The 60948-nt window shown below is 45.7% G+C and overlaps 1 protein-coding gene across 1 annotated transcript; it reads left to right on the forward strand.

Annotated features, from left to right (window-relative positions):
• Positions 1–25968: 25968 nt before the first annotated feature.
• On the forward strand, positions 25969–59931 carry LGSN (lengsin, lens protein with glutamine synthetase domain). Its single transcript, XM_074989135.1, has 5 exons — positions 25969–25982; positions 29034–29145; positions 43888–44893; positions 55813–55991; positions 58732–59931. Exons 1-5 carry the CDS (start codon positions 25969–25971, stop codon positions 59929–59931), a joined length of 2511 nt encoding a protein of 836 aa, XP_074845236.1.
• The last annotated feature ends 1017 nt before the right edge of the window (positions 59932–60948 follow it).

Consider the following 60948-nt stretch of genomic DNA (forward strand, 5'->3'; position numbering starts at 1 on the left):
TTCTTGAAGAAGTCACTGAAAGAGGCCCAACATGTAAAGGGAGAAAGCAGATCAATTTATACAGGGGAGCAGGATGGGGTGGTGGAGACACAGAAAGGCGAACAGGGGAATTCTGCTGTTTTATTTTTGCTTTGTATGCTTGCTAAAACTTGTCATTTCAGTTGTCTTGGTACATTGTGTTTAGAAGATGTCTTTTAAGAAATCCAGTATCTTACCTTTGGTGCAAACTAAATAAAATGATTTTTTATTGGACCAAGCCTGAAAAGGGATTCTGCCCCAAATACAGCAGCTTCACAATAGCACAAATTCACTAAGTCTTGGTGCAGCAGGTATACATTAAGCCAGGGGTTGGCAATCAAAATAGCAAGATCCATTTTTTTTCCAATCTGGCAAAAACCTCAGTAATTCAAGAGCCGCTATGCATGCGAATACAAGACAGTGCTTTATAAATAACATCAAACCATACTTTTTGTAACTCCTATTTTTAAGAACAGTGCACATGCAACATTTGGTAATGCAATTCATGATTTCCTGCAAGATGTTCACAAACTTTTTACATATTCTACTTCCTCACACTTTACATGTGTGTTTGTAGCACTGTCTTCCTGACTTTCACTCCCAAACGTCTCTCTCTGGAGGATGCTAGGAGGACATATCCAACGTTTTGAGATCACATATCTTTTGCTATTTAGCAATGAGTTGTTCATTTTAGGGCTTTTAGATGTTCACCATTTATTAAAACTAATCAGGAGGGTTTATTTTTAAACTTTGCAATTATAGCGTTGGAGCTACAAAAAAGTCCCTAAAGAGTCGCATGCTCTGGAGCTGCAGGTTGTAGACCCCTGTGTTGGGCCAAATAATAGGAAGCAATGGGAACTAACAACAGGAGTGAGTTTCATTGCTCGCAGTTCGAAGCCTGCCTTTCCAGGCAGCACTCTGACAAAAAAAGTTCTGTTTCTTGGTTTCCTCTCAGGGCCACACCACCACTGCTTTTCTGGCTTAGTACTGGCTATTTCAGCTGCTTTCTGCTTCTGACATGTGGAGCTATACACAGCTGCAACCCAGTCACTGACTGGCCCTGAGGCTGTAATCCGTTTTCCTGTATTTCTCCCTGAGTGAGAACTTCCTTGAGCTTTCCATCATGGCTTCCATTATTTCATCTAGCTTAGTCCACAAAGGAGCTTAGTTGAGTCTTCCATTTAGGCAGAAGAACAGCAGCTAGCAGGCCCATCAGCTTCAGTAAGGTTTGTGGTTGTCCACACATCCAAGAGTTGGCTCCCAAGCACAACTTCCATCATAATAGTCCTTTTTCTAGGGCTTTCTTTGCTTTTCTGCAGCTTGTCTCTTATTGTTCAGTATTGACAAGACAGGCCAAGATTCTGCTATGGGCATGTTCAGTTAAATGTGGGAGAGAAGGTGTGTGCAGGGGGCATGTTGTGGCAGAAACTCCAGGAAGAATTCGAGCACCATCTGGAAATCCTTCTGGTGGGTTCTACAGAGCATAAACTGGGGTGGTTGATCTTGGTGCAATCAACTCAGTGTGCTGGTGATGGTGACATTGGTGAGGCTCTGGCCTTTACTCTGCTACCTTTTCCAAACTCCTTTTGGACTGGTATTAACCACAGAGAAATTAAACATGTGCAGGGACCATTCTATCCTATGAGATTCTGATGCTCCTATGCAGTGGAAGGCAGAAGCATCAGCTTATGGCCTTCTCCTTTCAGCTCCCATAGAAGGTGTGCCCAGAAGTTGCCCCAATAGTGAATGATTTTCTGCATTACTTCTCCCTCATTTCTAGACTCTGTTTAGAGATCTATGACCTTCTTTCCCTACCTTTCAACCATCTTTCCTCTTCTGCTTTTTATTTCCCATATTCAGTCCTTGCATCTTACAACTACTTCCTAATATCCACCCCTATGATAACAAGCTGTATTTTTTTTGCTTCTTCCTTTGTTCCTGGTTAAAAGGCCTCAATGATTGAGTATAATTTAATTGCTGGATGTATATTTTAGATAAGACTTCCTGCTACCTATACTAACACAACTTCTTTCTGTTTTGTTTCCAGCTAGATACTGCTTCAATACCTTCATCAAATAATTTTGAACTCTGCTCACGAAAGAGACTGTCCACAGTATCTTAATGCTTGCACAGGAAGTTTAACAGTTTGCAGAGCAAAAGGTGGCAAATGTTTAGTACAACATTATGCCAGCTTGAGGACAAACTGTTCCTCTTAGGAATGGTTTCAGCCTTAAATTACAGCAAAATCGCTCTTCAGACTGTGAATTCTTGGAGGGGTGGGAGTGATTGCCAATGACTTGCATTGTCAGCATATCTAGTTCTGAAGCATCTTCCAAGGTTATTTTTTTTAGATCAAATGCTATCTGCATTCAGTGGTAGAAAATGATAAAGTTGTAATTAGCTGGTTCAGAAGAGTGAGGATTCCATTTGGGCATATAAGGCAGTAAATCGCCTTCTGTATCTGAGATTGCAGACATTATTCTGCCTCCTCATGTAGATGCCAAGATGATAGTGGGGAGGGACGCCTAGAGCAAAAGCAGTTACGTGCATGAATAAAGACTAAAAGCAAAGCTGAAAACAACACTAAGCAACAAGAGAGAAAGAATAACTTAAACAGTGACTGATCAGCTGTGAAACAGATGCCAGGCCATACCATAGTGCCTATCACCTGGCAGGCGGACTGTGGATATTAGTAAATTAAAAATTAATTTAGCAAAACTAAATGAAAGGAATTGGATTTAGTGCACCATTGCTCATTCCCTCAGGTGGCAAACGTGATTATTAGCAATTGAAAATGAGTTGATCTGTGATTTTCTAGTTCATTCTTTTTTAGTCCAAGAATCAAAAATCGGACAGGTTTCTTGTCCTGGCAAGAAATCCTGGTTAGTTTTTGGTTCTGGCTTAGTGGATGCTGGATGAAAGCTGGTAGGGTTTACTTGGTAGAAGATCCTGGTACATTTGGTGAATGGTGCTGGATGATTATTTGAAATATAAGGTTGTCTGGGGTCAGGGGGATTTTAGGGGATATTTGTAATCAAACAGATGTGTTTTTTTGGGGGGCGGTCATTCAAGGATTGGTCCTTAGGACTGTACTCTTTAACATTTTTTATCAATGACCTGGAACAAAACAAAATCATCACTGATGAAGTTTGCAAATGGTACAACAACTGGGGGGAATGGTAAATAATGAAGAGGATGAGTTACCAGTACAGATGTGCCCAATTGGTTGGTGAGCTGAAAACAAGCAAATAAGAGGACTTTTATTATAACTGTAACTTTTATTACAAATGTGTACATCTAGGAAAAAAGCCAACCTTACTAGAAAGCCGTGATTCTTGAAAGTATATTTGGGGGTCATGACAAGTAGTCAGAAGATCAGGAGGTCCAAAAGGCAGTGGCCAAAAGGACTGATGTGATTCTTGGATGCATAAGCAAGGGAATCTCAAATATTAACAGCCACATCATTTTACTCCTGTATTTGGCACCAGTGCAACCACTGTTGGAATACTGTATCTTCTTAGAATGCCTTATGTTCAAGAGAAAATTACTGGGGCTGGGTGCACAATATAGTTAGGACAATGCGAGGCACCTTACAGCAGTCTCATTGCGCATGTGCCTAAATTGGTCGTCTGCTGCTGTAAGCAGCCGGTTATGCCAACATAGTAACACCACCTCTCTGAGCACGTACAGCCATGGTCAATGTAATTTGGGTGAAGCAATGCCAATGTAGATGCTGGTTGCTCGAACATTTATCCCACAATGACCATTTTAGTCACCATTGTGAATTCCACTGCCTACGGGTTACTGAGACCCTCTCCCTTTTAAAGACCTGCACATTTTTGAAATTTCTTTTCTTGATTTCCTGACTCTCCACTGGTGAATGCAGCTGGCCAGCTGACAATGCCAGTTATTCTGTCCAGACGTTCTTCTGCTTGGAATAAACTGGAGATATTGGATCTCCTGAATTTGTGGGTAGAAGGGGCTATGCAGACACAGCTCTGAACTAACTGTAGAAACATCAACTTCTGAGAGCTGGTTGCTCAAGGTTGAGGTAGAAGGACTATAAGAAGAACCAGACAAAGTGCCATATGAAAACAAAGGAACTGCAACAGGCACACCAGGTCCATCAAGGAGGCCAATAATTGATTTGGTGAAAGCTGCTTTTACAAAGAGCTTCATGCTATCCTTCGTGGATACCTCCAATGAGTCTGAGTCACAGGCCACTGCTGTGCACAGTGATGAGGAGGAAAAGAGGAATGAGGAGGAGTATGGAGGAAAGGCGCCTGGGGAGCTACCTGCAAAGTGAACCAGGGCCTGTTTTTGTTTCTACTATAGTCCAGCCAGTTAATTATGGATGAGTCCAATGCAGGGGAAGGAACCTAGGGTATACATGTCACAGGGCATTTCTTTTCTTTTCATTCATTTACCTGTGCCAGAAGAGGCAGCAGTACAACCAAGACAGGCAGAATTATTGGCTTTTCATTCCTCTCTCAAGTTAGTGGTGGCAGGCGGAGTATATAGCAAACATGTCAAACATGTAGCCCGTGGGCTGCATGCAGCCTGATGGAAATTTTTTGTAGCCCTGGGCTGGGAGCTGGCTGGAGCACTGCACCCCACCAGCACCTCCTGCCCTGGGGAACTGGAAAGCAACCAGGGCACAGAACCCCACCAGCAGCTTCAGACTCTTGGACCTGTACAAGACTGGGGGAACCCTGGCAACCCTGGGGCTGAGAGCCTGCCAGTAGCTCCAGCCCTGGAGGCCTAGCCAGGGCAGGGGAACCCAGGTAACCCAGGGAGCATAAGAACAGCTATAGTGGGTCAGAACAAAGGTCATTGCAGCCCAGTATCCTGTCTACTGACAGGAAACTATACCAGGTGCCCCAGAGGGAGTGGACCGAACAGGTAGTGATCAAGCGATCTTTCTTCTGTCATCCAACTCCAGTTTCTGACAGAGGTTAGGGACACCATTCCTTATCCACCCTGGCTAATAACCATTAATGGACCTAACCTTCATGAATTTATCTTGCTCTTTTTAAATCCTGTTATAGTCCTGGTCTTCACAGCCTCATCTGGCAAGGAGCTCCACAGGTTGACTGTGCACTGTGTGAAGAAGAACTTCCTTTTATTTGTTTTAAATCTGCTGCCCAATAATTTCATTTGGTGTCTGCTAGTTCTGATATTATGGGAACAAGTAAATAATTTTTCCTTGTGTGCTTTCTCCACACCACTCATAATTTTATATACCTCTATCGTATCCTTTCTTAGCCTCCTCCTTTCTAAGCTAAAGAGTCCTCATCTCTTTAATCTCTTTTCATTTGGGACCCATCCCAAACCCCTAATCATTTTAGTTGCCCTGTTTGGAACCTATCCTAAAGCCAATATATCTTTTTTGAGATGAGGAGACCACATCTGTATGCAGTGTTCAAGATGTGGGTGTATCATGGTTTTATAAATGGGCAATAAGATATTCTCTGTCTTATTCTTTATCCCTTTTTAAATGATTCCTAACACTGTGTTTTGCTTTTTTGACTGCTGATGCACACTGCATGGATGTTTTCAGAGAACTATCAATGATGACTTCAAGGTCTCTTTCCTGATGAGTTGTAGCTAAATTAGCCCCCATCATACTGTATGTATAGTTGGGGTTATTTTTCCCAATGTGCATTACTTTACATTTATCCACATAAAATTTCATTTGCCATTTTCTTGTCCAATCACTCAGTTTTGTGAGTTCCTTTTGAAGTTCTTCACAGTCTGCTTTGGTCTTAAGCATCTTGAGCATTTTAGTGTCATCTGCAAACTTTGCCACACCATAATTTACTCTCTTCTTTAAATCATTTATGAATAAGTTGAATAGGATTGGTCCTGAGACTGACCCTTGGGGAACACCACTCTGCTTCAATATCACACATGATATCAGGGGCTGATGCACTACTCTTGGGAGATGTTCACAGCTCCACATACACTGACCTATGAAAGCCTCAGCTGGAGTATACGTTCCTGAAATGGATTTGAATATTTTGTCTCCTTTATAAGTTCTCTCTTAATTTTTAGTGTTTTATTAATTTTAATGTTTTTTTTTTTAAATTGCGGGTGTGTTTTTGCCCTGATTTGGTTACAGAATAAAAGTATTTGGAACCTACTTCCTCTTTACTAGTGCACAGCATATGTTGCCAAGTGCTCAGCACTTCTTAAAACAACAGTTACTTGTTATTCTCCAGTGTCACACAACTCATGGGGTCATTCACAAACATTCACAGCATTATACTCCTATATGTACAGTAATCACCCCAGAATTAATTTCAGGCCACAAAAGAGTAAAACACATTTCAATAGTAACCCCTACTCAGGTTTTCTGTTAAAATATTTTTGCAAAGCCCCCTGAGCTGTATAGCTCCAGGCTGAGCTCTTCAACTAGCTCTCGTATCTGGCTTTTCAAATTCAGCAGACAGATGCTCCACTTTCACCCTCCAACCCAGTGAATCTTTTCAGCTTTTGCTTCACAGGTATTATGCAGGTGACAGCAGGCAGCAATAAGATATTTTTCTCACTGAGGACCAATTTTGTGAATAAACAACCGAAGAGCCAAATGACCAAAAACATATTCAACTGTCATTCTGCACCTGCTAAGTAGGGAGTTGAATCACTCTTTTGTGCTGTGGAGGTGACTGGTGTATAGCTTTGTAAGCCAGGGGAGCAAGGCATACGCTGGTTCTGCCAGAATCAGTACTGGCATGTCAACATTCTAATGGAAATCTGGAGGCCAAGAGAGAAAGTCCCTGCTTGTTGCTTTCTGAACAGCTTTGTATTTTTAGAGATGTGAGTGTTGTGCAACTTCCCTGACCAGCCCCAGTGAACCAGCCCCAGTGAAACCAGTGCATGCGTAACTAAGAAAAGTAATCCTTTCTGTTGATGTATGCAGTTGCAGGTGGTCTTATGTCAAAGTAGGGCTATACACGCAGCCCCTGGCTCCACTAAAGTTCAGCCATTGCTGCAAACACATCCACTATGTCCCAAACATTGCTCAGAGTCAGAGCCCTGCCGAGCAGATGATTACTAGTCCAACACACTTGCACCACAGTGGCCTACACTAAAGAGTAAAATTATAATGCTGAACTCATTGTGCCTCTCAGCATGAATAGCTATCTGAAGTTAATTTCATTTGGGCACGAAATGATAGTAGTGGATTTGAAATTAGAAGTCAGTGTTCTATACCCTTAATATGAAGAAAAGCTAATAATAAATGACAATAGCTGTTAATAAGTGAACTTGTATCATACCTGTGTAAATGAATATTAACTCTCTGAAGATTCAGTTGGTGCAAAATATCTAGGTCACAGATATTTTTATGTTATTTGCCCGTGTGGGCACCAACAAAAGTAAGAAAAATGTCAACCTGAAATAAAATCTATTTTCATGTCAATCTCTACCATGAGCAATCATAGAATCATAGGGTTGGAAGGGACCTCAGGAGGGCATCGAGTCCAGCCCCCTGCTTCAAGCAGGATCAACCCCCATTAAGTTATCCCAACCAGAACCTTGTCAAGCTGGGACTTACAAACCTTGAGGAATGGAGAATCCACCACCTCTGTAGGCAACACATTCCAATGCTTCACCACCCGCCTGGTGAAGAAGTTTTTCCTAATATCTAACTTACACCTCTCCCTCTTCAACTTCAGACCATTACTCCTTGTTCTGCCATCTGACACCACTGAGAACAGTTTCTCACCCTCCTCTTTAGCGCTCCCCTTCAGGAAGCTGAAGGCTGCTATTAAATCACCCCTAAGTCTTCTCTTCTGTAAGCTAAACAAGCCCAAATCCCTCACCCTTTCTTCATAGGTCATGTGCTGCAGCCCCTTAATCATTTTTGTTGCCCTCCACTGAACCTGCTCCACATCCTTTTTATAATGGGGAGCCCAAAACTGTACACAATATTTCAGATGTGGCCTCAGCAGCGCCGAATACAGGGGAACAACCACTTCTCTAGATCTGCTCAAAATGCCCCTCCTAATGCACCCTAGCATGCCGTTAGCCTTCTTGGCTACAAAAATCCAGCCTTTTATCCACCATAACCCCTAGGTCCCTTTCCATTGTACTGCTGCTGAGGCAGTCAGTCCCTAGCCTATAACAATGCTTGGGATTCTTCCACCCCAGGTGCAGGACATTACACTTCTCCTTATTGAACTGCATCAGATTTCTTTTGACCCAGTCCTCCAATTTATCCAGGTCACTCTGGATTCTCTCTCTACCCTCTAACATATCTACCTCTCTCCCTATTTTTGTGTCATCTGCAAATTTGCTGAGGGTGCAATCCAGTCCCTCATCCAAGTCATTAATAAAGATCTGGAACAACATGGGCCCCAGAACTGAGGCTCACGGAACTCTGCTTCAAACTGACCACCATCCAGATATTGAGACATTGACCACTACCCATTGGGCCCATCCATCAAGCTAGCTTTCTATCCATCTTATAGTCCAAGGATCCAATTCATATTTCCTTAACTTGTGGACAAGAATGTTGTGGGAGACTGCATCAAAAGCTTTGCTGAAGTCAAGGTGTATCACATCCACTACCTCCCCATGTCTACAGAGCCTGTTACCTCTTCACAGAAGCTAATCAGATTGTTCAGGCAGGACTTGCCCCTGGTGAATCCATGTTGGCTACTTTTGATCACTTTCCCCTTTTCCAAGTGCTCCAGAATGGATTCCCTGAGGATCCTCTCCATTATTTTCCCAGGGATTGAGGTAAGGCTGACTGGTCTATAATTCCCTGGATTGTCCTTCTTTCCTTTTTTAAAGATGGGCGCTACGTTTGCCCTTTTCCAGTCATCCAATATCTCCCCAGATCTTCAAGAGTCTTCAAAGATAATGGCCAAAGGTTCAGCAATGACATCTGCCAATTCCCTCAGTACCCTCGGGTGCATTAAATCCAGACCCATGGATTTGTGTAAATCTAGTTTTTCTACATAGCTCAGAACTTGTTCCTTCCCCACAGATGGCTGCCATCCACCTTCCCATAGTGTATTGTTTAGCACCATTGTGTGGGACTTGACTTTGTCCTTGAAGACTGAGGCAAAAAAAGCATTGAGTACTTCAGCTTTTCCTACATTGTCTGTCACCAGGTTACCTCTCTCATTGAGTAACGGCCCTGCACCTTCTCTGACAGCCCTCTTATTGTTAACATGCCTGTAGAAACCCTTCTTGCTACTCTTCACATCCCTTGCCAGGTACAGTTCCAATTGTGCTTTCACTTTCCTGATTACTGCCTGGCGTTCTCCAGTCATATGTTTATACTCCTCAGTCAACTGTCCACGATTCTATTTCTTGTATGCATCCTTTTTGAGTTTAAGCTGACTAAGGATTTCCCTGTTAAGCCAAGCTGGTTGCCTACCATGTTTGCATTTCTTACTATGTAGTGGGATGGTTTGTTCCTGTGCCTTCAGTGAGACTTCTTTAAAATACTGCCAGTTCTCTTGAACTCTTTTCCCCTTCATCTTCATTTCCCAAGGGATCCTGCTCATCAGTTCTCTCAGTTGAAGTCTGCTGTTTTGAAATCAAGGATCTGTATGTTACTGCTGACCCTTCTTTCTTTTGTCTGGATCCTGAAATCCATGATCTCATGGTTGCTTCAGCCCAGGTCTCCACCCACTTCTATTTCTCCTACTAGTTCTTCCCTGTCTGAGAGCAGCAGGTCAAGTTGTGCATGGCCCCTGGTCGGTTCCTTCAGCACTTGTACCAAGAAGTTATCCCCAGCATTGTCAAAAAACTTCCTGGATTATCTGTGTGCTGCTTTATTGGTCTCCCAACAAATGTCCGGATGATTAAAGTTTCCCATGAGAATCAGTAATACTTACATGGAGCTCCTGAACTACAGCAGAAGGCACCAAAGCAAGACTATAAATTGCAGGTGTCCTGCCCAATAAATAGCTTGTCAGTGATAGCAGATGACTGAGAGCAACAATGGTGAGTTTTAGTGTTCCATATGAATTTAGTAGCACTAGTCTCAATCTGCTACTGTGGAATGATAATAGAATTGGTTAGCTTCAGATGGAAAACAAAAATATAATGTAGTATCAGCTGTATAGCAATAGGTGTACATATATGGAAATACAATCATAAACCAACTATGTAAAACATTGTGGCTTGAATTCTGGGCTGATCTACACCCAGTTGAAGTCAGTGAAACTGCATGGGCTACACAATTTATGAATTAGTGCAGAGTGTCTTCCTCTTATAATAAAAAATAACTTTTTTCTATTCTGATTTGTTGTTTCTCTTTTCTTAAAGGAAATTTGGCTCAAAACAGGATCTTTGTTTCATGAAAGTTTGTCCTGAGGCTTTTTCCCTATCTGAAGACATTACTATCTTGCTAGTGACATTTCTAATTTTCATCATAACCAGTTGTGAACCCATGAATGGGATCAAGGTGTCTGGCTAAAAAGCAGCAGTAATGCATTAAATCATAGAAAAAGGTTAAAAATACCTTGCCTGTTTTGTAGTGGTGTTGTGCCTATTTGCAAAATTCTCCATTTTACAGTGTTAATAGAGGATTAATTGATGTTTTCGCAGCTCTTTTGAAGACGAAAAACACTAGAGGTGGGTCTACACGTGCCGGCTACTTGGAAGTAGCCGCGCCAACTTCGAAATAGTGCCCGCCACGTCTACACGTGGCGAGTGCTATTTCGAAGTTGAAATCGACGTAAGGTGGTGAGACGTTGAAGTCGCTATCCCCATCAGGAGATGGGAATAAAGCCCTACTTCGACGCTGAATGTCGAAGTAGGGCACGTGTAGCCGATCCGCGTCCCGCAACATCGAAAGAGTGGGGTCCGCCATGGTGGCCATCAGCTGAGGGGTTGAGAGACGCTGTCTCCAGCCCCTGAGCTCTATGGTCGCCGCGTGCAGCAGCCCCTTAAAGCTCCCCACCCGCTGCATTCCTGTGCAGGAAGCTAAGAGCACGTGCAGGAGGCAGCACTGCCACGTGGCCAGCCTGCACATCTCTGCAGCCTCATTTCACCACCCCCGCAGCGATGGCCGCTCGCCAGCCCCGCAAGCGCCCCCAGGGCACATCCCCCAAGGGAAGCCAGGGCTCCCAGCCAGCCAGCCAGCCTGGGAAGAGGCAGCAGGGCCCCTCCTGGACGGAGGCCGAGATCCGGGACCTGCTGGGGCTCTGGAGAGAGGAGGTGCTCCAGGTAATGGGGAGCAAGAGGCGGAACGTGGATGCGTTCGCTCAGCTGGCCAAGGGCCTGGCTGCCCCGGGGCACCCTGCCCACACTCCTGACCATGTCAGGAGTAAGGTTAAGGAGCTGCGGCAGGGTTACGCCTGGGCCCGGGATGTGGCCAGCTGATCTGGGGCCGCCCCCACCACTTGCCCCTTTTACAGGGAGCTCAGGGCCATTCTGGACCCCCCGGTACACCTCCTCCCCCCCGGCCACTCTTGACACCTCGGCCGACAAGCCCCAGCAGGCCCCGGAGACGGCGTCCACCCCAGAGGCAAGCCCTGCACCCCAGACCCCGCCCCCCAGGAGCCCACCCCTGGGATGCCGGAGGAGGAGGAGGTGGAATCCTCCTCCAGCGACGGGGGGGCTGCAGATCACCATCCCATCCCAGAGCTCCAGCAGGGTGTCCGCCCAGAGGGTGTCCCCCGACTGTGGGAGCGGACTGTCAGGTATGTACCCCCCGGTGCACACCCCCGGGGTTAAGGGGCGGGGACAAGAGACATGACCAGGGCCCTCCACATGCCCAGATGACCATGGCCCCAAGGACAACAGTGGCATGTCCCTCAGAAGAGTGCATCAGCCCCTGCCCCCCAGCAGGACAGCGCCATGCCTCATCCCTGGGGATGGGGGGAGCGGAACCTAGGGTCCCCGGGGGGTGGTAGGACACCCATCATCATCACCAGCATCTCCCGGGGACGTGGATGGGGAGCCAGCAGCAGAGGGGTGGGGGGACAAGGGCCACGGGTCGGGGCCCACACTAACAGCTGTCTCCACTCTTGTTCCCCCCTGTGTTCTGCAGCTGCACAATCGGAGGGCCCGGAGAGCGCCAGCGAGGTGTCCGTGGCCCCGGAGAGCCCACCGGGGCCATCCCAGCAGGCCAGCCACTCGGCAGAGCACCGACCAGCCCCAGGACGGGGCCAATGGCGGAGCCACCACAAGAGGATGGCCATGGACCCCCAGCTGCTGGCGACCCTCCGGCGTCAGCTGGAGGAGTCGGAGCGGCACCTGAGGGTGGAGGAGTGGCGGCTGGAGCTCCAAGAGCGAGCGCTGGCCTGGTGCCAGGAGGCATGGGGGGCCTTCAAGCGCATATTCGAGCACATAGCAGAATACCTGGCCCCCCATGCTGCGCTGCCCGCCGCTCCGCCCGCCATCCCACTGCTGTCCACCACCCTGGGGCCTGCCGTCGAGGGGGACCTGGGGCCTGCTGACACCCGCCGGCTGTATCTGCTGGTTCGCCCGGTCCCCACCCAGCCTCGGCCAGGGCTCCGGCCGAGGCGAGGGTCGCGCCCTCCACCCCCGGGCGCCGGACAGTAGAGGGTGTGGGGCCGGGGATGTGGCCCCCCACCTTTGTACATATCCCCCTATTTGTATATAGTTTGTGTTGGACCCCTGTTCTGTTATGGTACCTGCCCCCCCATGTAAATAGTTCCCCCTCTTTTGTTCTATATATATATATATATTGTTGTATTTAATAAGACATTTCACTGTTTGCTTTCAAAAAACAGGTCCATTTATTTGCAAGAAAAGTGGGGAGGTCTGTGCTCTCGGGTGCTCTGTGGTGTGGGCGTGGGGGCAGGGAGTGTTGTGGAGGATGGGGGGTTGCAGTGGGTGGCCTGCCAGCATTCACCCCGTGGCCTGGTCAAAATGGGCCCGCAGGGCCTCCCGGATCTGGATCCCCTCAGGGTCCACCTGGCGACTGGGGGCAGCGGGTGGCTGCACGTCAGCCCTCCCAGCCTCCACAGCCCAGTCCTGGAAGAATGCCTCTCCCTTGCTCTCTACCAGGTTGTGGAGTGCACTGCACACGCCCACAACCTGGGGGATGTTGGTGAGGCCTGCATCCAGGCAGGTGAGGAGACACCTCCAGCGCCCTTTGAGGTGGCCGAAAGTGCGCTCGACCACCTGGCGTGCATGGTTCAAGTGCGTGTTGAACAGCTCCTGGCTGGCTGTGACATGCCCCATGTAAGGGTGCAGGAGCCAGGGCCAGAGGGGGTGTGCCGCGTCTGCAATGATGCAGAACGGCATGGTGGTGTCCCCCACAGGGATCTCCTACTGGGGGATGTAGGTCCCCACCTCCAGCCGGCAGCACAGGCTCGAATTTCTGAACACCCGGGCGTCATGGGTGCTGCCAGGCCAGCCAACGTAAATGTCCAAGAGGCGGCCCCAGCTGTCTGCCAAGGCCTGGAGGACCACAGAATGGTATCCCTTCCTATTGAGGAAGCATCCTCCGCTGTGCTCTGGGGCACAGATGGGGATATGGGTCCCATCCAGAGCCCCAAAGCAATTTGGGAAGCCCAGGTTGGCAAACCCCGCGATGGCAACATCTGGGTCCCCATGCTTCACGAGGGCAGCAAGGTCTGGGGCTGCTTCCTCCTCCCCTGGGGGCAGCTCCTCTTCCGCGAATAAAAGGTGGTCAGCTGCCTCCTGCATAACATCGAGCAGGGCAAGCACTGTTTCTGCAGGGAAGGGTGTGTGGACCTCTGTCTGCTGCTGCTGCTGCTGCTGCTGCTGCTGCTGCTGCTGCTGCTGGGTGTCCATACTACTTCGACGGGTGTGCGTGCCTGTGGCTCTGCAGACCACGTGCTGTGCAGGCTGAGTGTCTCTGGGAGGGGCCCTTTAAGGGAGTGGCTAGCTGTTGCCCCGGAAGTGCTAGCCCGCCCTGTGACCGTGTCTGCAGCTGTTCCTGGCATCCTTATTTCGATGTGGGCCACTTTGGTGTGTAGACGCTCCCCTGCAGTGCCTACTTCTATGTAGTGCTGCCCAACGTCGACTTTGAACGTCAATGGCACCAGCCCTGGAGGATGTGTAGATGCTATTTCGATGTAGCATCCCCGTGTAGACGTAGCTTAGAAGAGTATTATTTTTACTAATACTTAGGTTAAAAGGACACTAGTTTTATGCAAATATCTATTGTAATTAAGGGAAAAAAACCCTCCAAAAATCCCTGAGCATTATAATACACAAGGAGAATGTTTTTTTATGTGCAGTGTTTTTCAAAGTATTCTATAAGACAGCTGTAGTTCTCTAAAAAGAAAGTAGCCATTCCTAACAGCAATTCCAATGAAGACTAGTAGTAGATAATCAATTCAGAAACATTAATCTGAATAATAAATCAACTATTTTTATTAATTTTCAATGATAAAACAAAGCATTTATAAATTCTTATGCTATCTTATGTGGGATGTCTAATCCACAAATTAACACATACATACCCAGAGGTGCTGGAATGATTTTTATAGTGGAGGTGTTGAAAGCCATTGAACCAAACTGCAGACCTTGTATGTAATAGAAACCACTTCAAGCCAGCAGGTTATACAGCACCCTCTGTACTCCTATTTCCAGCACATGTAAAGGGATCGTTCATGAACATGCCCACCTCATCTAAAAAATCATCCACATATGGAGGGATAATTCAGTTTGCTTTATGCTCCAACTTTAGGCTCAGTTATTAGACTAAAGAAGGTCAAACTCTCCAAGGTAAGGAAATGCCAGATTTATGGTTGTCTGTGCAACCCTATCTCTGTCTCCTAGTGCTTCCCTCCTCTGCACTGAATGAGGCAGGAGTCCCAAGGGGAAAATAGTTTGTAATCGTGGAATTAAAGACTGTTATCAGAGTGCAAACATACAAGAGAGGAGAATTAAGGTTGCATAGCGAATCATAAATCTGGCATTTCCTAAGTTCCACACACTATATTTTGCAACCTAAATAATATTCTAAGACAGTTATTTTTAAAGAAAAAACTTAAAATCAAACTCTCTTATATGAATCTGTAACAACCTCCACATTATGCATAATTTTCAATGTTAGACCCTTCAACCTCCAGCACCACTTTGTAGCTTTCTGCCACTTGCAGACGAACTACACTCTTCAGTTATTGGTGAAAGCTGTTATTCAAGAGTGAGGAGAAGGCCTCTTGGGTCCATTCTGGGCCCTTTGCCCACCTGTTTCTCTCTCTCCCCTCCCATTGTCCAGCAATCTCTCCACCACAGAAGCTGGGGAATTTCTGCCCCCTGTGGTACCCCCAGATGGTTTATGGATTTGTTGGGATAACATCCTGCATCAAAGGGGTGTCTGGGAGGTTCTGTGCCTGACTTTCTGTCTCGGATATTGGCATTGGGGAAGCAACCAACATGTGTGTTAGCCCTAAGGACAGTAGGGTCTGGGGTGGCTGCTTATTGGGATGGGAGAACCTAGCCTGATCTCTGCCACATGTGGGACCCCCAAATAGCACTGGTCATATGTCAAGGCTAAGGGAAGGGAGAGTCCCAGCCCCAATACTCTATTCCCATAATAATGCAGCACAATCCTGGTCTCAGAATATTTGTGCATTTAATTATTTTAATAGGGTGCTAAAATCTTCAAGTGAGGGAACGCAGAATTTGCCAGCCTCAAGTACCCAAATTTACCTACCTACCCCCCTGTCTTTGTGACTATTCGTTACAAAATACATAGGCTCTGGAGTACTTTATTTCACCTTTCTTTTCAGGGTGATCCCCTGCATACTTCCACTTTGATAGGAAGCATTGGTCTATGTGGATGGTGCCACCTAGTGTAAGTAAGGAACATGACAACGTATTCCATAAAGTTGCTGTGATTTCGTTGCCAGGCATCACGTTTAGAAGTGGGAACCTCCTGTGTTTGGGAATCCTTTCAGACCTCCAATTTGCCTGATTATCTGTGAGGCCATCTTCCATGAGGGATGCAGCAGAGTCATTGAAAGGGCTTCTTTCATTCCCAATGCACCTATTTTACGCAATCCTCTTTTCATATTCACGATCTGTGATTCTCCAACAGAAAAAAAGATTTAAAATATAGTAAACATTCTGAACTAAAATTTCTGATGGATTAATTATGTACACTCCAATCCGTGTCAATGGAATTCACCTGTGAACTTCATTTAATAGAGAGGTGGTAGAAGGCTTAAACAAACAAACAAATAAACAACCACCACACACAGGACAACAATTTAAAGACCTAAACAAGCGGTGCTTTCTAATGTGCTACCCACCTACTGTTTCAGGCTTTGTCTATTTTGGGGATAAATCTCAGCCATCATCTGTGACTTCTGTGACCTCCATGAGATATCTGTAGTCTCAGGCTGCGGCTACACTATGAGATAAAATCAAATTTAATTCAGCCAGCTCGATTTTACTATGAGATTTCTTTCTGTAAAGACCATTAGCTCTATTTTGGGTACATTAATCTCGATGTTACAAAACTGCAGTTACCTGACAGGTATAGCATCAAGCTCGAAGATGGCCTCACAGATAATCAGGCAAATGGGAGGTCCGAAAGGAGATGACCAGGGTGCTCAGGGACTGGCTGGCGATGGAGCGGGACCGACTGGTGGGCAGCCGCCTCGTCGTCCCTCGTCCCTCGTCGTCCCTCCAGCATCATCTCCATGAGGCCTGGCTGCACCTGGGTGGGGGGGATGCAGGCTGGGGCAATGGAGCAGCCTGCCGGCCCCCTGCAGCTGCGGGCCACTCACACAATGTCACACTTGGTTATGGGGTGTGCCAGCCTATTGTGGACCTTGTAACAGATTCCTCAATTTGACAGTGGTTGGGACAGAACACTTGACTGGCTGAGGCCTTTTTAGGTCATATAGTCCAACACCCAAGAGCTCCCCAGTTCATCAAGGCTCTAATTGTGAGGTGTACAGAATTTTTACTCACTAAGGCTACGTCTACACGTGAAGCCAACATCGAAATAGCTTATTTCGATTTAGCAACATCGAAATAGGCTATTTCGATGAATAACGTCTACACGTCCTCCAGGGCTGGCAACGTCGATGTTCAACTTCGACGTTGTGCGGCACCACATCGAAATAGGCGCTGCGAGGGTACGTCTAGGCTACGTCTACACGTGCAGCCAACATCGAAATAGGCTATTTCGATGAATAACGTCTACACGTCCTCCAGGGCCAGCAACGTCGATGTTCAACTTCGACGTTGCTCAGCCCAACATCGAAATAGGCGCAGCGAGGGAACGTCTACACGTCAAAGTAGCACACATCGAAATAGGGATGCCAGGCACAGCTGCAGACAGGGTCACAGGGCGGACTCAACAGCAAGCCGCTCCCTTAAAGGGCCCCTCCCAGACACAGTTGCACTAAACAACACAAGATCCACAGAGCTGACAACTGGTTGCAGACCCTGTGCCTGCAGCATAGATCCCCAGCTGCCGCAGAAGCAGCCAGAAGCCCTGGGCTAAGGGCTGCTGCCCACAGTGACCATAGAGCCCCGCAGGGGCTGGAGAGAGAGCATCTCTCAACCCCCCAGCTGATGGCCGCCATGGAGGACTCAGCAATTTCGACGTTGCAGGACGCGGATCATCTACACGGTCCCTACTTCGACGTTCAACGTCGAAGTAGGGCGCTATTCCTATCTCCTCATGAGGTTAGCGACTTCGACGTCTCGCCGCCTAACGTCGAAGTTAACTTCGAAGTAGAGCCCGACGCGTGTAGACGCGACGGGCGCTATTTCGAAGTTGGTGCCGCTACTTCGAAGTAGCGTGCACGTGTAGACGCAGCCCTACACGCCAAAGTAGCACACATCGAAATAAGGGTGCCAGGCACAGCTGCAGACAGGGTCACAGGGCGGACTCAACAGCAAGCCGCTCCCTTAAAGGGCCCCTCCCAGACACAGTTGCACTAAACAACACAAGATACACAGAGCTGACAACTGGTTGCAGACCCTGTGCCTGCAGCATGGATCCCCAGCTGCCGCAGAAGCAGCCAGAAGCCCTGGGCTAAGGGCTGCTGCCCACGGTGACCATAGAGCCCCGCAGGGGCTGGAGAGAGAGCATCTCTCAACCCCCCAGCTGATGGCCACCATGGAGGACCCAGCAATTTCGACGTTGCGGGACACGGATCGTCTACACTGTCCCTACTTCGACGTTGAACGTCGAAGTAGGGCGGTATTCCTATCTCCTCATGAGGTTAGCGACTTCGACGTCTCGCCGCCTAACGTCGAAGTTAACTTCGAAATAGCGCCCGACGCGTGTAGACGTGACGGGCGCTATTTCGAAGTTGGTGCCGCTACTTCGAAGTAGCGTGCACGTGTAGACGCAGCCTAACAGTGTGGAATACTGGCAACCCTGACGGCAGCTGCCCAACGATGGACCTGTGGAGAAGGGGATGGGGGAAGGCCCATGAGTGCTAGGTCCCAACCATGGGAGGGCCAGACCCTTGCTCTGCTGGCCCCCACCCTGCTCCCCTGCTGCCCAATGGCCCGGGAGCTCCGTGGGACCCTGGATGCCAAGAGGTGCCCACTTGGTGAGGGTTGGACTGTGTTCCCTTGCCCCTCCCCCATCCCCAGGCATGTGGGCTGCGGGGCTGTTCTGGGGGGACCTCATCCCCGGCCCTTGTGACATCTCTCTTGCCCCATATGTACTGGCTGCGACTCCTGGGGCTCGAGTGAGGCCAGACTCGATGAGGTTTGGCTGGGTGTCCTGGCGAGGAGGGTGATGATGAGGATCCTGTCGCTGGAGCCCTTGTCATTGCCCTCAGCTTTGGTGGGTTCACCCCTGTGTCGGGGGGGGGCGGGGCTGGTGGTGCCACGGGAGCCTGCCTCATTGCTGCTGTCCTCGGGGGGAACCGGCGATGTCGACGAGTTGCTCTGGGGTGGCCTCCTCTCTCGGCCCCAGGAGCTGGTGCAGCTCCCTATAGTGGGGACAGTGCACGGGCTGTGCCCCTGATTGGCTGCTGGCATCCTGGGCTTTCATGTACGCCTTCTTCAGTTCATTCACTTTCATCCACATGCTGCTGCCAGTGCGGTTGGGGTGGTCTTGGGCAATGAGCCTGCTGGCCACCTGATCGAAGGTCTTGGCATTCCTGTGGCAGGCGCCAGTTTGCCAAAGGACATCCTCCTACCCCCACAGAGTGAGGAGGTCCTTCAGCTTCCCCTCAAACCGGCAGGGTCTCCTCCTGGAATGACTCTTGGCTAGGCACTGTGAGCCCTCAGACTCATCATCCTGGGGTCCTGGCATGCTGCCATGGTGCACAGGGGGTGTGGAGGTTAGGTTCTGCGTCAAGCAGGGGCAGTCCGAGTGGGAGCTTGTGCTGCCCCTGCTTGTGGCACAGCCTCAGCTTGCTGCCTGGGGTTGCTGGGGAGCTATTTACTTTAAGGCAGCCGGCAGCGACCACAGAGCCCTGGCTGGGCTGTCCAGAGCGTGTCTATCCTCTGGGGGGAGCTGCTTCCTTGGCAGACCCCTTACTTCTAAGTGGTGAGTGCAGAGTGTCTACACACACACACACACACTACTTTGAAGTTTATATATTGCTTAAAATACAGAAATCACCCCCTAATTCAGCAGGCTATGAGACAGGCCTATAGAACTCGGAGGAAAAACTTCACACAATTTCACGCTTTGTTATGGGACTTGCCACCCTATTGTGGACCTTGTAACAGATTCCTCAATTTGACAGTGGTTGGGACAGAACACTTGACTAGCTGAGGCCTTTTTAGGTCATATAATCCAACACCCAAGAGCTCCTCAATTCATCAAGGCTCTAACTGTGATCATCTCTGTCATGTAACGGTCAACAATATATTGTCAGAGAGTGAAGGTGTTGAGCATACTCTTAAAAATGGCTACTCCACTTTCCATTTTAAACCACCAAATAGCCTTTCCTACTCATGTCAAAAACACAGAACCATTAATAATGGGAGCAAAGCTCACTCTAAACAGTAAAAATAAATGGCAAAGGATTTTCACACACATTTTCTTTGTTAGAGGTGTAAATAATTTTTACTCACTAACAGTGTTGAATACTGGCAACCCTCATGGCTGCTTGAAGAAACTGCTCTCGACAGAAGAACCTGCATTGTGAGCATATTCTTTGATGTACACTGAAGTAATGCCAACCACACGCATTTAAAAATCACGTCAGGTCTGAAAATATCAGAAGGCTGAACTAAAATCACATTTCATTAAAAAATAATCAATTTTGTGTTCTTTGTATTTTACTTTTGGGTTATGAAGCCTTCAGGGTGTACTTGCTTCATGATTTCAAGCTCTTCTCACAACTTTATGGGCTAAAACACGTTAATATTATTTAACAGTAAAAACTGAGATTCTTGCTAAGGCTCTCAGGGTATTTAAATTAATTGTGATTGGTCATAAATAAACAACCCTTTGTTAAAACAAAGCACTGCCAAATAACATTAGAATGTAATTTATTTATTTTTGATGATTTTCTGTATTTTCAAATGTCAGGTCAGAGCTGGGGATTACGCTGTGGGCCTACTTATGGCTTTAGCTCTTCTCGGGGCACATATGTCACATGGGGCTTCAATTCTTCACAGAAAGCAGGTTGTGGGGCTATAGTCCCCTTCAGGGCATGGAGCTACAGCCTCCTTAGGCCACAGGGCTTCAGATACCCTCCTAGCTCAGGGCTTCAGCCACGCCTGGACACTGAGGAACTGGGGTCCTGCCCTCCCCCTGCCATGGGAAGCTGCAGGTTGGGGCTGTTTCAGCCCCTCTACCACCTCTGGAGCTGCAGGCTGGAACTTAACCCATCCACTCTACCACTGCTGATGTCTCTCACCTCGCCCACAGGTATTTGATAGATTTATTTTAAAGTGCTTTAATTTTGTTTTCAATTACTCATAGGCATTAATTATGAGTAACTGACAGCCCTAATTCTCACATAATGACTTGCCTCACAGAGAAAGGACTTTAAAAATAAAGTAGCTACCTAGAGAGTCATACCAGCTTTGTGAAATGGTCTGCAATGCGTTATACTATATTGTTCCCCACTGTGAACATAGCAAAACTGTCATTTACTTACTATTGATTTTTTGTAATGCGTGGGCTTTGGAGCATTTTACATTTCCAAATATATTGTAAACTATGTGAAGTGCCATATTTTCTGGTCATGGTTACCTCAGTAAAAAGCTGCAATCAGAATTTAGCTCTAAGTTTTTATGGTCAGGTCACCTCTCCTAAAGTTAGGAAAACATTCACAGTTCAGTTGGCTGAGTTACACAGGACAACGTTCCTCTCTGCTTCACTCTAAAGCTACATCTCAATAGAAGACACTACAAAAGAAGTCATCTTGACCCTATAGTTATGTACATGATCCCGCTTAACACAGTTGCAAACCTACTAGTTTTATTGAGTTCCATGAGCATGACTGAGGCCAGCATGGCCGTGTCTACAAATGCCCCAAACTTCGAAATGGCCATGCAAATGGCCATTTCGAAGTTTACTAATGAAGCGCTGAAATGCATATTCAGCGCTTCATTAGCATGCGGGCGGCAGCGGCGCTTCGAAATTGACGCACCTTGCTGCTGCGCGGCGCGTCCAAACGGGGCTCCTTTTCGAAAGGACGCCACCTACTTCAAAGTCCCCTTATTCCCATGAGCTCATGGGAATAAGGGGACTTCGAAGTAGGCGGGGCCCTTTCGAAAAGGAGCCCCGTCTGGACGCGCCGCGCAGCGGCAAGGCGCATCAATTTCGAAGCGCCACTGCCGCCCGCATGCTAATGAAGCGCTGAATATGCATTTCAGCACTTCATTAGTAAACTTTGAAATGGCCATTTGCATGGCCATTTCGAAGTTTGGGGCACGTGTAGACGTAGCCCATATGTCCCATAGGCACTGAAATACTACTGTAAGCAGAGGATCGTTTTTCACCCACTTATGCTAGTGGAATTCGAAACCTACTTGTGACTATTCACAAAGAAGTGAAATTAAATAAGAGGCAAAAATACCCACCCCTCTTCACCTCAAAAATTTAAAATTATTCATGAAAGATAGATTGTGCATACATACAAAACATGGGGACAAAACATGGGATGCAACCATAATATCCTACAACAGTTCTAGAATCAGGTCATTTGGAACCTGAGACTTCTTCTCTCTAATCATCTGGTCATTGTAAACACCATCTTTATCTAGCATTCTTGGGTTTAATATAGATAGAGATCACCTGATGGTGTGACTAAGAACTAAACTGATGATATTCTGAAAAGCTGAAGAGAAGTGTCTTAACCACAAAAGCTCGTTACCTAATTAATAAATTTGTTAGTCCTTAAGGTACTACAAGACTGCTTGTCTTTGTAAATCAATGATCTGTTGAAGATTTTGGCCACTGGATGTTCATTTTCTAAATCCTGTGCTTGAGAATAGAACATCACCAGCTATCTGCAAACATAAAATTAAAACTTAAATAGGTAAGACATTTGGCTGGTTCACTGCATCTGGACTTGTTCATAATCAATGAGAATTACATGGGGTCTGTGTAGCATAGGTTTGTGGCACTGTCGGAGGTGAAAGAAGAGAACAATCTGAATTAATTTTGGACTAAGATGAGAACTATCACTTGTAAAGCTACATAAGCACACTTTGTGAAAAGTCAGTAACAGACTTCACCATGAAGAAGATGATTGAGTTGGCCAAAAATAAAATATAAAATAAAAAGGCCAAATCAAAGGGAGTGGCTTTGGGGCTGAAGAATACAAGAGAAAATACAGACAACTGGACAGGCGTTTTCAAAGGAAACCTTTATAAGGCAAGAGTGAATAACATCAGGGCAAAATGTGAGGAACCTGAGAAATGTAAAAAATCCTTACACAAAAGGCATTCAGAGTGGTCAAATGTATTAAAAGGTTTGCTCTGTGACCACTGGACTTAATTGTCTGGAGAGGTTGTGGAATTTCCATCACTGGAGAGTTTTAAGAGCAGGTCAGACAGACGCTTGTCTAGATGGTATGTTTGGTCCTTCCGTGAGTACCAGGGACTGGAGTTGATAACCTCTACAGTCCTATTATTCTGTAACAAAAGACCACGATTGCAGAGTCCTCACTGCAGAAAATACCAGATTCAGGTAGTGAAACTTCTGTGCCAGTCTACATGCTTCAGCAGAGCCACTTACAATACAGAGAGGCTATATCTAAACTAGAGAGTTTTGTTGACAAAATGGCTGTTTTGTCCAGAAAACCCATGGAAAATCCAGGTTCCCAGGCACATTCTGTTGACAGTAAATTGACAGAAGGCAGCACTTTTGTCGACAGCTGTATCCCACTTGCCATGGGGAACAATGCCTCTGTCAAAAGAGATCTGTTGACAAAACGTGGGTCTGGTCACTTGCGGGGGGTGGCTTCTGTTGACTGAAGGACCTCCAGGGTGTTGTGCAAGTTCACCTGGGGAACATCCTGTCCACAGCAATCAGTGCTCTATAGTTCCTGCTGCGGCCCTTCTTAGAGATGCAGGCAGCCTGGGAAATCCTGTGGCAGGAAGCCGAGAGCGTGGAAGCAGCAGGGCTACAGGGTGCAATCCCCCATGCCCTCCCAGTCACACTGTAGCTGAGAGCTCTGCAGATGGCCAATCATCAGGCACCTTGCAAACCCCGGGCCCTTGAGGGACCAGACAGAGGGATCACAGGAGCCTCCCTGCGGCTTGAGGATGCTGGCCCCCTCTTGGACCGGGGCTGAGGTCCAGGCCCTGTTGGACCTGTAGTGGGAGGAGATCCTGCAACACACCAAGGCAAAGTGCTGCAGGGTCCCCCATCTCTACCCAGATGGCCACCGCCCTGGTGGAATGGAGCCACACCCCCGACCTGTGGAGCAGGCATGGGCGAAAATAAATGAGCTTCAACAGGGCTACATCAGGGCCTGGGGTGCTGTCAGATGCGCCGGGGCAGGACCCACCACCTGCCCCTAATACTGGGAGCTTCATGACATCCTGGGCATTGAAGTGACACATCTCTACCACACTGTTGTGTGGATATGCCATTCGAGACCCGCCCCCCCACTGCAGCCAGAGCACCATCAGCAGGAGGAGGCACTTGAGCTCCAACCCTTGTCATAGCCAGAGCCAGACACGGTGTCAGAAGACAACAGAAGCCTCTGGAGTTGGTCTCTGCCAGCCAGAACACATCCCAGGCTTCACTGGTGCTGGGTGAGGGTCGTTCCGGTAAGGGCATGGGAGATGCCTGCAGACGGGGTGTGCTGTAAATAAACTTGGCCAGCTTGGGCGGGACCTTGTGCTGCAGTGCCAGCACATGGAACCATGTGCAAGGTAGTGTGCACCACCTGGACCCAGCAGACAGCCCCTGGGTGCAGGCACCAGCCTGCTGCCAGCCTTACAAGAGTCCAAACAAGCCCCAGCGAGAGGGCTGCCAGCACCTGCCATGGCTGGAAGTGGACTGGCCACAGGGGCTCCAGCCTGACTCCAAACACATCGAGGAGTGTGGCACAGGGCACATGGTCATGCCCACAGGCAAATGCTGCAAGCCACAGGTGTGGGGTGGGGGGCCTGGCGGCAGCCAGGCTGCTCTCAGCTCACCTGCAAGCCATGAAGGGTCCCCTCTGTGGTGGGACTTCCCCTTCGGCCACTAGCCTATTGAGTCGGGTGGGGCAGGTGCTGTGGTCAGCCCAGTCCCAGAGGCACTGTGCATGCAGCATGGGCCATGCAGCAGGGCTGTTGTGCAGATCACACATGGCTTTGTCTGAGGACATTCCTGTCCCCTGGTCTAGAGGGTATTGGTCACTGCTTATGGTGCGGGGTAGGGCTCCAGGGGCTTCACTAAGTGAATGACTTACCATCTTTCCTTCTTGTCTTCCTGACAGCTGGACCTACACCATCCAAGGGCTAGGCCAGCCCCACCCAAGCACCAGGGCAAGCCAGTCTTACCGCAGCACCAGGGTGAGCCTGCAGCTGGTGGGTTCATCAGCATGCCCAAGAGGACCTCCACTGGGACAACAATGCTGCAGTCTGGAGGATGACTGAGATCATGGAGTGTGGCTGTGGGAATACACTGAGTGGTGCTTGCACACCTGGGAGCAACCCATTTTCTGCTTTGATGCCACCACTGATGTCTGGAGAGACGTGATGGCCCAGACACACATGGGTGCCAACCCCGCTGCCTGTCCCACAGGGTGTCCTGGACCTGCTGCAGTGGCTGAGGGCCACGTGTGCCACTTGGTCTGCCTGCACACACAGAACCCACTGCAGCTCCACCACCTCCCTACCTCCCACTGCTCCTGGCCCCAACCCAGCCTAGCCCCATCAGGGACCCTGAAACCATGGCGGGAGGAGATCCTGAGGCCGATGCCACTTGGGGCCCCACTCCCTCTCAGGTTTGTAGCCCATCTCCCAATCCATGTTCTGAGAGCCCCTGAACCTCATGTTCCAAGCCATCACCATCCAAGTTCTGATGCCCTGCATCCCCTGTCGCAAGACATCCCCCACTGCACATAGTTCAAAGATTTGTGCACTTTGCTTTATTGCAACTGGTCATTTTCAACACATTTTTCTTTGGTTAAGTAAAATAGTTGTTCGCCAAGCTTACATCCCTCTTTCTTGGGCATGGGTCAGAGAGTGAGGGGGCAAAGGGAGAGGCTGTGATGGGACTGGGGCAAGGCTGTGGGTCTCAGGGCCCCACTGGAGGGGCTCTGGGGAGGGTTATTGGGGGCTGTGGGAGAAGTATCCCTCAGGGCCTCATGGATCTGCACCCCATCTTGATGGGCCTGGTGGGTCAGAACTGCAACTGGCTGCTCATACTCATGGACAGTGTCTGCCCCCCATCCAGGGTATTCTGGAAGGGGGATTTCCTTTGGGAGGACCCCGTGTCCTTCCGAAGGAGCCCTGTCTACACGGCAGCTTTGCTTCCAGAAGGGGATCTTCCAGAAGTGAGATCTCACGGGGATAGTCTCATGAGGCACAAGATATTTTAATCTGAGCCTTATTTGCATCTTCTGCTCTGCTTATTACCATGCCCTTGCCGGAATGGGGGTTGTGGGGTGAGTGTAGATGCAGCCTTAGTGACTAATCAGTGCAGGGCCCACTGGCAACATTGAAGTAGCTTTTGGCTTCTGAATCAAGCTCTGCAAAGGCCAAGATGAAGAAAACTTTGAAAAAGTCTCCCCAGCAAATTCCTTGGAAAGGCTCATTTTTCTCACACAGAAGTCACTTAGCTAGCAATTGAACAGTTAAAGGAACATAGTGTATGACAGAATAAAGGATTGTGGTTTTACTGATGAACTATTACATTTCTATGAATATCAGTTCCACCTTATAAATTGCTAATGACTAAGGCTAGATCATGAATCTTAGTATTTTAAAATTTTAATGAATTTTGTAGAACAGAAAGTTGTAGAGCGAAAGTTTTTTTTTTTAAATGAATGCATAGTTCTTGGAATACAGGCAACACCAATATTTAAATGCAATTTTAAACTTTAAAAAATACAGGATGGGGCAAGTGCAGAACCTTGTTCTATAGGGCTTCCTGCAGGACAGCGCACTAAGGGGAGAACTAAGGTTGAGGCTTAATTCTGAATAGCTTGTCTGGTCCTCCCACCCACTGTAGAATTGCCCGGGGACTGGGAAGAGATGCCTCATTTGCTTCAATGAGACCATGAAGTGGTTTAATAGAAAGAATTCCTTTTCCTGGGCAACTGCAGATGTTCAGCACCAAGTCTTGGGCAGGATTTGCCTGTCACTACAGTACAGTATAGCCAGCCTGCTGATGGGGGGAAGGGGCAAAGGGGGCAGTTGCCCCTGGGCTCCAGGTCCCTTTGAAACGCTGCAGAGTGCTGTGTTGCTGCTTTGCGCACGGCTCTCAGGGAGCTTGGGGGAGAGAACCCAGGGCTGTTGCCCTAAGCCCCCACTTCTTCCTTTGGCCCCACCCCTTCTGGGGACAGAGAGTCAGGCCCCACTTCCACCGTGGCCCATAAAGTAAAGCATCCCTTGTCATCTTCTCCCATCTTCTGGCACACAGAGCCCAGGAACACTCATAGCCTTATTTTGCCTCCCAGCCTTTTCTGGCTGAAAGCCACTGAAGGATCTACTCTCCAGGAACTCGTCTAGCTTATTTTTTAAACACTAGTAATTTATTTTTAATCATGCCCATCGTAATATCTGGGAACAGAAACATCAGGCAAGCTTGATTTTCCCTACTTTTTCATGTCATTTATTTATGTGGATGCCCTCGTAAAAGTGCTCTGATGCACTGGCACATGTATGGTTTTGAAGATGAGAATGTTAAATAGCAAAAGCAGTATCTCTTCAGAGACTGCCTGTTCCCTCCAAATGATTACTTTTGAATAACAGCCATTTCACTGTATTTTATTTAAAGCTCTTGTTTCCTTGAAAGCTGTCAGCTGCAGCACACAAAATAAAGCATCATAAGATATTACAGAATGAAATTTTTAGACACACATTCAGCAGAAAGTGTTATTGTATAGGATTCGGTAGTTTATTAGAAGGAAAGGCTGTAAGAAAAGGTCAATTTCTTCATTAATATAGGTGCTGGCGGCTAGTGGTGCAGGACGTGCCACAGTATCATCATGGGCTCATACACCAGCACATCCACTAATGGGTCATATGCCATCCCATGCCGGCAATGCTTCGCTACCATGTACATTGGATGAACTGGACAGTCCTTACGCCAGAGGATGAATGGACATAAATCTGACATCAGGAATCAGAATACACATAAATCTGTAGGGGAACATGTTAATCTCACAGGACATACAATAATGGACCTTAAAGTGACAATCTTGTTGCAGAGAGATTTTTACCTCTAGATTACAAAGGAGACATCTGAACTGGTATCCATTTGTAGGTTTGCAACATTTAACCTGGGTCTTAACAGAGATCCCAATTATCTTATGCATTAGAAGGACAATTTCCCCACCTTTGATATTTACAGGAATGGCACCCATCCCACCTAAATGAATTTAGTCCTTCCGCAGGTCGAATTAAAGATAGGGGACTCCCTCCTCTTGGTTTTTTTCCTTCTTTTTCTTTCTCCCCACCCCCACCCCAACTCTCTCTCTCTCTCTTTCTCTCTCTCTCATTTTCTCACTTTTGCTCCAAAATCTGGTGAAGTGGGTCTTACCCATGAAAGAAAACTCATCACCTAATGCGTAAAATTGTTAGTTTTTAAGGTGCTACAAGACTGTTTGTTATTTATTTATTTATTTTGGGGGGATGCTGCAGACTAACGCAGCTACCCCTCTGAGACTATGAAACCAGATTGCTATGCGGCTGTAAGCAGGCATGCATTCCACAGAGTTTTGTATTGTAGTGTCCAATCACAATAGTCTCTTCTTCTGATGCTGGGTCACCTAGAAGACCTTGCATAATTCCAATTAAACATTATCTCTTCAATTCTTTTTCCCCATAATAAGCAATGCAGAAAAATCAATATGCAATTGTGGCAAAGGTAGGTGAGGGGATATCTTATCTGGAACCAAATTGTTATTTCCAGCTTTCAAGAGCTGTGGGTGGGGCAACATCTCATCACACTTGTAATGTCTGGAATCTAATGATTAAAGATACACACGGGAAAAAGAAAGAACTCTCTGTGTATTGGGAAAAAGAGACCACACAAATGGGTATATTTAATTCCATCAGGTCTCCAAAATCTTTTTATAGGAGGAGACAGCAATAAAAAAATGCTCCAGCATTCTCTCTGTCCTCACAATGCACTTTTCCTTTCAAATTCCTGTCTTTGTGCCTCAACATATTGTTATTAGAGTGCCCAGGAAAGGCTTTGCCTCTAAGGAGCCTAACAATGGATTCTATTCCAGAATAAAAATAGTGCACAGGACAACTAAAACCTTTTGTGAGGAAAAAAAATGAGCTGAAGTTTTTAGTTCGGTTCTCTTTTATATTCAGGCAGTCAGCTGGAAATGTGCATTTGTCAATTTACTTCTTTGACACTATTCCAGCAAACTGTACTCCTGGCCATGACAAATCAGGCTTTGTTTTTCATGGTTTATCATCTGCTGTGGATTTCTGGGAAAAGAAACTTATGGAAATCCCATTCGAACTAACCTTTATTGTAGATTTGCCTATAAATACTGGGTACAATCTTATTACAGGACTGCTTCCATTTCTGATGGTGACTTGAACCAGAATGTGCTAGGTATGGACAAAAAGGAAGAACTCACTCATCAGGTAAGACACTGATTGTGCATAGTTTCCATGCAGATCTGCGGATAAAAATACTTTTTTATTTCCAGCATTCAAGAGCTGTGAGTGGGGCAACATCTCTCAGTGAAAAGCTTTTGAGATGTACATATGGAACATGTTGTGCTCTGAATTAACAGCAAGTCAGCAAGACACAGGGCAAGGGCAAGACAACAGAGTCTCCTGCACCATGTGATAAACCCCACAAAATTTGCTGTTTGAAATTAGATCTGTCTGTAGAAACATCTTTCATTCTTTAACAGAGCCCCCTGAAATAACAAGCAAAATTCTGATCCCATTTACACCGGCACAAACCCAGAGCGACACCACTGATATCAATGGTTCTATTACAAGTATTGACCTTAGCTAGATCAGTGGTAACCTGGAGCAGCTCTGTTGACATCAGTGGATTTGCTCTGTATTTATGCAGGTGCTCTTAAAATCAGAATCTGATCCACCATCTGCAGAGTGCACATTCAGGGAAGCTAAGATATGTATAATTTTGAATAGACCATAGAAAAGTTGGCTATGAAAAGGAGAAAAAAACTGTCTTTCAATAAAATACTGAGAAACAGTTTGTGTGGCTTGGATGTGTGGGTGGATCCAGCACCCACGGCTGCAAGACTAGTCAGGATGAACAAATTGACACCCGATAAGCCAGAGAAACACCATCTAAAACAAAGGAAAAGACAACCAAAATAATCCTGCAGCCCACTAAGCCATTCAGCTTTCCCCACTGTTCTGCCCAGAGGAGACAGTCTCTGTGAAGGGGGCTAAGTTCCTAACCCCTGAATTTCTGAAAGGTGCCCACAGAGCACTTGGGGGCTACCGAAAAGTGAGGCTAGGGAGCACTGTGACCTAGCTCTGCTTTCCTCTGAGTCCTGTCTCCCACTAGGCTCAGGCTCTCCTCTTGCCCTCACTCCCCGCTGCTTTGCGCAAACCTGACTGGCTGGGGCAGTGCCACTCCCCAGCTGATACTCAGAACTAAGCAAAGACCACATGGGAAGGGCTGCGTTAATGAGCAGATGCAGGGGCAAGGATGGGAAGACGTGCAGGGAGAACAAAGCAAAACAGCAGCACAAAGGGCTCTGCTGAGATGGGGAGGGAGATGCAGAAGTGCAGTGTCTGAACATGGAGCTGGGTAGAGGAGACCTGATTGATGAGTGGCTGCCTGCCAAAGCAGATGGCTGAAGAGGCTCAGCCTGGAGCTGACAGAATAGCTGAGTCTGCCATGTGCACTTGTGATGTGTTCAAGAGTCACAGACATACCGATCTCATAGGCCTAGGAGGGACCTTCAGAGGTCATTGAGCCCACTCCCTGGCCTCACAGCATGACCTATCATCATCCCTGATAGGTTTTTGTTTCCAACTATTTGCCCCAGACCCCTCAAGGATTGAGCTCACAAACTTGGGTTTAGTAAGCCAACACTCAAACCACTGAGCTACACCTCCCCCCCATGCCATGGCACTTTGGACTGACCCACTATGGTCTGCTTTGGCTTGGGGCAGAGTAGATGTATGTCTAGCTCAGTGCTTGGGCAGCAGAGGGAGGACCTATGTGATGCACTGAGAGTAACAGTGTCTATATATTAAAGGCCTGCTAGAGACCCTGACCCGGATCTACTCCTGGTTTTGCCTAAGTTAGGTAAAAGTATTGTTCTGCTGGTAAATGTGCTATTTGTTGTTGTCGGCATTATCTCTGACCCTCAAGAAAAGAGGTTTGGTGTTTGTGCAGAGGCACATGGCTGGGACCCAGGACCCATTCCTCACCAGGGGATAGCCCTCATCTCACATTCCTTTTAAGGAGCTTCCCCTCTGTAGGTTTGCCAGACCACATAGGGGTACCAGGCTGGGGCTGATTGTGCCCAGGGGAGTTCTTTAATCTCTTCTTGACTGGGGTGAGATTCTTTCCCATCACACATGGATATTTTAAAGAGAGGAAAGGATAGTCTTGTGGTCAAAGTACGTGCCAAGGGGCCAGCAAACCTGGAGTCTCTTTTAGTTCTGCCACTTGCTGAGTGCCCTAGTAAAAGTTTGTACCTCAGTTGCTCAGTCTGAAAGTGATAATGCCGGAGGCTCAGTTGTGGTTTATGAATCTCTAAGATCCTCTGTTGGAAGATGCATTATTATAACTCAACCTTGAAGAATGGAGGAATCACTTGAGTTCAAGGACAGAAGCAAACAACTTAGAGCAAGATCTTGACAACGTCCTATCATCTGTGTCCTTAGTACATGGTTAAATATAGTACACAAGAATTGCCAAGTGCCTTCTTTGTCATGTTATGTGGCTTTCTGCAACTCTGTTTGCCATGGTGGCTCATAGTCTGCTGCCACAGACACAGAAGGATCTTGAAGGTGTTGGTATATTTGCTGAGCAATACTTGTAACATTTCAGCTACATTTACGCTACAGAGATCTTTTGAAAGAAAGTCTTTTCAGAAGGGGCTTCTGGAAGGAGGGCTTCCTCCCGGGAGATCCCCCAGGGGCTGTACCTCTATGCACTGTTTTGGAGTCCAGAAGAGCTTCTTCCAGACACCAAATCATGTGACTGTATGCTAATGAGACACTGGAAATTTACACCCGTGCCTCATTAGCATTTTTCAGGCCATTTATTAGAATGCCACTTTTGGAAAAATTGGCATGTGTAGAAACGGCCATATTGAAACAGGAAGGGAAGAGTGATTTGAAAAGGAGCATCACATTCTTTTGATTTACTTTCAAAAGAAAGCTTCTTGTGTGTAGACACTCCACTGGCTCTTTTGAAAGAGCCCCCTTCTTTAGAAAAATCTTTCAAAAGAACTTGCTTGTGTAGACATGGCTTTCATGTGGGCCTAAGAATCCTTCTTATGACCAGAACTCATTCTTCTTCCTGAGCAGAGCTGGAGCAAGAAGAGGTTTGATGAAACTGATGAATTTCATGAGAACTACATAAAAAGCTCTGACAGCCTGCGTGCAGCTACACAGGGTAAAAGACCAATTAGACTTGGTCAGAAAAATGTTGTCAGAAGCCCTATTCCATGGACACATGCAGTTGCTTTCAATCGGAAACACTTTGCACAATGTTTAAACGTTCCATTCCACTTGGGCAAGAATGCTTTGATTTTTCATTTTGAAATACTTTACTTCAATTATTTTCACATTTTATGATAATAATACAAGCTAGTAATCAAATGTTTTGATTTTATCGAAAAGGACTGTTTTGATCGATCCAAAACAAAAGCTTTTTTCAGACTTGTCATTGGTGGAGAATTTTGAACTGTTCAGTTTTCATTCCAATTTGGAATGAAGAAAAGATGAAAATGTTTCTGTTAAGAAACAGAAAACTTTCATTCCCTCCAATGGCCTAATAAAAACTGTGTAAGGACTTCACAATTTGGTCATTTATGGCTTAGAAAAGTTAAAAACTGAAGCAATTTCATAGTGGCAATGTCTATGCTAGCCCCGGAACTTCGAAAGGGGCATGATAATAACCTAACTGAAAGATGCTAATGAGGCATTGCCATGAATGTGCAGTGCCTCATTAGCATAATGGCAGCCACGGCACTTCTCAAAAGGACCCTGCACACTTCAAAATGCCCTTATTTCCATTTGGTATCTTTCGACTAGGTTCATTATCATGCCCCTTTCAAAGTTTTGGGGCTAGTGTAGACATACCCTATGTGAAAAGAAAGAGGGAAAAAGAGAAAGTGTGAGACACACCAGAGTTAGTCAAATAGACTGTTGTGCAAGAGTATACTAGTGGTAGGTTTGCATTTTTTGTTGTTTTTGATCGTCCAGCAGAGGGTGCATTAGATTACTTCATGTTAATTAGATGTATGATAATTTCTGCTAGAGCTGTAACATTGTTTCTGTCCCCCTTCACCACAATAATCAACACTTTTATAAGTGCTTCCTCCATGATTGCTGGGGAAACTTCTTAAACTACTTTATTTTCCCTCCGCATCTTCTTCCTCTTATGTGCTACATTAGAAGCTCTCCCTCCCTCTCTCTCTCTCTCTCTCTCTAATTTGCCAATGTATCTTGAAGGAGTTTTCTAAATCCTATGGTTGACCAACAGACTTACAGCAGGTCAGGAAGCAAACAGAAAGCAGGAGAAATATACAAGCTTCCCTTTCCTGAGGCAATAAAACTGTCTGGTATAAAATTGCAGAATATTATTGAACTGTTGTAGATATTTTCTAGGGCAAAAGTTCAAGAATTTACTTGAATTTCCACCTGCCTTTCATATGATACAATTCTCACCATTTGGTGTCATCTCCCCAAAGGCAATACTGTTTGTTTCCAGATGTTTTCAGACTGATCAATGCAGTTTATGGATTGCCTTTTTTTGCTGTACTGTATATTATAGAACGGTTAATCTTTATTTCAGAGCTTTTATAATGTTTAAAGAAAAATCTACATTAAGAAAATGTTATTTAGATTTGGTTTCCTTACCTCACTGAATAGCATAAAGTGTGTGTAAGTTGTTGGAGCTTGATGGCATGCTAGAATCATGCAGTTGAAAAGGTAGAGGTGGCAATTGCACATGCTGTACTATAAAAATAGTGTTCGATGACACCATCTGCACTCATCAGCACTTCCTATATGTTCTTACAACAAAAACAACAGAAAGCAAAACTTCACAGGAGAATGCAAGTTATTTGGAGGCTATCCTACAAGTGTGCCATAATATACCTCATTGAGGGTAGCAATTGGGAATTTACACTGAGTATTTAGCCTTGACGGTAGCCACTGGTGTCCATCCAACAGAAGAACTGCACTGGAGGGAACTCATGATGTAGATGTGTAAAGCTGCTATTTACCCTGATGGAGCTTATCTCACCCTGAAACTGGAGGAAGCTACACCAGGCTCAATATCAGCTGTATCTGTTGACACTAAGGGTTGCAGATATGCAATTATACTGAAAACTGTAACTGGCAAATCCCTGCTGTAGACATGACCATGTCTGGAATTTGGCCTCACACAGAAGTAGTATAGCTTTTTCCTGGGCAGTTAATCTGTCTCATGGCCCCCGAGTCATAAATACAAATGAACGTTTTAATTTTTAATATGAAAAATGCTGATTTAGGACCTGGAAAGAAAAATAGGCCCATTTATTTCTTTGCTGAAATCTAACGTTTCAAAACCTTTCCAAATGAACTTCCATATTTTATGTGCAGATAGATGGACATACATATACATTTGAGTTTATTCATAGGTGGTGACATTCACCTCTTACAAAGGACAATAGAGAGAACTCCAGGGCCCCATGTTAGGGACTTGAATAATGCTTAGGCCCTGTGCTGTGAGCATCATAGCGAAGTCCACCCTTTGAAAGGGGTACAGTAAATAAAATGCTCTTGTTCAAGGAAAGGGGCTACAATTTCCTTTAAAAGTCTGTGGTTAAATATATGTCCCAGGGACCCAGTTTGGTTTCAGGAAAAAAGAATTCTTGACACTGTACCCCAGATCTATAAGATCTTAAGTGTTTGCACTGGGACCTTTTTATTAGTAGATATACATGTAGCCAGCAATTTCCCTTGTGTCTGTTAATTGGAACAGATTATTTAATGCAGTATAGGTTATAAATTGTGTTGATGAAAACATTTGGAGAGGCATTACAACATGGATGGAAGGTGACCTCATATTGTCTATTTGATCTGAAGTGATCTTGGTTTGTTGAGCAATCACAGATATGGTTGTCATAAGAACTGAAAGTACATGGGGTCTAATCTCTTGCTTAAGAACTGAAAGTATATGGTCAGATCTCTGGGTTGACGTCGGCAGCACTACCATAATTACAAATATTACATAATTTACATATACATTATATAGTTTTCAACACTGTGGACATCATGCTAGAACTGAGTTCTGTATCATCTGACGTAACCAAGAGTAGATTATAGGCCGTGTCTACACTAGCCCCAAACTTTGAAATGGCCACGCAAATGGCCATTTCGAAGTTTACTAATGAAGCACTGAAATGCATATTCAGCGCCTCATTAGCATGCGGGCGGCCGCGGCACTTCGAAATTGACGTGCTTTGCCGCTGTGCAGCTCGTCCCGACGGGGCTCCTTTTTGAAAGGACCCTGCCTACTTCGAAGTCCCCTTATTCCCATCTGCTCATGGGAATAAGGGGACTTCAAAGTAGGCGGGGTTCTTTCGAAAAGGAGCCCCGTTGGGATGAGCCATGCGGCGGCGAGGCACATCAATTTCGAAGTGCCGTGGCCGCCTGCATGCTAATGAGGCGTTGAATATACATTTCAGTGCTTCATTAGTAAACTTCAAAATGGCCATTTGCATGGCCATTTCGAAGTTTGGGGCTAGTATAGACGTAGCCATAAGCCACATCTACACGTGCCGGCTACTTCGAAGTAGCCGCGCCAACTTCAAAATAGCGCCCGCCATGTCTACATGTGGCGAGCGCTATTTCAAAGTTGAAATCGACGTAAGGCAGCGAGACGTCGAAGTCGCTATCCCCATCAGGAGATGGGAATAGCACCCTACTTCGACGTTGAACGTTGAAGTAGGGCAGGTGTAGCCAATCCGTGTCCCGCAACATCGAAATAGTGGGGTCCGCCATGGCGGCCATCAGCTGAGGGGTTGACAGATGCTCTCTGCAGCCCCTGAGCTCGATGGTCGCCGTGTGCAGCGGCCCCTTAAAGCTCCCCACCCCCTGCGTTCCTGTGCAGGAAGCTGAGAGTGTGTGCAGGCGGCAGCACTGACACGGGGCCTGCCTGCACACCTCCCTGCAGCCCCAAGCCACCCCCCCGCTGCGATGGCCGCCCGCCAGCCCCCCAAGCGCCCCCAGGGCACCCCCTCCAAAAGGGAGCCAGGGCTCCCAGCCTGGCAGCCAGCCTGGCAAAAGGCAGCGGGCCCCCTCCTAGATGGAGGCCAAGATCCAGGACCTGCTGGGGCTCTGGAGCAAGGAGGAGGTGCTCCAGGTAATGGGGAGCAAGAGGCGGAACGCGGATACGTTCGCTCGGCTGGCCGAGGGCCTGGCTGCCCAGGGTCACATTGCCCGCACTCCTGACCATGTCAGGAGTAAGGTGAAGGAGCTGCGGCAGGGTTATGCCCAGGCCCGGGATGCGGCCAGCCGATCTGGGGCCGCTCCCGCCACTTGTCCCTTTTAAAGGGAGCTCAGGGCCATCCTGGGCCGCCGGTACACCTCCTCCGCACTGGCCACTCTTGACACCTCGGCCGACAAGCCCCAGCAGGCCCCGGAGGCGGAGTCCACCCCAGAGGCAAGCCCTGCACCCCAGGGGCCACCCCCAGGGACACCGGAGGAGGAGGAGGGGGAATCCTCCTCCAGCAACGGGGGGCTGCGGATCGTCCTGCCGTCCCAGAGCTCCAGCAGGGCGTCCACCCAGAGGGTGTCCCCCGACCATGGGAGCGGACCGTCAGGTATGTACCCTCGCGGTGCACACCCCCGCTGTTAAGGGGCGGGGACAACAGACATGACCAGGGCCCTCCACATGCCCAGATGACCATGGCCCCAAGGACAGCAGTGGCATGTCCCTCAGAAGAGTGCATCAGCCCCTGCCCCCCAGCAGGACAGCGCCATGCCCCATCCCTGGGGATGGGGGGAGCGGAAACCTAGGGTCCCCCGGGGGGGGTGGGACACCCATCATCATCATCAGCATCTCCCGGGGATGTGGATAGGGAACCAGCAGCAGAGGGGTGGGGTGACAAGGGCCACGGGTCGGGGGCCACACTAACGGCTGTCTCCACTCTTGTTCCCCCCTGTGTTCTGCAGCTGCACCATCGGAGGGCCCGGAGAGCACCGGCGAGGTGTCCGTGGTCCTGGAGAGCCCACCAGGGCCATCCCAGCAGGCCAGCCCCTTGGTGGAGCACCAACCAGCCCCAGGATGGGGCCGATGGCAGAGTCACCACCACCCAAGGACAGCCACAGACCCCCAGCTGCTCGTGACCCTCCGGCGTCAGCTGGAAGTGTTGGAGTGGTGCCTGCGGGTGGACGAGCGGTGGCTGGAGCTCCAGGAGCGGGCACTGGCCTGGCACCAGGAGGCATGGGGGGCCTTTATGCGCACATTTGAGCGCATAGCAGAATACCTGGCCCCCATGCTGTGCTGCCCGCCGCTCTGCTCACCCTGCCCGCTGCTCCACCCGCTGCTCCACCTGCTGCTCCGACTGCCGTCTCACCGCTGTCTGCCACCCTGAGGCCTTCTGCCGAGGGGGACCTGGGGCCTGCTGACACCCGCCGGCCATACCAGCCGGTTCTCCCAGCCCCCAGCCAGCCTCGGCCAGGGCTCAGGCAGAGGCGAGGGTCGTGCCCACCAACCCCGGGCGCCGGACAGTAGAGGGGTGCGGGGCCCAGGACGTGGCCCCCCTCTCCCTTTGTACATATCTCCCCATATATATTTGTATATAGTTTGTGTTACACCCCTGTTCTGTTATATGGTACCTGCCCCCCCATGTAAACAGTTCCCCCCTTTTGTTCTGCTCTCTCTCTCTATATATTTTTGTTGTTTGAATAATAAGACAAATCACCAGTTTTTGGCTTCAAAAACATCAGCTCCATTTTTATTTGCAAGAAGGGGTGTGTGTGTGTGTGTGTGCGCTCTTGGGTGCTCTGTGGTGTGGGCGTGGGGGCAGGGAGTGTTGTGGAGGATGGGGGGGTGCAGTGGGGGGCCTGCAAGCGTTCACCCCGCGGCCTGGTCGAAATGGGCCCACAGGGCCTCCCAGACCCGGATCCCCTTGGGGTCCACCTGGCGACTGGGGGCCGTGGGTGGCTGCACATCAGCCCTGCCAGCGTCCACAGCCCAGCCCTGGAAGAATGCCTCCCCCTTGCTCTCGACCAGATTGTGGAGTGCGCTGCACGCGCCCACAACCTGGGGGATGTTGGTGGGGCCTGCATCAAGGCAGGTGAGGAGACACCTCCAGCGCCCTTTGAGGCGGCCAAAAGTGTGCTCAACCCCCTGGCGTGCACAGTTCAAGCACGTGTTGAAGCGCTCCTGGCTGGCTGAGAAATAGCCCGTGTAAGGGTGCATGAGCCAGGGCCGGAGGGGGTACGCCGCGTCTGCGACAACGCACAGGGGCATGGTGGTGTCCCCCACAGGGATCTCCTGCTGGGGGATGTAGGTCCCCGCCTCCAGCCGGCGGCACAGGCCTGAATTCCTGAACACCCGGGCGTCGTGGGTGCTACCAGGCCACCCAATGTTAATGTCCAGGAAGCGGCCCCGGCTGTCCACCTAGGCCTGGAGGACCACAGAATGGTAGCCCTTCCTGTTCAGGAAGCATCCTCCGCTGTGCTCCGGGGCACGGATGGGGATATGGGTTCCATCCAGAGCCCCAAAGCAATTTGGGAAGCCCAGGGTGGCAAACCCCGCGATGGTGGCATCTGGGTCCCCAAGCTGCACGAGCCTGTGGAGGAGCAGGACATTGATGGAGCGGACGACCTGCAGGGGAAGGACATGGGAGAGCACCAGTGAGGGGTGTGCAGCCCTGGCCCTCCTTCCCAGGGCTGCCTGCCCCCCCAGGGCTGCCCTCCACCCCAGGGCTGCCCGCCCCCCAAGGGCTGCCCACCCCCGGTTCCTCTTACCTCCACGAGGACAGCCCCGACGGTGCCCTTGCCCATGCCAAACTGCTGCCCCACGGATCTGTAGCTGTCTGGAGTGGCCATCTTCCAGACAGCGATGCCGACTCGTTTCTCCACCGTGAGGGCACGCCGCATGGTGGTGTCCTGGTGCCTCAGTGCAGGAGTGAGACACTGGCAGAGCTCCAGGAATGTCTGCCGGCTCATGAGAAAGTTCTGGAGCCAGCGCTCATTGTCCCACTCACCGAGCACAAGCCGCTCCCACCAGTCGGTGCTCGTGGGGTAGCTCCACAGCTGGCGGCGTGTGCGGCGGGGGGTGTGTGTGTCAGAGGGCAGCAAGGTCTGGGGTTGCTTCCTCCTCCCATGGGGGAAGCTCCTCTTCTGTGAATAAAAGGTGGTCAGCTGCCTCTTGCATAGCATTGAGCAGGGCAAGCACTGTTTCTGCAGGGAAGGGTGTGTGGACCTCTGTCTGCTGCTGCTGCTGCTGGGGGTCCATACTACTTCGACGGGTGTGCGTGCCTGTGGCTCTGCAGACCACGTGCTGTACAGGCTGTGTGTGTCTGGGAGGGGCCCTTTAAGGGAGCGGCTAGCTGTTGCCCCGGAAGTGCTAGTCCGCCCTGTGACCGTGTCTGCAGCTGTTCCTGGCACCCTTATTTCGATGTGGGCCACTTTGGCGTGTAGACGCTCCCCTGCAGCGCCTACTTCGATGTGGTGCTGCCCAACGTCGACGCTGAACGTCGACGGCACCAGCCCTGGAGGTCATGTAGACGCTATTCATTGAAATAGCTTATTTCGATGTCACTACATTGAAATAAGCTAGTTCGATGTAGCATCCCCGTGTAGACATAGCTATAGAGTTTTTGAAATGGACAGCTTTGAGGAGTATAGAACCGCATTAGGAAGCAGAGAAGAGAACACAAATGAAGATGTTGTTATCAACACATTAATGATTTCAAATTATTCAGAAAACAAAGGCAGTTTTAAAGGCTGATTTTAAAAAAGAAACTGCTTGGAGAAGACAATGTTTTTATAATGCCACTTTGTACTGGGGAAAGAGGGTGTAATGTTTTAGTAAATTCTCTGTAAGTACAGCCATGCTGAGATGATTTCCTAGCTTGATCTCTTTTTTTCTTTCTAAGAAAACTTTTCTATTTGTAGGCATCCCTTAGAAAGTTGGGGGGAAAAAAGGCTTTCCCCCCATTGGTTTTATGTTTTTTCCTATTTGACAAACATTGTTCCTCTTCTCCACTCATGAATCTCTGTTGTTAATGGCAAACTTTAAATGTATGTGAGTTTTTTAGTTTGCATTTATGTTTCTATCAGCAGCTGCAATGTTGGCACAGTTCTAGGAGCTGGGTTTGTTTACTACTGTGGGTAGAACAAGCAGAGGGATGACTACAGCACAAAATATTGTATTTGCATGTTGGCAATGAATATAGCAGCTTATTTGAAAGAGGGATGTATAAATGGAAGATGATATATTTTAAATCAAAATTGAGGAAATCAAAACTTTTGCGCCAAATGCTCCACTAACTGCTTTTAATTGGACCTGGACATCATAAGGAAGTCTGTGTGGAGATCTGAGCACAGGTGTTACATCCTCCTTTTGGCTTGCCCTTCTTTGAAGGTTGGCAGCCAGCAGCATACTATAGCTGAAGTAGGGTTTGGGTGACATTTAAAGGCAGTACTAAATAGTGCACATGACAGTAGTGTAACATGAGGGTGAGAGAGGTTTGAAAGACTATTGTGAGGTTTCCTTTTGGAGAGGACAAGTCACATCGTCTTGGCCAGAGAGACTAGACGAAGGAATGATGGGCCTTTACTGCTAATCACAGAGTAGTGAGGGATCCTTGATAAAAGGAAGCCATTAATCATCTTGGCAGAAGATGGGCAAATGGTCCTGCCAATATGTGCTACAGACTCCAATGCCTGTTGTTCTACATGTTTCTGTCTGAGAATAAACACCCTGCTCATCTTATCTAGATTAGCATCCAATTTGCTTCTCTCTGTACTCCTATTTCTACCAGACACCATAGAAAATAAAGCAAATGCAGAATATGTTTGGTGAGTTTGAAGGCCTATAGCAGAGTGTTTTCAGCATGCCAATAAAACTCAGACTCCGTACATTTAATGCTTTCCAAGTAGCTTTTTAATATAGTATTGAAGGTTGATTCACGGGGACCTTGGCTAAGTCATTCAATCTCATAGATACATTTAAAGTGAAAAATGCTGTTTTGTCATATTTCTGGTTGTTTAGATTGTAATAATACAGTTTTATTTTGTGATATTCCTTATTTCCAGATGGTCTCTTTTTCTTAACTGAATGCTACACTGAATGGCTCAGTGTTGGGTTGGCAGTCAGTTTCAACTGGAGTGCCCCAGGGATTGGTTCTGGGACCAGTATTATTCAACATCTTTATTAATAACCTGGATGATGGGACGGATTGCATCCCTAGCAAATTTGTGGATGACACTAAGGTAGGGGGACAGGTAGATACAGTGGAGGGTAGGGATAGTGTCCAGAGTGACCTCGATAAATTGAAGGATTGGGCCAAAAGAAATCTGATGAGGTTCAACAAGGACAAGTGCAGAGTCTTGCACTTGGGATGGAAGAATGCCAAGCATTGTTAAAGGCTGGGGACTGACAGGTTAAATAGTAGTACAGCAGAAAAGGACCTGGGGATAACAGTGGATGAGAGGCTGGATATGAATCAACAGTGTGCCCTTGTAGCCAAAAAGGCTTATGGCATATTGGGGTGCATTAGGAGCAGCATTTCCAGAAGATCTAGAGAAGTTATTATTCCCCTTTATTCAGCATTGGTGAGGCCACATCTGGAGTATTGCATCCAGTTCTGGGATCCCCAGTTTAGAAAGTATGTGGATGCATTTGAGCATGTCCAGTAGAGGGCAACAAAAATGATTAGGGGGCTGGAACATATGACCTATGGGAAGAGGCTGAGGGATCTGAGCTTATTCAGTTTCAGAAGAAAAGAGTGAGTGGGGATTTGATAGCAGCTTTCAACTTCCTGAAAGGGGGCTCTAAAGAAAATGGAGAGAAGCTGTGCTCAGCAGTGACTCACGGCACAACAAGGAGCAAGTTACAGAGGGGAGGTGTAGGTTGGATAGTAGGAAAAACTACTTCACCAGGATAGTGGTGAAACACTGGAATGCGTTACCTAGCAAGGTGGTAGAATCCAGCCTGACAAAGTCCTGGCTGGGATGATTTAGTTAGGGTTGATCCTGCTTTAGGACTGGACTTGTTGACCTCCGAAGTGCCCTTCCAGCCCTACGATTCTATGATACTATGTATTTCTGCAGAGTTGAATGTCATGTGTGGTGCTGCATATATAAAATTCTCTTTATATTGTTAAAGCTGTTTTTTAAAAGCAAGCTACCCATTAGAACTCTTGCTTTCCAGATGGCATCTTTAGAGAAGGGAAAAATACATACCATATAATTCTGTTTCTTTGAAGATACTATCCTGCAGGATTCTCACTCTTTGTCCTGCTAAGGTTACTTTTCATGAGGCTTTTCTCTGACACCCTTTCTGACTTTCCTTGGCCGTGTCTGCACTATCCAAAAACTTCGAAATTGCCATGCAAATGGCCATTTCAAAGTTTACTAATGCAGTGCTGAAATACATATTCAGCACCTCATTAGCATGCAGGTGGCTGTAGCACTTCGAAATTGACGCGGCTCGCTGCCGCGTGGCTTGTCCAGACGGGGCTCCTTTTCAAAAGGACCCCACCTACTTCGAAGTCCCCCTATTCCTATGAGCAGATGAGAATAAGGGGACTTCGAAGTAGGCAGGGTCCTTTCGAAAAGGAGCCCTATTTGGACGAGCCGCGCGGTGGCAAGCCACATCAATTTCGAAGCGCCGCGGCTGCCTGCATGCTAATGAGGTGCTGAATATGTATTTCAGCGCTTCATTAGTAAACTTCAAAATGGCCATTTGCATGGCCATTTCGAAGTTTTTGGCTAGTGTAGACGTAGCCCTTGAGTTACATTTTGGATAATTCAAATTTGTGCCTCAATCTGGATGCTTTCCCCCTGAGTGGAACATAGATATAATAGAATTTAAGGCCAGAAGGGACTATTCATCTAGTCTGCCATCCTATATGGCACAGATCATTAAATGTCACATAATTAGGTATATTTTGAGCCCAGTAACATAACTTTAATTTGGCTAAATCATATCCTCAGGAAAATCCTGATTTGAAGACATCAAGACATGGATCACTTGCCTTGATAGTTTGTTCCAGTGGTTTATCACCCTTAAAAATGAATGCCTGATTTCCAATTTGAATTTGTCTGGCTTTTACTTGAAGCCACTGGTTCTTTTTATGCCTTTTTTGTCTAAATTAACAATCACCTGAGTACCTGGTATCTTCTCCCTCTGAAGTTACTTGCACACTAATCTAGTCACCTTTCAGTCTCCTTTTCAACAAACTAAACAGGGTGAGCTCTTGTAAGTCTGTCACTGCAACGTATTTCTCCACCCCTCAAATATTTCTGGAGGCTCTTTTCTGAACACGGTCCAGTTTTTCCATACTCTTTTTAAAATGAGGACACTAGAACTATACACAGTATTTCATAAATGGTCTCACCAATCAGCGGTACAGAGGTAAAATCAACTCTCTACTCTGCTACATATGTGCATTCCAGTATTGCATAAGCCCCATTTGCCACAATATCAAATCAGGAACTTATGTTCAGTTGCTTGTCCAGTTTGACACCTAAACTCTTTTCACATTCACTTCTTTCCCTGATACCTTCCCCCATTTTGTATTTAAGGTCTGCGTTTTTTGTTCCTAGAAGCATTTATTTACTATTTGGCTATATTAAAAACACATTTTGCTAATCTTTAAAGTATATTTATGCCTGGCAGGGGGTGGCACACACTAGGCAGAAGGGCCTTGTAAAACCTGCCCTGTGTGGTTAAAATGCCTGCAAAATAGGGATCTGAAGCAGTCTTGCTCTGAAAGGATTTAAAATTCCAAAATGAGAATCCTTCAAGAGGATATCTTCAGTGAAGCTGAATGGTATGTAATTTTCCCTACAGAACTCTTTTTCAGCAAGAAACAACAGAATACCCGTTGGGATAATAAAATGCATATGCTGGTGCTACACAGTCTCATGTTACTCTATGCATGTTTCATTCATTTATTTGACTATATATTTTGTTGATGATTACAGAACACAGTTGTAAATGACAATGATGACACTGACGGTGGCAGTATATGTGGTTTACAAAGGAGAAGAGGAGTCAAAGTCACTGAAAAATATGTTCTCTCACTGGAATGTGAAAAAATGGAGATTGGCCACCCTACAAACAGCTCAGATCACTCTTATCAGCAAAGAGCAATTGGTCATGTAAAAGCCCCCGCAAGTCCCTCCCTTCAAAAACCATCTACTTTTTCTAACATGGAAGATCCAAAGGGTGAGGGAAATGAGAGCTTCACTGCAGAAGCCAATATGCAAGAGTACATATTGAGGAAAACAGAAGAAGTCCACAAAGATGATGAAGAAGGGAGAAGAGTGGTAGAAAGAAAGGCTGAGAAACCAGAAGGAATACAGATATCAAGCAATGGGTATCAGCCTTTGGGAACCAATCCTGATAGCAAAGGAGAAACCTCTGGGGGTTCAGATAAAACAAGCAGAGAAGGTCAATCTGTGGTGACAGACTCAAAAAGTAATGAGGAAATATGTGGGGGAACAGAAGTTGAAGAGGAGGATGCAACAGAAAAAGAGAATAAAGGTAATTTATCAACCCAGAAAAGAGACACTGAAGAATCTTTGATGTTGGGTTCTGGAGTTTCAAAACAAACATTGCAGGAGCTGAAAAACCTACTCAGAAACAATCCTCTGCTTGGTAACAGGGCCCAATACACTTCCAAGCCCAGCAGAACTTCTTCCCATACACATCTGCCAAAACCCAATGAGAAACCAGTTGACAAACGAAATAGATCCTTTGAATCTTTTTTTCTTCATTTGGGAGGGGAGAGTCAAAAACTCCTCTGTACAGACAATTCCATAGGAGGGCTGCAAAATCAGTCCCTCTTGTTTCTCAGCTCTGCTGGATCTGATCAGCAACAATCAGAAGGCAGCAATATGGAGCATCCCAGCAGGAAACAACCACCAGCTTATAAAAACACAGGCAGCACTCCAGGAATTAAATTCGACCCTTCTCCTGACCAGACTGGTAAGAAGTTAATTTATCACCTACTGGGCCACTCATGAACAGAGTTAAATTCATTTTAACACCCTTCCTCTGCAAATTCCTTGTCTGCATTAATGTTGGCAAATTGGCAATAGCAGTTGCTGTACATGTAACTGGAACTGAACAAAAATTTGATAGTTCTTCTGGCCTGCTTCTTCTGTAGCAAGGAGTTTATAAACCCCAACTGCCTTCCAGAAACTGCCATTCATGCGTGGTTATTCCTTGTTTACTAAACATTGAAATATATTCTCATTAATGCTGAGCACAGGCTACTTTTCCCATAGGTCTTATGGTCACTGGAAAGCCTTCAGTTTCTTGAAATTTCCTTTTTGTTACCATTTCCAGAAGTGACAATTGCTCCCATGTAGGGATAATATTTTCAATTATTAGTCCTAAGAGGCCTGAAAAGCCAAAACACCTAATGTGAAGACTGGGGTAAGAAAGCAAATGAAGCAGGGCACTTTCACGTATCTTTATGTTGTTCAATGAGATCATTTGGGAAGCATTTGCAACACCAATTAATTGCAGCTAATAGATTGTGGCTTCTCCAAAAGAATAAAAACGAAACTGCTGGATCAGTAAATGGAAAGTTATTAATAGTTGTAACAGTGTAATGAGTCTGAATAGGTTAGTTGGAATTCTGGAAGTGGTCTACAGGATTGTTAGTGGGCATTGTTAAGTGCCAGACGAAGACAAATGCAGGAGGATGATACTCAGATTGCTTCATTAACTGATAAGTCAGGGCAAATAATTTCCATCTATGATATACTTTTACACGTTAGAAAACATTATTACTCTTGCCAGTGTTGATATCCTAGATTCACAATTTAATGTCATGTTACTCATTAAAGATATCTAACATTTTTTTTAAAAAAAATCTGCTTTCTGAGGCGTAGAGGATTTGATAAAGTTGCTCTGACAAAGAGGAAAATTTTTGGATGTCAAACTCAAGCCCAGGGAAAAAGTTAAATTTTGAAGAGGACACTTGAGTGAATGAATAGCTGTGCACCACAACTCTTAATTGAGGGAATTAAATCCTAAAAGGTAATCTTTTAAAGAGAGGATGCTTCAGAAGTATAGAACATAAAAATATATTTATACTGTGGTCAGCTTTCACTGTGACCATGTTTAATGTATGAGATCAGCAGGCAGCCAAGCAGATTTTTTTTCTGCAAAAACTATATCCTCCCTTCCAGATTATTTTAAGTATTTGAATTAATTAAAGGTCAGTGGAATTCATTACCAAGAAATGAATTTGGATTGCCAATATTTTCCCCTTAATTCATAGAGCCAATTACTAAATTGCAAAATGGAAATAGGAATAATTTCTTCAGCATTCAAGCATTTCTGATTCATAAATATGTGCTTTTTTCCAAATTCCAACTGGCCAACTGAATCAGTGTATGAAATGTGTCTGTAGTTGCATTGGTCCCAGGATATTAGAGAGTCAAGCTGGGTTAGGTAGTATCCTATATTGGACCAACTTCTATCGGTGAGAGAGAAAGGCTTTTGAGCTTACACAGGTCATGTCTGAAGAAGTGCTCTGTGCAAATACTGTACCCTATTCATAGCCTTCTGAAAACTTTGTTACAATTTTGGGTGCAGCACACACTTGGAACTTCTTGACAGGAGCATATGGATAGGATTCAGATCTTACTGTTCTAAAAGCCCAGTGTTCCATCCCTTAACTATAGAAGAACCTTCTTCCTCAGTCAGTAACTCAGAGCCTGTGAAATACAGATTAAAAATTCTTATTCAGTTCAACAGAGATTCATAAGACATGTCTACACTAGTCACTTCACTAATAACTCTCCAAAAATAATTAGTTTATTCATCCATCCTGTTCATACTTTGAAAATTGCATATTGTAGCCACACCACTGTCATTGCCCTGCATGCATTCATTTGTCTTAGGACTTCAACCCCCCCAACCCCAAAATCAGAACTTAGACAAAAGAAGAGTGTTCAGATTTAATTATGAGGGGAGAAGCAAGTTGCTGCAGCCAGCTGGAGGAATTATTCCTTGAATATTGTCAAAAACAAGCAGTCCTGTAGCATCTTAAAGACTAACAAATTAGAACAGCCCTGAAACTACAGTTCCTTGTAAACAGTGCGTCACTGTAAAAACATGGAAGATATAAAGGGATGCCAATTATGCAAACATTTTAATTTACAAAAGTTTATGGCTTTGCATAAGCATATAAACAGTATATATGCTTATGCAATACTATATATAATACTTATATAAACAGAGATCACCCCAAGCCAGACATCAGTAATCAAAATCCTCCTGGGCTTTTGAGCTACACTAAGGAGCTTTGTAGAAAAATAGGCCTCTGATGCTGAGGAGATGAAGTGTATTTAGCTTGTACAACATATATATATAACCAGTCCATAGGCAATAGCTGTCTGGAATAGGATATGACCATTCCCCTTCATTTGTCTCACTTTAAAATATTTTTTAATACTGTCAACTTATGGCTGGGCCAAATTCTGAAGTTCTTATTCAGCTTTTCAATCCTTGTTTGGGCACCAGTCCCATAGATCTCAGACATACACACCCCAAAAATACAGAAAGGGAAAATCAGTGTAGTCTATAATTACTTTCCAGAGAAATTTCCTGTCCGTTTCTGTGTATACTTCATAAGAACTGTATGGGAGGTTGATAGGTCACTTGGGCGAATTTGTTATAAAGAGGTATGCTTCATGAAGGCATCAGATTTGAAGTACCAATGCTCAAAAGTAACAGTAAATGAGGACATACAACACATAAAATCAAAAAAGCAGTCCAGTAGCAAAGTCTAACAAAATAATTTATTAGGTGATGAGCTTTCATGGGACAGACCCACTTCTTCAGATCATAGCCATACCAGAACAGACTCAATATATGGCTATGATCTGAAGAAGTGGGTCTGTCCCATGAAAGCTCATCACCTAATAAATTATTTTGTTTGTCTTTAAAGTGCTGCTGGACTGCTTTTTTGTTTTGATAGTATATAGACTAGCATGGCTTTCTCTCTGTTACTATAAAACAGATAGATGTGAGTCTTTGGATGGGTGGTGAAGCAGACGAGGGTGAAATGGAACATAGAGCGGTATTATAGGCTAGATGAAGCCATTGGTTGACATACATATAAATTTATATTTGTATAGCTACTTACAAGCCTCTGGATTCCAGAACACTTCATAAATAGTAGATTCAAGTGGGAAGAAGAAGTGCAGTCCTGGGTATATCACCAATACTGGAAAGAGATATAATTTATAATGGATTCGAAAGCCACTGAACTTAGTGAATATTGACACCACTTCAGCATCAGATCTCCATCACATCCAAATGTCCAGGTAGCTTCATACCCTCCCACCATTTCAAGTGACTAAAGCAGGACTAAAGCTGATGGCCTCAGCAGCTCACCCATCAAATCAATGCCATGCTCAGGCCCCACTTTCCAGCTTGGCCCTCCCAGAGGTTGTGTCACTTATTATCCCTGTGCCCCACCTCCAGCAGCTGAGCATCCCCAGGAGCTGCTGAACTTTCTTATCTCCTTAGCTCTGACCCTGCCAACGCTATCCACAGTTTGTAAGATATGCACAGCTACAGATGCCACTAAATGTGGGAAAAGTTCAACTTAACCAGGAAAGGAGGTCCAAAGCAGGCCAGCCCCATAAAAATGGGGACTGTTAAGTGGTACGATAGCTTGGGGTGAGAATGTCATCCTTCTGGTCACCAGGGCCCTCATCAGAGTCCAGACTGCTTTAGGTGAGTTCTGATCACCAGGGCCCTTTTTGGTGTTCACCTATGCTAGGTGCAGGCTTTGGCCCTATCTACCAAACTTCCCACATGGGTCTGATCCTCCGTCAGGCCCAAATCTCATTCAAATCATGTTTTGCATTAGTGCAGGCTTTGGAATTGGGTTTCTAGCACACAGGCTGTTAAATACCCAGGTCCCATGAACAGAATCAGGTTTTTAGACCATAGTGTTTGTTTACAGGCACCACAATGAGAATGTGGTACTGTGTGTATTACCAATACCAGATTATTTGTGGTTTGAGGAATCCTTGACATGGATACTTAAAAATCCACTTACTTCAATGGGAATTTGTGTGGTTGGGGGGGTCACAAGGAGATATGGATTAACTCCTTCCTACAATTATGTAAAAATGCTCTGAAACTTCTGGCCCAAGAAACAAAAACAAAAAAGCCATTACATTCACTGAGAGCTCGTCTACTAAATTCTCATTTCAGTGCAAATTATGTAAAAAAACATGATTGAATACATGAATTGTTAAAGATCGGGCATGTCAGTTCCACAAATGTTTTTCTCTTCCTTAACAAATGACCTCATATTAAGTAATTTATGACTATGCATAAAGCGAAGTTATAAGTCACTCACAAAGATTGCTATCTAGTACTCAAAAGAAGGAAGTATGAAAACAAGTCATTACCAAAGTATCTAGCCTCTGGGATTTGCTCCCATTAAGGAGTTTTGCCACTGATTGCAATCAAAACTGAAAATTTCTGTTATTCTTTTTAAAACTCCTGGCCACCCATCCACCCACATTCATGTACAGCTTGGAAGCACTAATGATAATGGTTCTGATGAAAAATGCTTGGATAGCCTCAGCGTGCTTGTTCTAGGAACTTCATATGACCTGTCTTTCTTGCCATGGAATGTTTGCATTGCCTTTTGGCTAAGTGTGTTTTGACCACCAGAAAAAAAACCAAAACAATAACACCAACCATCCACTCTAGCCAGATGTACAAATGATATGTTTCAATTCTTTCATCTTACTAATGATTTGTAGAAGAAAGGCATGGCTTTCTTGATGTCAGTAGTCTAGGCAGTAGAATTTTCTTAGAAATATTTTGTTTTAATTGGAAACCCAATAGTAGGGGGACATAGGTTACATATTCAGTAGACCAAATGATGAAGTCCCTACTCAGTCTTCACTTCAGTGGGAGGAAGAGTTTTGCCTGAGCAAGAACTAGGTAAAAACTAAGTAGAGCATGCTTTTTTATACCGTACAGGTTAAAGGTCTCTAATCTGGAACTCTCTTATCCAGCAACATCCGAGAAAGCTAACGGCATACTGGGGTGCATTAGGAGGAGCATTTCGAGCAGATCTAGGGAAGTAGTTATTCCTCTTTATTTGGCACGGGTGAGGCCACATCTAGAATATTGTGTCCAGTTCTGGGCCCCCCATTATAAAAAGAATGTGGATTTGCTAGAGCAGGTTCAGCAAAGGGCAACAAAAATGATTAAGGGTCTGGAGCACAAGACGTATGAGGATAGGCTGAGGGATCTGGGCTTGTTTAGTTTACAGAAGAGAAGACTTAGAGGTGATTTAATAGCAGCCTTCAACTTCCTGAAAGGGAGCTCTAAAGAGGAGGGTGAGAAATTGTTCTCAGTGGTGTCTGATGGCAGAACAAGGAGTAATGGTCAGAAGTTGAAGAGGGAAAGGTGTAGGTTAGATACTAGGAAAAACTTCTTCACCAGGTGGGTGGTGAAGCATTGGAATGTTGCCTACAGAGGTGGTGGATTCTCCATCCCTTGAGGTTTTTAAGTCCCGGCTGGACAAGGTCCTGGCTGGGATGACTTAGTGGGGGTTGATCCTGCTTGAAGCAGGGGGCTTCTGGCATTAGTGTACAAGCATCTCAGAGAAGGGGCCAATTGGCCCACTTTCTCATTTTCACCCAGGAAACCCACTTGATTGTTCCCTCCTCCTTCCCCACTTACCTCCAGGCTTGTGTCACCTTCCCCCAACAAACCTAGTTTAAAGCCCTCCTCACTAGGTTTGCAAGCCTGCCCGCAAAGTTGCTCTTTCCTCTTTTAGTGAGGTGGATCCCGTCTCTTCTCAGCAATCCCTGTTCACGAAACAGAATCCCATGGTCAAAGAAACCAAATCCTTCCCTGCTACACCACCTACGCAACCACGCATTTACCTCTGTGATTCGACGATCCCTCTGTGGACCCCTTCCTTCCACAGGGAGGATAGATGAGAAGACCACCTGTGCTCCGTATTCCTTGATCTTGCTCCCGAGGGTTATGTAGTCTGCTGTGATCTTATCAAAGTTGTTCTTGGCTGTATCATTGGTTCCTACATGAAGTAGGAGAAAGGGGTAATAGTCTACCGGTTGAAGAATTTTTGGCAGCGACTCTGTAATATCCTGAATTCTAGCTCCAGGCAAGCAGCAAACTTGCTGGGATTTTAGGTCCGGGTGGCAGATGGATGCCTCCGTCCCTCTTAGGAGGGAGTTCCCGACCACCACCACTCATCTTTTTCTCTTAGAGGTGGTCGTCATAGAACTCCCATCCCTAGGACTGCGCATCCCATGCTTTCTAAACTGTGGGGACTCTTTCGGATACAATCCCTGGGAGGTATCAGCCCCAGTTATCTCTGCTGTATCACCTGTGGGGAGAGGCTCAAAGCGATTACTTAACTCCACTGGAATTGGAGCGACTGGAATTGGTTTTCTCCTCCTGGAGGTAACATGGTTCCAGTTCTCCTCCTTGTTTTGGGCAGTTTGCTGTTCCTGCAGTATCATCTGTTGCCTGCTATCCAGAAAGTCTTCACCCTCTCTGATGGACCTGAGGGCTGATGTTTGTGCCTCAAGTCCTTTAACCTTCTCTTCTAAAATGGCTACCAGCTTACACTTGGTACAGAGAAAATCCTCCTTTCTATCGTTTGGCAGAAAGACGAACATGGCACATGACATGCAGGTCACAACAACAGACCTCTCAACAGCCATATCACTCTCCATGTTTTCCTTTTTCAGAGATCCCTTAATTGTTTCTAGTGCCGCCTTGAAGAGCACAAGAGAAACACCTTATAAGAAGGGTGAAAACAGGTATGGGGCTCCTCCCAAAGGTGAACTCACAGGCAAAGTCCCTGTTAGCTGCTCCTGTTCGCTGCTCACCGGGTTCGCTGGGGCTGCCTTCTTATAGGGCTGCTAGCTGGTTAGGCCCGGCTCAGAGCCTTTGCCTCCAATCTAATCAGCCCTTGAAGGCCCACCTGGAAGGAAGCTCTCCCAGTTCACACCTTGCTCTCCCAATTCACACAATCTGCTAAACACGCTTTCCAACCAGTCCCAGGACAACATATCTGTCCATGTGCTTTTCATGTAGAACCTCAACTTTACATTCTAGGTTTGTCTTGCCCATTGTCCCTAGCGTCAATGTGTTTTCCATAGCTTCCAGTTTTTCTTGTTTATTTTGTCTAGCACAGACATCCTGACATCAGCATACCACTTAGTAAATCCCTAGTTGCAACTTAACCTTCCATTCATTTTCCCAATCATGCCTGCTAAGAAATGAGGCAAGCTACTGATGTCAGATCAGACCTACAGAAATTATGCCCATTATTGCTTATAGATAGCGAGCAGTGAAAATTGTACACATTTTCCTTTACAAAGCACACTTAAAGACAATATCTTTTGGGAAAAGGAGGATTATTGTTATTCATTATTTATTAATTATTCAAAAACAAAACAACACAAAACAAAACAAAAAGTCCATCAATATAAAATCTAATTAAGATTGCTAAACAAAACCAATGTTGTTATGTGTCACAGGATTTATAAGAATTAAGCAATTCCAAGCAAGAAAATGAATAGCTAAAGAACAATAGATGGGGTTTGACCCAAGCCCTCTAAATCAATGGAAAACTTCAGTTACATATAATTATCAATAAACAATATGTATTTTTGGTGAAGAACTTTTTAGCTGTTGTTTTGTTTACGGTCAATTGGAAGAGTGACAAGTGCTGATCTGAGTAAAATTACATATGTATGAAGCTTCGCATTTGAAGCTGTTTTATATGTCAGTGTATGTACAGTATTCCTGTTTCTTTTTCAGACTAGTGTTGAGCTGTGTTTACATTGTGGGATTAAAGAATATTATTCACTTTGGATCAACATTCAGTTTATTATGTTGTGATGAATTATACACACAATTCTGAGTTACCAGTATTTATTATGTGCGACATACAAGATTTCAGACAGGAGCCATTTTAAAAGATGAATCTTAAAAAAGTGTTTACAGAGTTTAAACCAAAAATTCAAAAATATGAGAGAAAGAGTATTTTTCATTCCCCTCTTTTCGGCTACATCTACACGTCCATGCTACATTGAAATAGCTTATTTCGATGTAGCGACATCAAAATAAGCTATTTCAATGAATAACGTCTACACGTCCTCCAGGGCTGGCAACGTCGACGTTCAACTTCGACGTTGGGCAGCACCACATCAAAATAGGCGCTGCGAGGGAACGTCTACACACCAAAGTAGCACACATCGAAATAAGGGTGCCAGGAACAGCTGCAGACAGGGTCACAGGGTGGACTCAACAGCAAGCCGCTCCCTTAAAGGGCCCCTCCCAGACACAGTTGCACTAAACAACACAAGATCCACAGAGCCGACAACTGGTTGCAGACCCTGTTCCTGCAGCATGGATCCCCAGCTGCCGCAGCAGCAGCCAGAAGCCCTGGGCTAAGGGCTGCTGCCCACGGTGACCATAGAGCCCCGCAGGGGTTGGAGAGAGAGCGTCTCTCAACCCCACAGCTGATGGCCGCCATGGCGGACCCCGCTATTTCGATGTTGTGGGACGCGGATCGGCTACACGTGCCCTACTTCAACGTTCAACTTCGAAGTAGGGCGCTATTCCCATCCCCTCATGGGGTTAGCGACTTTGACGTCTCGCCACCTAACGTCGATTTCAACTTCGAAATAGCGCCCAACACGTGTAGCCGTGACGGGCGCTATTTCGAAGTTGGCGCCGCTACTTCGAAGTAGCATGCACATGTAGACACGGCCTTCATGAGCTATAAGAAACAAAATAAATCTTTGTATAGAACTATGATTTGAACCCTCACTAGTGAAACACTACCATGTCTGCAGAATAAAACCACACTCGCAGAGCCTGGGCTAATTTCTACAACTACAGAAACATACAAAAACACAATAAAAAAGAAACACACACACACACACACACACACACACACATACACAATCGGGCTTTTAACACTTGAGCTGAAGAAGGTTTAAACCATCATGTATAGAAGGACCTTTATCGTCTTTTTAAGTTATAACCAGTTAACTGAAGGTAACATAATCACCATACAAGTCAAAACCAGGAAAATTCCAGTAAAAATTTATGTTCCAAGGGAAAATTATAGGATAAGAAGTTAGGGTTCATAATGGAAACTGGTTGTGACCTTCACTATGGAGAAGGGCCTCATGATATGTACAGCAATTTAACAAATCAGAAAAGCTCTAGATATCTGTTTCTGATTTTTCCTTTTTAAATGATCAGCATTATATGCAGGAACCAGAAATGTGGAGTTTGATTAACTCTTACCTGAACACACATAATATGAAAGCCTTTCTACATATGTACACTTCCCCTTCAATTGGGTTGTAATCAAAGAGGCTGAGTGCCACTAGAGAATTCATAAATCAGTTAAATATACTAACTTATTCCTGTTGTCAACTGTTCAAAGTCAGAGTAAAGATAAATCACCTGCTTAAAGAGTTTACAGCTGAAACATACAAACCACGAAGACAGCATGAGAGCAAACAGATGGACTATATTTACAGTAAACTAGTTCATATCTCACAACCCCAGGACCAGGAGGTTGCCGGATATTCAAATACTCTGGATAATAGAAAGGAATACGTAGCAACGCATAACACTAAAGAAAAACAAGATCAGATATTAACAAACAAACAAAAATGTATGCCGAGTACTTTATTTACCAACAACAGTAGTATTGTACACTGTAAACTTATACTGTAGTTGCTGTATTTATTTGTATTTACTTGTACTATACTGTATTTATGGAAAATGTAACCAAAATTTACATTTGGTTAAAATATTGCTTATTTGAGAGTTCCAGATGATAGAAACCATGAGAAGTCCTGTGTCACCTTATAGACTAACAGAGTTTTTGGAGCATAAGCTCTTGTGGGCAAAGACCAGCTTCTTCAGCCGAGTTGAAGTGAGTCTTTGCCCAAGAAGCTTATGCTCTGAAACATCTGTTAGTCTATAAGGTTCTGCAGGACTTCTCATTGTTTTTGCAGATACTGACTAACACAGCTACCCCTCTGATGCTTGTCACCAGATAATAGAATACCCGACATGTATTACTGTTTTTCCTCTTCTTCCTTCTTATTTTAATTCTAGTTTTTTACAATTTTGAGTTTTGATTAACTATCTGCCTATGTTTTTGGTTGCCTTTCTTCCACAATACTTCAATGAATATTTAAGTAATCTCTGAATCTTACTCACCAGGTGCCCACCATACTTATGTCTGCTAAAATAGTCCGAGTCTCTGTAAGGGCTTCTGGCCCTGAGATAATACAAATAATTACAATATTTACTGCTTTCCCATCAGAAGCCGATTAATATCTGTGGGTTTGGAGCAGTCTGTGGCTGTGATGGCTGCTGCCATCATTATCTCCCTGGGGAATTTTGGAAATAAGGCACCTAACTTCTACTGGCTTTCTGTGGGAATCAGGTGCCTGTACTTTGTGCCATTGAAAATCTTCCCTCCTAGATCAACATTATCTTCCCTCAGAAGTTCTTTCTTCATCACATGCTCTCCTCATGACTATCATGCTAGCCATTGAAATTTTGGAAGTGGTTTTGTAAAACACGTACATAAGACAGCAGTCATTTTACTGGCTTTCCAGAACAAACGTGGGCACCATTATCTAGCTTATCCTCTTACAAAATGTTTGCAAGTGCCAAATCTTCTTTTCATTGGTTTCCCCAGTAACTAAGTCATAGTTGAAAGAAAACAAGTCAAGTTTATATCACATTCTGTCACTGGTGCTTTTTAGTGAAACAGCATGAAACACCAGCATTATTCAGTTTGTCTGAAAGGAGCACTGCTCTTTATTTTAAAGATCACAGCAGACAGCCTGACATAAATAACCCTGGAAATCAACCTCTTCTTCGTCTGGTCTCGCTTATTGAACACATTAAGGAGCAGATGGCCAGAGACAATATTCAGTTTGTCAGATTTGAAGCAACTGACCTGCATGGAGTATCAAGATCCAAGAGCATTCCTTCTCGTTTTTTTCATGTAAGTTTTTCCATCTTTCATACTCCTAGGAGGTTTCATGGCCCTGCCCTTATTGCTGTGATACATTTCCTCATAATGTGTGCAGCAATGTAAGCCTGCAACAAATCAAACATACTCCCCTCCTGCTTCCCAATCAGTGATCTCCAAGGATTTGGGCTTCTCTCATTAGCCTGAAGCATTATTTCTCTGCCCTGAAGAAATACAAATCTAATTAAGATGGTAATTTCAGTTCTTTCCCCATCCAATAATCTCCCTCTACAGAATTATCTATTCACATTCACAATTATAACTATTTTGTTTTATTTGACACGTGTTGACAAATTGCAAGATGAGACCACAGAGAAAATATCAAAACAAACAAAATGATTAGATGAGAATGAAGTATTATCCTTTCAACAATCAAATCAGATAACAAAATATTATAGGGTTTCATGAGTTCTTAATATTTGCTATGATGATGTAGAAGATAAAAGTCAAATCATAAAGCACTTTGTAACACGTATATATATTTTGATCTTTAAGCTTTTTCAATATATTCTTGCTCTGATTCTTAACAAGATTAATGCTCTATTTTCATTCTCATTCAACTATGAATATTTTACATTCTACTGAGCAATGACAAAAAAGATACCAACTTGAAGGAAAGGGGAATGCTTTCATTTCAAGCCTCTTTAGAAGCTACAGCAATTTTCCTATTATTTTGCTTTTAGATATTGCTGCAACCTTTTAATGCTAGTGCTTAGATGCAATTTATTCTTGATGTCATTTGATATTAGCAGAAGTAAACTTTTTTTTTCAGTCAGTTCAATGCTTGAGAGAGGTGGTGGGTAATAGCACTATCTTTTGCAACAATTGATTTGCAGGGCAGGTGTCCATCTCAGATTACTCAAAGTAGGGTTGCCAACTTCCTACTCACACAAAACCAAACAGCCTAACCCCATCCCATGCTCTGCCCCTACTCTGAAGCACCATCCCCTGTTCATTCCATCCCCCCTCCTGTTGTTTGCTCTCCCCGTGCTTACACGCTTGTTCATTTTCATTGGGCTGGCTCAGGTGGTTGCTGTATGGAAGCAGGTGAGAGCTCTGGTTCTGGAGATGGGGTCTGAAATGAGGAGTTTAGGGTGCAGAAGGGGGGCTCCAGGTTGTGGGGGACCCAAGAGGTTAAGAATATGGGAGAGGACTCCAGGCAGAGTGGGGGTACAATGTAGGAGGGGTACAAGCTCTGGGATGGGAGTTATGGGTTTCAGACTGAGGCTAGAAATGAGGGGTTCAGGATGCAGGAAGGGACTTTGGCTTAGGGTAGGAGGTTAGGTGCAGTATGTGTGTGTGAGGGCTCTGGCTGGGGGTGCAGACTCTGGAATGGGGATGGAGATGAGGGGTTTGGGTATAGGAGAATACGCTGGGTTGGAACCTAGTGATTTTGAAGCAGAAGGGGATCAGGGCAGGGGCATGGGTCATGAGGGTTGTGACTGGCATTGCAGGCTCTAGGGCAGAGCCAGGTATGATGTGTTTGAGATGCAGGAGAGGACTGTGGCCTGGGATCAGGCTGGGGCAGGTGGCTGGGGTGGGGGGAAAATCTGCAAGTTGGGAGGAGGAACTCAGGGTCCAGGCTCTGGCCAGCACTTACCTCAAGCAGCTCCTGGAAGCAGCAGCCTATCTCCCCTCCGGCTCCTATGTGGCCATGTGGCCAGGTGGCTTTGCACACTGCCCTGTCCATTGTGCTGCCCTTGTGTCTCCCAGTGATTATAGTTCTCAGCCAATGGGAGCAGCAGAGAGCCAGAGTGGGGACCTGCTGCTGCTCCCAGGAGCTGCAGGAAGTCAAGGCCAGCAGAAAGCCTGACTTAGCTCTGCTGTGATACCAACTTCACCTTTAATGGCTTGGTCAACAAGTTGCCACAGTCTATTTTTGACCAGGCATTCCTGTCAAAAACCAGAATCTGACAGTTATAACTCATGTAAATAAGAATGACCTATGCAAATAAAATGGCACCGTGAGCAATTTGTTCGACCAGTTATCCACACAATATTTAAAGAAAGCACTGAGGTGTTAGGATTATTTATCATCTTGAAGTCATTTCCTAATTTTTACCTACACAAAGTCAGTCAAGTATCAGTCTAAGAAGCAGTTATGAAAAATCTATACTGTCTTTAGTAAGTTCACATCCTGGCAGATCTAGTGCAGCCATTTGTCATCTGATGTAGACAAAGTGAGCATAATGAGAGCCTAGACTCAGATTACCCACTGCCTTGCACCTTGTGTGGTCATTTACATCTGTGTAAAGTTGATGCAAAATGCCAACATTGTGTGAGGAAAATTCTCCTGTGCCAAACTTTTACACCCACTTTTGCACTTGATTTACATAGATGTAAATGACTACATAAAGTGTAAAAACTGTGAAGAACTGGAGTTTGAAGTCCTGTTGGTTCTGCATAAACATTATGTATTATTATTGTGTTTTAAACACTGAGGAGATTTGCATAATGCTCTTGTCCAACACTTGCCTTACTTACACTTATACACCAGCTGATTAGCCTCTGGAGGTAGCTACATGATAATCATGCTCAACATAAAATCTACAATTTCTGGAGCACCTGGTGATTCTTTGAGGAGAAAGATCTCCTGGGCCAAATGCTAAAATCCTTACTCAGCATTTGGGCATACACATTATATATGTAAAATATTATTATTAAAGTTCTACTCTGAAAGACTCAGTAATCCATTACTCTCCCCCTTGCTTAGGAAAAAGCAATATATGGTGTGACCATGCCTCGAGGTTACCTTGAACTGACCCTGAGTCCTAAGGACAGTGAAGTGGACCACATAAGTGCAACCAATTTTAATTGTGACATACTTTTGAGTCCTGATTTGTCAACATTTAGAGTTCTACCATGGACTGAACAAACTGCTAGAGTCATTTGTGATTCTTTTACTATATTGGGGACCCCTCTATTGACCTCACCCAGGTACATTGCCAAGCAACTGCTGAGCCAACTTCAGGAGAATGGCTTGTCATTGCGCTCTGCCTTCACCTATGAATTTTGTATTTACGGCATTCCTGAGATTGTAAATTCAAAGATGATATCTTTTCCCGCAGCAAGCATATTAAATAATTATGACCAGCTTTTCATTCAGGAGCTCATTGAAGGAATGTATCACGTTGGTGCCAACATTGAGAGTTTTTCTTCTTCCACTGGGCCTGGACAGATGGACATCTCTTTTCATCCAGAGTTTGGCATAGCTGCTGCTGACAGTGCTTTCACCTTCAGAACAGGCATTAAAGAAGTGGCAAGGAAGTACAACTACATTGCAAGTTTTTTCACAGAGGATGGGTTCCACAATTCAGGGATTCTGTCACATAGTCTGTGGGATTTCAATGGCCAAAAGAATTTGTTTTCGGTTGACATGGGGGTTCAGGTGCTCAGCGATATTGGAAAGAAGTGGCTAGCAGGACTCTTGGTGCATTCCGCTGCTCTCAGCTGCCTGATGGCTCCTACTGTCAGCTGCCGTAAACGCTATTCCAAGTATAGTAAGGAATCTAAAGAGTTTGTGACTGCAAAATCTGCATTCAATGATAATAGCTGTGCTTTTAACATCAAGTGCCATGGTGGAAAAGGCACTCAAATAGACAACAGGCTAGGTTCAGCTACAGCAAACCCATACCTGGTGCTTGCTGCTACTATTGCTGCAGGTCTGGATGGAATAAAGAGAGAACTTAGGTTCCAGGATGTATCAGATGAGAACCAGAAAACTGATCAGTTAAAACCTGCAGCAGTCCCTCTGAAATTAGAAGATGCTCTTGCTGCACTTGAGGATGATTGGTGCCTTAGGGAAGCACTGGGTGATACCTTTATTCGATATTTTGTTGCCATGAAACATTATGAGTTGGAAACTGAAGAAACAGATACTGAACGGAATAAATTTTTAGAATATTTTATTTAGAATCAATTATACAAACTCCAACTTCTAACTGATGGAAAAAATTCAATCTGAAGTAGTGCTGTGTAAATGCTTAAGATGATCAGAGAAATATAATTGGAAATAAGAACTATTTATAAAGGTTTACTATTTTTTTGGCCATGTCATTTTTTAACCTAGTAGGTTGTGATTGCATGTTCTTGTGTGGGTGGGCTGGAGAACTGGTGTTCACGAAGTAGTGGTAAGGGTCTTTTGATTTTTTTTTTCTAACTGCTAAGGAAACCTTAAGCAAAAATGGCCTTGCTGGAGAAAAGATGAGGAGAGGAGGTTGAAATGACAGTGATGAAAGTGAAGGGAAAGTAATAAGAAGATGGGAGGAAACAGGAATAGAAGGGAGGGAAAGTCTTATTGCCATTTTCCTTCCATTCTACCTGATTGCGGGATAGTCTTCAGAGGTGTGCAGTGTAGCCTTAAAACTGGAGCAGAAGAATCAGATATGGGGTGTAAGTAGAAATGGAGGCCTAGAATGATGAACATTTTGGTAGAATGAAACAAGCAAAGGAGTCAAATGTGCAAGACAGTGTGGAGTAGGAGGAATCAACGTTTTAATAAAAGAGTTGGAAAATGAAACAAAGGAATATGGAGTTGTGAGTGATGTGTAAATTAGCTTTATTTATTGTCTGGAGATGACAGAAGGACAGGCAGTGTTGATGGGAAGTGGCTGGGGGTAAGCAGGTTGAGTTAAAGGAGACGAAAGGGTAGTTTAAAAGAACAAGAGAGAACAGTCCTCAACAAGGATGAGATTAGAAGGGCAATTTTACTGGGAGAGAGAGTTAATTCAGGGCTAAAGATCACATGAGGAAAGAGAGAAGACGATAAAGCACTGGCCTGGACATCAGGGTGAAAGCTGAAGTCAAGAAGGGTGAGAAGTGAAAAACTTTAAGAAAAGAAAGAAGGAGGGGCGTTTTCAAAACCAGAGAGGATCGTCAAAGGGAAGGTAACATTGAGCACTAAATAATGGTAGCACGGAGGGATAGACTC

This window comes from Carettochelys insculpta, chromosome 3 (assembly GCF_033958435.1).
Source record: "Carettochelys insculpta isolate YL-2023 chromosome 3, ASM3395843v1, whole genome shotgun sequence".
In the NCBI taxonomy this organism is placed as follows: Eukaryota; Metazoa; Chordata; order Testudines; family Carettochelyidae; genus Carettochelys; species Carettochelys insculpta.

What these genes read in the sequence shown, in the direction of transcription:
- LGSN (XM_074989135.1), top strand. An exon ending in CCCTTCTCCTGACCAGACTG is followed by an intron (nt 44,894 to 55,812) that starts GTAAGAAGTTAA and finishes TTTATTTTAAAG; the next exon opens with ATCACAGCAGACAGCCTGAC. An exon ending in TTCCTTCTCGTTTTTTTCAT is followed by an intron (nt 55,992 to 58,731) that starts GTAAGTTTTTCC and finishes CCCCTTGCTTAG; the next exon opens with GAAAAAGCAATATATGGTGT.